Source organism: Phragmites australis, chromosome 22 (assembly GCF_958298935.1).
Source record: "Phragmites australis chromosome 22, lpPhrAust1.1, whole genome shotgun sequence".
Classification (NCBI taxonomy): domain Eukaryota; kingdom Viridiplantae; phylum Streptophyta; class Magnoliopsida; order Poales; family Poaceae; genus Phragmites; species Phragmites australis.
Genome location: NC_084942.1, coordinates 16,159,877 through 16,231,965, shown reverse-complemented (window position 1 = coordinate 16,231,965; position 72,089 = coordinate 16,159,877). Strand labels below are relative to the sequence as shown.

The 72,089-nt window shown below is 43.8% G+C and overlaps 3 protein-coding genes and 2 non-coding genes across 5 annotated transcripts; 1 reads left to right on the top strand and 4 right to left on the bottom strand.

Moving 5' to 3' along the window:
- Nucleotides 1-8,822: 8,822 nt before the first annotated feature.
- LOC133905608 (small nucleolar RNA Z247) lies at nt 8,823-8,961 on the top strand. The gene has a single exon (XR_009907659.1). It is a non-coding gene; the product is annotated as a small nucleolar RNA Z247 (small nucleolar RNA).
- Nucleotides 8,962-30,941: 21,980 nt separating this feature from the next.
- On the bottom strand, nt 30,942-35,341 carry LOC133905593 (putative pumilio homolog 7, chloroplastic). The gene is made up of 5 exons (XM_062347416.1): nt 34,358-35,341; nt 34,086-34,248; nt 31,774-31,937; nt 31,363-31,621; nt 30,942-31,278 (listed from the first exon to the last, which is right to left on the bottom strand). The coding sequence occupies exons 1-5, from the start codon at nt 35,098-35,100 to the stop codon at nt 31,171-31,173; spliced, it is 1,437 nt and encodes a 478-aa protein (XP_062203400.1). The 5' UTR covers nt 35,101-35,341; the 3' UTR covers nt 30,942-31,170.
- Nucleotides 35,342-36,381: 1,040 nt separating this feature from the next.
- On the bottom strand, nt 36,382-54,489 carry LOC133904424 (cell division cycle 5-like protein). The gene is made up of 4 exons (XM_062345930.1): nt 54,084-54,489; nt 39,291-41,015; nt 37,985-38,266; nt 36,382-37,485 (listed from the first exon to the last, which is right to left on the bottom strand). Exons 1-4 carry the CDS (start codon nt 54,258-54,260, stop codon nt 36,715-36,717), a joined length of 2,955 nt encoding a protein of 984 aa, XP_062201914.1. The 5' UTR covers nt 54,261-54,489; the 3' UTR covers nt 36,382-36,714.
- A 7,947-nt stretch (nt 54,490-62,436) lies between these two features.
- Nucleotides 62,437-65,261, bottom strand: LOC133904883 (small ribosomal subunit protein uS4y-like). Its single transcript, XM_062346510.1, has 3 exons — nt 65,108-65,261; nt 63,541-63,922; nt 62,437-62,827 (listed from the first exon to the last, which is right to left on the bottom strand). The coding sequence occupies exons 1-3, from the start codon at nt 65,133-65,135 to the stop codon at nt 62,650-62,652; spliced, it is 588 nt and encodes a 195-aa protein (XP_062202494.1). The 5' UTR covers nt 65,136-65,261; the 3' UTR covers nt 62,437-62,649.
- LOC133905616 (small nucleolar RNA Z161/Z228) lies at nt 63,333-63,415 on the bottom strand. Its single transcript, XR_009907667.1, has one exon. It is a non-coding gene; the product is annotated as a small nucleolar RNA Z161/Z228 (small nucleolar RNA).
- Nucleotides 65,262-72,089: the final 6,828 nt, after the last annotated feature.

The window sequence follows — 72,089 nt, the reverse complement described above, 5'->3', positions numbered from 1 at the left end:
ATCCTGTGTGGCTAGCGGACTCACAGTTCAACTCGGGTTTGACTCGGGCACAGCTGGAATTGGCATAGACCACAGCTTCTAGAGGTCTCCACCTTTCCATTTTGGCGATCATAGAGTCATCTTCGGCTCGGACATGGAGTATGCGTCAGCGGCCTCTCTGTTGTCATGCTATTTCCGAACAGAGAGCAGGGACAACCGAGGAGAAAGGAAGAAGAGAGGGAGGAGTTCAACCAGGGCGGCTCGTGCTAGCGCATGAGTGAACTAGGCTGGATAGCGTTGGCCCGTGAGGAAAGAGAGAAGGGAGAGAGGAGGAGGTTGACCAGGCCGGTAAAGCCCAAAGGAGATTCTAACTTTTTATTTTTGCTTTTTCTTTACTATTGCTATGTATTTCTCATGTGTGTGTGTGTATTCATTCATACATAACTATATATATGTACATATGCATGTATTCACATATATATACATATGCTTAGGTTTTATATTAATTTTGCAAAAGTTTTATTTTCTTTATAAACTAGTTTTTATTTCCTTTGGGTTCAAAAATTGAGTTGTTACATTAGTCTGCTCCAACTCTTCTTTTGGTGCACTACGCGTCTAGTGGTAATAATTCATGAACCCCTACTCGCATGGTTTCCTAGTTGAATGTGGTAGAAGTTTTATTTTATGCTAGTGGAGCCTACTCGTTCCCAACAACCGGAGGACAACACACTCAACCCAATTGATTTCGCGACAGACCTTCCTTCTATCTAACACACCTTTCCTTTCTTCTACCAATACCCGCTATCCGACTAGTAGGACTGTCGTGTTGTCTGAACATAGGGCTTTTAAGAATAATGTGTTCACATTGCGCCTTTAGAAATCAATTCTATGCTTATCTTGTTTTTTTTTCCAGGAAATTATGTGAATAGTATGCCCTTTACATGTATGTGATGCATGTGTGTAATTTTTATGGCATGTGTGTTATGGTTAATTGCAGTTATAGATTGTCATGTTATTGTATAATAATCTACGTGATGACATGTGATACTTCATATTCTGATTTAATTCATTACTAGCTATTAGGTATAGTAGCTTAGTATATAATCATGGAGGATTGAAGCATGATGACCCGGAGGACAGAGAGTGTGGCAATGGAGATCACCATGTAAAGTGGCCATACTATATCACAGTTAATATGATTGCTTATGATGTTTATCTATGTTCATGTCATGCTATTTTATTCATATTTTCTATGAGATGGATATGTTTACATTATAGAATAGCTTTCCTCAGAAAAATTAAGAGTAGTTGATGTCCTTCCAATAGCTACACCTACATAAGTTTTGATCATTGTTTGGTAGGTCTACCAAAGTAGGGTACCATCATTTATTTTAACCAGATAGGGTGTATGTCAGACATTCAAACGCACAGTATTGGTTTACTTAACAAAACTATCAAAACGGTTTTGGGGTTTGGGGCATGGAGTTAGGTGCTGGGGCATTGGATGCCACCCATCAGACAAGTTGCTTACCTATGTGACTAGGTTTCTAGCAGTGATGCCAAAGCTCACTAGAACTTAGTTAATATGGACCTTGACCTATTGTATATCGTTAGAGGGAAATGATTTTAAAGCATATAGCGGGAGTGTATTTCATTAAAAAAAATTAATGGAAGCTTCACATAAACATTGTGCTAAACTTTGTATATTTATTTTCTGTTGTAGATCATGGCACCTACTGCTAATACCAATTCCAGTTTTACTTGCGATCAATCCTTGAAAAAGAAAAGCTTTCTAAAACAAACTTTGTTGATTGGTATCGTAATATGAGAATTGTTCTCAAACAAGAGAAAAGGAGAATATGTTCTAGAGGTTCTCTATCCTGATGAACTAGCTGATAATGCATCTACCATTGATGGGAGGGCTTATGAGAAGCACACCAATGATTCACTTGATGTTAGCCATCTCATGCTTGCCACTATGTCCTCTGAGCTTTAGAAGCAATATGAGAATATGGATGCTCACAATATGATTGTGGGAATCCATGGCATCTTTGAGAACAAAGCTAGGGCTGAGAGATTTAATACTTTCTAGTCTTTGTTTGCATGCAGGTTGGCAGAAGATTGGTTACATCGAGAGCCTAGACAAGCTTGGTTTTCCCCTTAGGTCAAACTTGACTACTAATGTGATTCTCCAGTCGCTCCCTGCGAGCTTTGAGCCATTCATTTTGAATTTTCATATGAATAGTATGGAAAAAAGCATGACTGAATTACATGGGATGCCTAAGACGGCTGAGGAAAGGATTAAGAAAAGCTCTGATTATGTTATGATGGTTCAAAAGGATAGTAAGAAGAGAAAGTGCAAGGTCAAGACCAAAACTTCGGATGATATCTCGAGCTCGAAACCTAAGCCTATTGGAAAGACTATGGCTAGTCCCGCCACTGTTGATGCATGTTACACTGCTATAAGGTTGGTCATTGGCACAGGAACTACAAGCTATATTTGGAAGAACTGAAGAAAAAGAGGGAAGTGAGACTTCTGCTTCAGATATAAATGTGATGAAAATTATTCTTGCTACTTGTCTTATTGACTCATGGGTATTTGATATCTAATCGATGATAGCAAATCATTGCAGGGACTAAAAAAGACTAGAAGATGTGCAAAAGGTGAGGTGGATGCTCGCGTTGGCAATGGTGCAAAGGTTGTTGCGTTGGCTATTAATCACTATCGTTACCCTTAGGATTAGTTTAGGAATTAAATAATTGTTATTGCATTCCTACCTTGGTCAAAAACATTATCTCTTCTTAATGTTTGGAAGAAGATGGTTATGAATTAGTGTTGTTCGATTTATTTGAATGATATGCTTTATGGTAGTTGCCCATTATTGAATGAATTATATATTCTAGATCTTGAGGATTTTCGTATCTATAACATTAATGCAAAGAGGCATCGACCTAATGATTTGAATCCCACTTTTGTTTGGCATTGTCGCTTAGGTCATATAAATAAGAAGCACATGGAGAAGCTCCATAAAGATGGTCTTCTAGATTCATTTGATTTTGAATCATTCAATACATGTGAATCTTGTTTACTTGGCAAGATGACTAACATGCCTTTCACCGGTCAATAAGAAAGGGCGAATGACTATGGTCCCTTGTACATACAAATGTATGTGGAACAATGAGCGCTATAGCCAGAGGTAGTTTTTAGTACTTCATTACTTTTACCGATGACTTTAGTAGATACGGTTACATCTACTTAATGAGGTATAAGTCTGAATCCTTTGAAAAGTTCAAGGAGTTTCAGAATGAAGTACAAAATCAAATTGGCAAGATAATTAAATTTCTACGATCTGATCGTCCAGGTGAATATTTGAGCCATGAATTTAGTAATCATCTAAACAAATGGGGAATTATTCCACAGTTGACACCACCGGGTACGCCTCAATGGAATGGGGTGTCCAAATGGAGAAACCGGGCATTGTTGGATATTGTTCGGTCTATGATGAACCAATCTGATTTTCTATTATCCTTCCAAGGATATGATCTATAAACTACTGCTTTCACATTAAATAGGGTTTCATCTAAAGCTGTAGAGAAGACGCTATATGAGATGTGGTCCAAGAAGCATCTCAAGTTATCTTTTCTTAAGATATGGGGTTATGAGGTTTATGTAAAACATTTGACATCCGATAAGCTCACTCCCAAATCGGATAAATGCTTCTTTGTGGGGTATCCAAAGGAAACTAAAGAATATTACTTTTATAACCAGAAAGAAGGCAAAGTGTTTATCACATAGAATTGTGTCTTTTCGGAGAAAGAGTTTCTTTCAAAGAGAGTTAGTGGGAGTACGGTACAACTCAAAGAAATTCAGGAACCATCGGAAAGTGTTTCAACTCCTACTGAACCTCAATAGGAAGTGAAAAATGTTGTAGAGCCTGTGGTGGAGCCACTAGCCCCATAACGGTCAGAGAGGGTTTGCCATGCACCTGAATGGTTCATGTTCCTAACCTCAGGGTAGTGTGACATATTATTGTTGGACAATGATGAGCCCACGACTTATGCAGAAGCAATGGTGGGACTGGACTTTGAGAGATGGCTTGAAGCCATGTGATCCGAAATAGAATCCATGCATGATAATCGAGTTTAGAACTTGGTTGATCCACCCGATGGTGTTAAAACTATCAAGTATAAATGGGTTTTTAAGAAAAAGATAGACATGGATGGAAATGTTTACATCTATAAAGCACGATTGGTGGCGAAAGGTTTCATGCAGATTCAAGGTGTTGATTATGATGAAACATTTTTTCTCGTTGCAATGCTAAAGTCTATCCAGATCATCATAGCAATTGCCACATATTATGACTATGAGATATGGCAAATGGATGTCAAAACAGTTTTCCTTGTGATAGTTCAACCATTCTTGTGATAGCTCAACCATTCACTGAATCTTGTAGTGGATTACTAAACTCATGATTAACAAGTGCACTCCCACTAGCCTTCTTGTAAACACAAGGCACTTCGTCATTCTTGATGAATCCAAACCCTTTGACCACTTCATCAAAACAAAGTGTTCCAACTCCTAGATTTTTACTTCAATCCATAGATAAACTTTTAAAGCTTGCATATCTTCATAGCATTTTTCGGATCGACAAAACCATTAGACTGTGTCATATACACATCCTCACTTTGGTTTCCATTATGGAAAACTGTTTTGACATCTATTTGTCATATCTCATAGTTATAGTATGCAAAAACGTTTATCATAATCAACACCTTAAATATGCTTGAAACATTTCGCCACCAATCATGTTTTATAGACGTGAACATTTACATCAACGTCTATCCTCTCTAAGCATCAGAGCATCCAGTGTGTACAAATCTTTTGTACCAAAATATTCCTCCTAAATATAATCCGGTGTGAACATATTGTTGAACACTATACCATCCGTTGTAGTCTTCATTTTCTACTATGAGCTGAAAAATACTCCGGTATGTATAACTTTCAGAGCACCGGACCATTCGATGTTAACAAATTTTTTTGAATTCATCCAATTCAATATTTCTTGAGTTCGGTTTCGGTGACTTCTTCATGTATAGCATCCATGAGACCTACTAAGGTATATACTTGATAAACATATTAGTCCTATTAACTATATTATCATTAATCACCAAAATCACATACATACTTAAAAGGCTCTTGTTCGCTACAATGTGTAGTAGCGATGGTAGAGAGACGCTTCAATCTCCATATGGATCTCGATAATCATTGGTTGGAGCTAGTATTTTCTAAAGTCAACCAAGAGAGTTACATAGTTATGCAGTCTTACTATATGTAGGTTTGAGAGGTATTAGGAATAACAAACATCTGAATGGGGGTGGAAGATCTAGACACTACTACTGCGGAATACTTCATCAGTGTTGGTTCAAAATCGTCATCAGTGGCGGGATATGAACCAACACTGATTACTCGACACTGATAGTCAGTGACTATCAGTGTCAGGTACGGAACCGGCACTGAAAATCACTATCAGTGCTGGCTCCATCTATGGACCGACACTGATAGTGAATTATCAGTTCTAGTTTTTTGTCAGGAACCGGCACTAATACTGATTATTAGTGTCGGTTCTAAAATAGAACCGGCACTGATAGATCTTGGTAGCTAAAAAAAATTGCACAATCCAAAATGCATCACATGCACATGCATCCATTCTTCTAATGTTTAAGTCACGATAAACACTTAATACATTAATTCAAACTACATGCATTTCTAAAATTATATCAAATACCATTACATGCATAGTTGATATCTAAAATTTCAACTCCAAATATTACATCAAAATGATTCAGTGTATAAATGAGCGCACTAGCTATTGCTTCAAATGGATATTCCATTGGACTTTCGTAAATAACGAAACTGTTACTATCACATTGAAACTTAAGACGTGACTGGTACTTCCCTTTCCGGACCTACTTGTATTGAGGACCAAGTAATGTGTACCGTCACTACTGGGCAAGAAGATGTAAGATTGAAGTCAAGCTACGATTCATCCGCATCCGAGTGTTCCAGTAAAAATCTTATAGACAAAGAGTAACAATATAAAGGAAACTTTTAATATTATTGAAATAATCCTAGCTACAAACTATAGATTTATGTCACTAACCATTTCAGCTGTATGTAACCGTGAGAGCCTAGGAGTCATTGCAAGCACATCCTCATTCTGTTCAAGTGCTTTCAATTTGAAATAACTGGAGTCTGAAAACATGTATCCAAGTTAACTGATTGTAGAAGCACATGAATAGTAGATCTTTCAGCCATAAGTCTTTCATCTGTTTTGGAGTTTGATGTTGTTAAAGTGATATATCCTTCTTTAGGAAAAGCAATTTTAAAAGAGATAGTGATCTTCATTTTATTGTTATTAGCCAATGTGGTTGTCACCACAGGTTGTGTACCACAGGGTCTGCAATAATGTCATGTAGCTATTGTAGATAAGGAAGCATCCACATCAATCGGCATGATAGTTTCTAAATTTGTTAACTGCAAACTGCAATATTAACTAACCTTCTTATAATTTATAATAAAGGGATTTTTTATCTCTGAGCATGCAGGTGTACCTAAGACAAATCACAGGTACGTCTACATGCCCAGAGAAAAAAAACGTCAATGCCATATTAATCGGCACATGTGGATAATCTCGCAATTATGTCAAGTCATCAATTGCAAAACAAGTAAGTACCAAACTAGTTACTCACTGAGAAGTGATGGTAACATCTAAAACACCGATATAATAATACACATCTAATATCATGACATACACATCTAATAATAAGCCAACATATTTTGAACTAAAATATATATCTAATTTTAGGACCTAAATTGGCTAACTAAAATTGCTAACTACAATTTGCTAACTACAATTTTCTAACTATAATTTGCTAACAACAATGTGCTAACTTGAATTGAGAACTAACTCAGGTGTTCCGTGGCCCTTCCAGGTAGGAAGGGGATATCCGTTGAGAATCTGGAGGACAGGAGTACGAGGGTGGTCACCCGGACCCAAGCGGCCGGATAGGATGGAGCGGCCACCTCCACGCTGCCTAGATCTACACCCTCCACCTCCACTGTTGCAGTTGTTCGCCATGGGGACATTAAGGAGGCGAGGAGGAGGTGGTGGTGGGCCAATGTGCGATGAGGACGAGGAGGCAGTGGTGGGTCGACAAATGACGAGGATGAGGAGGCGGCGATCGGCACACGACAAGGATGAGGAGGCGGTGGCGGGCCAACGCACGGCGGGGACGAGGAGGCGGCGATCGGCATGTGATGAGGAAGAGGCGGTGGCGACTGGCCGAAGCACAACGAGGACAAGGAGGCGGCGATCGGCGCGCGACAAGGAGGAGGAGGCGGCGGGCCGATGCACGATGAGGACGAGGACGAGGAGGCGACAAGCCGACGCGCGACGAGGAGGCTACGGACGGGGAGGAGGTGGCGGTCAGGGAGGATGAGCGGCGTCAGGCTCAATGGAGCAAACAAAGAGGAGGTGGTCGGCGCGCGACAAGGAGGAGGAGGCGGTGGGCCGACACACGATGAGGACGAGGACGTGGAGGCGACGAGCCGACACGCGATGAGGAGGCTACAAACAAGGAGGAAGCGACGGTCAGGGAGGACGAGCAGCGTTAGGCTGAATGGAGCAAACGGGGAGAGCGGCTAAGTGCTGGATATAAATATAACAGAGACATCAGTGCTGGTTCTAGTTCCAACCGACACTGATTGACTATCAGTGTCGGTTCTAGTTCCAACCGGTCAGTGTCGGTTCTTAAACTCCCACGCACGAGCAATAATTGAGGCACCAAGAACCGGCATTGATAGGTACTATCAGTGCCAGTTTGTGGTTGGAACCGGCACTGAAGTAATCAATACCGGTTCTTGGCGCCTCAATCGTTGTTCGCACGGGGGAGTTTAAGAACCGGCACTGATACGTCAACAGTACCAGTTACGTTTGAACCGATACTGATGAACTGTTCTGTAGCAGTGAGACTATCTGAATGTTGTTGCTGATATCACCAAAGGCCTGGTTGCCGCAACACTTGCCTATTAGATAGAATCAGATTTTTGTAATCTCTCTTATATACATGGTATAAGATATGGCTGGTATAGATAGTTGTTATATAAGGAATGATAGATTTTCTTGTTGTAAATTTTAACCAGCCATATCTATTCCTTGTATATCTGTAATCCATGCAAAGGGATTTTCTTTGCCTATTTAACATGCAGCCGCCGGCCAGGAAGAGGTACGACGTTCACCCAAACTTCTGCACCTCTGAGTTTTTACATGGTACCAAGAGCCACAAACAATTAGATCCCATCTACAATGGCTACCTCCTCCAATGCCATGAACCCCCTCTTCGGCATCCCCATCTCTGAGAAGCTGTTGAAGAACAACCAAGCTATGTGGAAGGCGCAAGTCCCCGCTGCCGTCCGGGGTGCGCGTCTAATGGGGCATCTCACTGGTGCATCTTCAGCACCTCCTGCTGAGATCGATGGCAAGGTGGCCGACAAGGCCACCAAAGTTTCCAACCCGGCATATGAGGAGTGGTATGCCACGGATCAACAGATCCTGGGGTACATCTTCGCCTCTCTTTCAAGGGAGGTTTTCGCCCAAGTTGCTGCGAAGGAGACTGCAGCGCAGGCATGGAGTGCGATTGAGACTATGTTCTCATCGCAAACTCGTGCGCGTGCCGTGAACACGCGTATTGCTCTGTCAACAACCCAGAAAGGGAACCAATCTGTTGCAGAGTATGTTGGCAAGATGAAGACCCTCGGCGATGAGATGGCTGCTGCTGGAAGACCTCTCGATGATGAAGAACTTGTTGAGTATATACTCACGGGCCTCGACTTCAACTTCAATCCGATAGTCTCTGCCCTTGTTGCAAGGACGGAGCCTGCTTCTGTGAGCGAGGTGTACGCTCAACTTCTCGCCTTCGAGACTCGCATGCAGCTCGTCGGTGGCGGGAACACCTCCGACTCCTCGGTCAATGCGGTGAACCGAGGAGGACGTGGTCGCAGTGGCAGCCGTGGGCGTGGCGCCGGGCATGGCCGTGGCACTGGACGCGGCCGCGGTGGAGATAGCTACAACAACTCGCACCAAGGCTTCAATAACGGCGCGCGTAGCAACACCAACACCAACCGGAGGGACAACATCAACAACACACAATCAGGACCAGTATGTCAAGTGTGCCGCAAGGTTGGACACACTGCTGACAGATGCTGGCATAGGTACGATGAAACTTATGTTCCAGATCAGAAGAACGTGGCGGCGGCTACCAATTCCTATAATGTGGACACCAACTGGTACACTGACACGGGGGCTACCGACCACATCACTAGCGAGCTAGAGAAGCTTTCAGTTCGTGACAAGTACAATGGCACAGATCAGATCCACACTGCTAGTGGAGCAGGTATGAGTATTAGTCATATTGGCCAATCTACTATTCATACCCCTAATTTCAATCTTCATCTTAATAATGTTCTTCATGTTCCTAAAGCTACGAAAAATCTCGTTTCTGTACATCGTCTTGCTACAGATAACAATGTCTTTTTAGAGTTTCATCCTGATTTCTTTTTGATAAAGGACCGGGACACGAGGAGCACTTTTCTTAGAGGTACTTGCCGACAGGGGCTATACCCGCTTCCACATATGTTGCATGCAAAGCAAGCTCATGGAGTCAATAAACCATCCTTTGATAGATGGCATAGCCGCCTAGGTCATCCTGCTGCACCTGTCACTCAAAGAGTTGTTAGGAATTTTAATCTTCCTTGTTTAGTTGAGTCCAATAAAACCTCAGTTTGTGATGCTTGCCAACAAGCAAAGAGTCATCAGTTGCCGTATCCCAAATCTACCAGTGTTTCCATTCATCCTTTACAGCTTGTGTTCTCTGATGTTTGGGGTCCAGCACCTGATTCTGTTGGAAAATACAAATATTATGTCAGTTTTATTGATGATTTCAGCAAGTTCACTTGGATATATCTTTTAAAGTTTAAATCTGAGGTTTTCCAGAAATTTCATGATTTTCAAAATCTTGTTGAACGGTTCTTTGATAGAAAAATCATTGCCATGCAAACAGATTGGGGTGGTGAATATGAAAAACTCAATTTGTTTTTCAGCACAATTGGTATATCACATTTTGTTTCTTGTCCTCATGCGCATCAACAGAATGGGGCAGCTGAGCGCAAACATAGGCACATTGTTGAAGTGGGTCTGTCTCTTTTGGCACATGCGCATATGCCTCTAAAGTTTTGGGATGAAGCTTTTCTTGCTGCTACCTATTTAATCAATCGTACTCCTAGCAAGGTGATCAACTATTCTACTCCTCTTGAACGGTTCTTTCAAATCAAACCTGAATACTCATCCTTGAGAGTGTTTGGGTGTGCTTGTTGGCCTAATCTTCGTCCTTTTAATAATCGCAAGCTTCAATTCCGCTCCAAGCAGTGTGTTTTTCTTGGGTACAACAATTTGCATAAAGGATTCAAGTGTCTTGATGCTACCACTGGACGTGTCTATATTTCAAGAGACGTCGTCTTTGATGAAAATATTTTTCCCTACTCAAAACTTCATCCCAACGCCGGTGTTCGGTTGCAATCTGAAATTCTTCTTCTTCCTCCAACTTTGAAAAATCCAAGTCTTGGGGATGAATATGTAGATGTTCATGTGCCTAATGCTTCTGATAATAATGGTTCTGTTGAAGAATTACAGGTTATACAACAGGTACCTGGACATATTGGCGACGGAACTGACACCAGGGTTGATTCTCTGACTGAATCACCCTCGGGATTGGTTCCTGACGGCAGCACAGGCATTCCCGCATAGGACTCTGCCGGCGAATCCCCGCTGCGCCAACCCGAGCGTGACATGCGGCGCGCGGAGACAGGGGAGGCAACATCGGCACCAGATTCAGTGGATTCAATGTCCCCTGGCACCGGATCTTCTACGCCTACGCCCGCTACGTCGGAGGGGTCTCATGCACATCTGCCGGTACCTCTGCCGTCTTCAGCGCCAGGTCCAAGAACACGGCTCCAAGCTGGTATTCGTAAGCCTCGTATATATACTGACGGTACTATACGCTATGGATGTTTTACTTCATCTGGTGAACCACATGATATTAGTGAAGCTTTGAGAGATAAAAATTGGAAAAAGGCTATGGATATAGAATATGATGCTCTTATTAAGAATAGAACTTGGCATCTAGTTCCACCAACAAAGGGGAGAAACATTATAGATTGCAAATGGGTTTACAAGGTTAAATGTAAAGCTGATGGAAGTTTAGACAGATATAAAGCTCGCCTAGTTGCAAAAGGGTTTAAACAAAGATATGGCATAGATTATGAGGATACTTTTAGTCCAGTAGTCAAAGCTGCGACTATCAGAGTTGTCCTATCCATTGCAGTCTCAAATGGTTGGAGTTTGAGGCAACTTGATGTTCAAAATGCTTTTCTTCACGGTATCTTAGAAGAAGAAGTGTATATGAGACAACCTCCAGGATATGAAGATAAAACTATGCCAAATTATGTGTGCAAGTTAGATAAAGCTTTATATGGGTTAAAACAGGCACCTCGTGCATGGTATGCGAGGCTGAGTGCTAAGTTATATGATCTTGGTTTCAGTTCCTCAAAGGCAGACACATCATTGTTTTATTTCAGTAAAGATAATGTGACGGTTTTTGTGTTGATTTATGTGGATGATATAATAGTTGCAAGTTCAACTCAAGAAGCCACCTCAGGACTCCTACGCAGTCTAAACAAGGAGTTTGCACTGAAAGATTTGGGAGAACTACATTACTTCTTGGGTATAGAGGTAAACCAGGTACGTGATGGAATTATCTTGACACAAGACAAGTATGCTTCGGATTTGTTGAAAAGAGTTGGTATGATTGATTGCAAACCAGTTAGCACTCCTCTATCTACTAGTGAGAAATTGTCTGTTTTTGAGGGTGAGCCGCTAGGTGATAAAGATGCAACACAGTATAGGAGTATAGTTGGTGCACTTCAGTATTTAACCCTTACAAGACCTGACATTGCCTTTTCTGTAAACAAAGTGTGTCAATATTTACATACTCCTATAGTGATACACTGGGCTGCCGTAAAGAGGATATTGAGGTATTTAAAGCAGTCCACTAAGATTGGACTAAAGATTAGCAAGTCTAAGTCATTGCTTGTTAGTGGATTTTCATATGCAGATTGGGCAGGATCTATAGATGACAGAAGGTCTACTGGAGGTTTTGTTATCTTTCTTGGATCTAACTTGGTCTCGTGGAGTGCACGCAAACAAGCAACAGTTTCAAGGTCTAGCACTGAGGCAGAGTACAAGGCTCTTGCAAATACTACTGCCGAGATAATGTGGATTCAAACTTTGTTGTGAGAAATTGATATACAATGTCCGTCTGCAGCTAGACTGTGGTGTGATAATATTGGGGCAAAATATCTTTCTGCTAACCCTATTTTTCATGCTCGAACGAAACACATTGAAGTGGATTATCACTTTGTTAGGGAACGAGTAACAAGAAAATTACTGGAGATTGATTTTGTTCCTTCAGCAGATCAAATTGCAGATGGCTTCACCAAGGCATTGACTGTGCGACAGTTGGAAAATTTCAAACACAATCTTAACCTAGCTCGGTTATGATTGAGAGGGGTTGTTAGATAGAATCAGATTTTTTAATCTCTCTTATATACATGGTATCAGATATGGCTGGTATAGATAGTTGTTATATAAGGAATGATAGATTTTCTTGTTGTAAATTTTAACCAGCCATATCTATTCCTTGTATATCTGTAATCCATGCAAAGGGATTTTCTTTGCCTATTTAACATGCAGCCGCCAGCCAGGAAGAGGTACGGCGTTCACCCAAACTTCTGCACCTCTGAGTTTTTACATTGCCAACTTTTCAAATCCTTCACTATAGCTTTGCAAGTAGAAAGAGGGATCTGCTGTGTATCAATTGATAGCTAGACATTCTGCTTAGTGTGTAAAGTGTGTTACACTCCCAATTGTGTAAAACGGTGCGCATAGAATTAGAATAATGACAAAGCTCTTGATCGCATACTCCAACACATGCCATGATTATTATCCCACCTAGAAGTAAGCATTAGGATCTGAACCCTATTGGATAGTCATACTTCAAGAACCGTTTTTTAGACTCAACTGGGAGCTAGTCATAGTTCAAGAACTCCACCACCCACAAAGAGATAGTTCATCAACTTTTCGCATAATTGTACTCAGCATGTATGTACATTTGGTTAATACGACTTTATGTAATGTGCTGCATATTTATATAACCTTCCGGATATCTATTCTTTTTAGCGCATGATGAAACTGGTAAGTCATGGTATTGAAATAATAGGTGAAAAAATTACTAAATATCATAAAACTGGGCATATTTTTTTCACAGAAACCTACATGTTTTTGTATGTATTTGACACAATTACATACTCCTCCGATTCAAAATATAAGTCTATATAGACTTGAATATGAATTAAGGTATGTGATGCAAAGACCATATTACCCTTCAATCATTGTTATTATTAAGGTGGTTGGCTTTGTTTACTCAAATGATTGGGTGCATTTATATAGGAGCAAAATAGGAAAATAAGGGTAACATATTGCTTTGAAGTTATTGACAGACTTATATTTGGTGTATTATGAGAAGAGCTAGATGGACTTATATTTTAGATCGGAGGGAGTATATTTTAGTATACACACTCCACATCCATCGATTCCTATTAACTACACAAAATCTGACAAGTGCCGTTTCATAGTGGCTTTGGGATGACATGGAGAAAGAGAGGAGGCTGGGAGCTCACCAGTGCCGTTGTGTGCGAAGTGATACCAATTACCAAAGCTTTTTCTGAGAATCAAATCGTGTTGCAGGATCTCCAGTAAACTCATGGGCTGGGAAAGGCAGAACGGATGATTGATCGGTTGCTATGCAGACTCCTTGCTCGGAGCTCCGTGGTCTGTGCTTTTCAATGCAGGCCTATGCATGGGAGGCATCAGGAACTAACATATCGGTGTCTCGAAACCTTCTAGCTCGTAAGTGGCATGGCATGCCATTTAGCATCCAGTAGCTTCCTTATCTGACGAAAATAATTGGTTTCGGTTTATACCTTCTGCCTCTCTGTTCTGCAGCCTCTTCAATTTGCATCATGCGGAATGGCATGATTCTTGGCTGCACCAAACAGAATCAATGGCATAGAATTGGTTGTATTTTGCCTCCATCGTAAAGCTGACTGTTTTTTCCCTTTGGAAGGATTGTTATCGTTGGCTATTGTAAATTCGACGACCTCTGTTTGCTCAGAATAAAGCTGTAACGAGGCCTCCTACTCTTTACCATTTCTTGTAACTTTCAGACCAGATTTAAGAATCAAATCACTTCGATCAGAAAGGTGCTTTATGGTATCTATTTATTTTACCAGACAGCTACCCAATACAATGAAGCGAACAACCAGACAATTTGGAGAATATACAACCCCTTAGGGTGCTACCAATGGTGCCTCGCTTTTAAAGATGATGCATTCCTACCATTGTTGGCCTCTCGATGCAATAGTTAACCACAAATGGTTACAAGAGCACTAGCAAATGACTTGACGCTCTTACGTTTGGGTTATCTTATTCATTTGGCCAAACTGAGAAGCAGCAGTTACTTAAATGTCAGGACCAGTCTAAGGAAATCCCGATCCCTTATCATATATTGAGGCAAGAATCAATCTCAATATATGGGGACTTCGTAGCTAACGTGGTCTTCCTATATTCCGAGCATCTCCACAGGCAGTCAACCACCTTATAACACGCCATCTTTAGGAAATTCTTCAAAATCCTCTTCGACTGGGCATCATGGTTTATAGCAAGTGTGAGTATGTATTGAACTTCGCTAGTTGTGATAAAAGTGCATATGAAGATATACAACAAGAATAAAGCTAACATGGGCTTATTTGCATAAATATCAAATTTGAGTAAAAATAATTATTAAAAGCGAGATTGAATTAATGAACAATAATAAATAAACAACATCAAGAATTTCTCCTCTTGACTTAACCAACTTTCCAACCACCTCAACTATGATTCTCACTAAAGATTGCCACAAATATCCACCTCAAACATGATTCCCGCAACCATGAATGACCAACAGAATAAACTAGTATGATATTTCTAATCATGTATGTCATTTCTCGCAGCTCATAACTACGAGTACAGCTGATTAATCAGTTTTACACTCTATAGAGGTTGTACTTTACCCACAAGTCATGATTTTCTATTTTTGCCGCGTTAATCAAACACTTACGCACTTCCTAGGTGTGCGGCAAAGAAACACTACAAGCATTTACAAAGTATCTCCCAACATGTGTCTACCTGCTAAGGTTTCACCGTCACATGAATGACATCTCAACTATGGAAACCTCCTCTTGTGCCATACGGATCTAGAGAAATTCACCATTCGGTTCCCCATTACACCAACTGGTTTACACTATGTTGGGAGGAAAATATTTAATTGTCCAGACTGCACCCATAGCTTAGCTTGTGGTTGTATCGTAAAGCTTGACCTCATTTCACCGTGAATCAGTCCTTAAAACAATTTGAGAAAGACTACCACCAACCTGCACCATGCAACACAAACCATCCTCTTGCTCAAATCCCTAGTCCATATTGCTAAAAATATTATCACCAATTTTATCTTAAGTTGCATAGTACCATTATCACATTTCATTGGGCAATTATAATTTACCAAAAACTCTCAAAGCAAGACTAAGCATATCTACCCTTTCCATAAACCCAACAAACCAAGGCGGTAAGGAAGATATGAAATTCTAAGGTAGATCATATTTTTAGGATTCCCAGCAAGTTATTAGCATGTAGTTTTACAAATGAAACATTTATAAACATAGGAGTAAAATGCATCAAGGGCAGCTTGCCGTCCTCTTATTGCTCAGTGGGTTCCTCGAAGTCTTGATCCTAAAGTCATGCAAACTCTTCTTCTTGGACATCGCTGTCTAAGCGTGAAAATAAATAAAGCCAATAAACACCAAGAGACAATAAAAGAACCAAAAGGCACTCAAAACAGCTTAATTAATTAATTTAAGATTTTTTGTGATTTTTTTATGAAGAAAACGATTAGATCAGAGCTACAATGGTTAAGATATAGCCCTAGAAAGATCTTGATAGCAAAGGGATAAATAATAGGAGGTTACACAAGAGATGCGCATTTTCTAGATTTTCTAGAGTGTTCTAGGATTTTTTTTTTTTTTGGGATTTTCTATGAATTACTAGCATTTATTAGGGATTAAAAAGTTATTAAAGAGCATTAAAAGAATTAAATTAGAAGAAAAACTATTTATTTTACTGATGAAAAACTTGTTTAAGGCATTGATCAGAATTATTAAGTAATTTCCTGAATTGTTTCTATTAAGAAAACCATATTTTAGAATTAACCGAATTATTTGAATTATTTTTCCACTAAAAAAGAGTTTTATTGCGACAGCTGATATCATTGGCTGCATAAGCGGAAGTGCGAGCTGACTGGGCTAACATGTTGGCTTAAGGTGGTGAGGTGGCTGCTAAGCTGGCTCTGACATGGCACCAACATGGATGTCTAAGGGTATGTTTGTTTCAGCTGAGGATCGTAAAAAGCAACTTATATATTGTGGATTATAAAAAATTAAATTATAAAAAAGCTAACTTCTTGAATTCTCACAATCCAACAAACAGATTATAAAAAGGTATGATAAAAAACTATCTATTTATTTTAGTTTCGAATTGTAAAAGTTGGAAACCACGATCCAAAGCTAAAATAATTAGACCTAAGTCAGCTCATGCCTCGTTAAATTGGGGACGCTGATTTTGGATCGGGTGGTCGAGATCTAACTCACGAAAGGGTATGTGCTACTCTAATCACGGCTGCTAAGGTCAAATCGGACGGTGGGGAGTGGCCTACCTTAACTCTAATAGTTCTCGAAATTGTCAGTGAGCTTCCGCAGTGGCATCCTCATCGGAGATGGGCGAAACGGTGTTGCGCTAACTTCCTTGCTCTGGCAAGTGGCGGAGTAGCACTGGGAGGCTACTGAGGACTCATCTGAAGGCTCGGTGGGCATCGGGGAGCTCTCAAGAGGCTTGGCCATGGCAAAGTGCTACTGTGGCGGTGCAAGCGTGATGTAGGAGCTCTCGGGTGGCGCTTTCACGATGGCGAGTTGGGGGAAACGAGCGGTGAGGTGTGGGGATCCCTGAGGAGGGGTTTTGGGAGCTATTTGTAGGCCGGGGAGGTGGTGTCTGAGGTGGATTAGGTTTTACGGTGGCGCACGACGAATCTGTGGCAGTTTCCATATACCGAGCTCGGTTTTCTTGCGCAATGGATTGGGTACTTCAATTTTGTGTTCGTCAGTTTCCAACTGCAGCGTCAATTGGTGGCTTATTGATTTAAAAGTGCATGAATTTGGCGGGGATTTGAACTCAGACTTGCGTTGGTGCAGCAGAAGGAAGGAGAGGTAGCGATAAAAGGAAAGTCCGTCACGATTTCGGCCAGGGTTGATTGTGTTGCCCTGTGGTTTCCAAAATAATGTCAATACGGTGATCTCCTTCCTTGATAGAGCGCGGATTTGGTGAAATCGAATCAGGAAACAAGAAAGGAAAGGGGATACATGAACTCATGAAATAGTTATTGTAACATGTATGATTGTGTAAATATGTTACAACTAGATTAATTCATAATTAACCTATCATATCTCTAAAATTGGTGAAACTACTTTTATTAGTTTACTTATACTATGCTTTATGTAGAAAAAATAATGATAGATATGAAAAGGTTAATTACAGTGTTGTTATAACATGTTCACTTTATGCTTGTGAACTTTGTAAAAATAATAGAGAAAATAACAAAACTATAAATAAAGTGAAACCAATTTTAAAGATCCTCTTAAGATACCTCCTATATAAAAAAAAATATGAATTTGTATGTTAAGTTTTTTCTTAGCACGATGGGCCAAATTATCATATCCATACAGCCCATTTTAGCATTTTTTTTAAACTTCCTCTCTAGAAAATATGATGCAAGTGACATTATTTTTGAAACTTTCTTTCACATAAGGTCTTAGAATTGTCTCTAGTATTTTCAGAATTTTTTGTGATATTTTTTTTTTAATTTTTCTTTATTCAAATTTGAAAACCGGTCGATTTCTAAATACAGTGCGGACCGAATTGGCCGATATTCATAAATATCGAGTGGTTTTTAATTATTTTTCAAACCCTGCTGATGAGTGGGGTCCACAGGCAGCGAGCGGGAGAGAGAGCTGGGCTCGGTGTGAGGGAATGGGTCGGCTTAGGCGTCATCCCAGTGGAGGTAGAGTGGAGCATGAGGGCACGAAGACAGGAATTTTTATATATCTTTTTAATATTTTCAGAAAAACATGCATGTTTCAAAAACTGGCAGGTATAGGCTATCATCGTTCGTTCAATGAGCGAGAACAAGATCTCACCTATTGAACGGGCGAAACCTTGTGGGCCCCAGTGGTTAGTGCATTAAATAACCGGAGAAAGCTACGTCTCGCTCATTCAGTGGGCAAGAACTTCATCTCGCTCGGTGAATGGGCGATGCGTTCGAATTAATTTAATTAACACTAGAATTGGTATATGTAGATTTTTTTTTTCTAATATAACTTTTTTATACATCAATATGAAAACTATTGCACATTATTTCGGTGAAAAGTGTTGGTTGTACAAATAGTTGTCCAAACGGCTTCACGGAGTGTTTCATTTTATCCTTAATTTTGGTTCGATGTAATTTTATCGACATTTCTTTATTTAGTTGATGTAAAAGTGTGTGAGTAGTTTTATTTAGTGAAGTAATGTTGGGAGGATGCAAAATCTAATTTGTCGAACAATAGTAGTTGTGAAGCACAATTATCATATAACCCAGCACGCAGGTTACATACACTGATAAACATTACATAGGACATAGGGTTTATCGTTGCTACGTGAATGGACACTGACCGTAAAGAGATTATGACAGTAAACGCTGGAATATATGGTACGCCTAAAGACTAACCTAATTGCATGCTGCTGCTAAACCTAGCATGACTTAGGGAATGAAAATAGATCGGGTTATAATAGATGCTCTCTACTCAGTGCACCTAGAATATTTGCCCTTTCATATGGCATCAGGGTCCTCCGCCTTAGCATGACAGACCCTCTCCCACTTCCTTTTCCTCTCTACTTCGCGTGCTTCAACAGCGACACGCTCCTTCGTTGCCTTCCTCATGTGCTCCTTCTCCTGACGCTTGAGCCATAATTCCTCCTGTTGTTGCTCTTACTCCCGGTGTTTGTAAGCTTGCCTCCTCTGCCGTATGCTCATGTCAACCCACCGCTTCTGGTCCTCAGTTTGCTCCATGTCTTGCCATCTTATGAATTCACAGATAGGTGGAGGAGACTGGAGAAATGAAACAAGAGGAGAGATTAGTAAGACAGTGCATGAGATCGTATGGAAAGTGCCACAGGAGTGATCTATGTCGCTATACCGGTGGGTACTCATACGGTCTATGTTGAGGCAGGTCGTACTAGTAGTTGGCACACATGAAGAAACGTATGTTATAGGTGTAGGAGATGTCTTTAGACTCGCGTAGCCTACAAGAGTTGCCATAGAAGTACATTGGCAGTTTGACCTTCTAAGGGATGGAAATCCCCTAATGTTTCTTGGATGGGATTGGTGGGGCTGAGAAAGACATTACAGTTGAGAGAACTGAGGAAATAGTGGTCTATTATGGTTGAGGGTGTGGTTATTTATGGTGGCTGCAGGCTAGTGCATGGACTGAGTGCATGGGTATGACTGGGGGCTAAAGAATGGGAGTATTGTGCACAAGTACAAATGAGAAGTGATTCCCTATGAAAGCTGGAAAAGTTGTGGCAATGATGGTTGGCAGAGATTCCCTATGAAAGCTACTACTTGGTGTAGTCATTTCATTCTACAAAAGTTCAGCAAAAAGTTATTGTTATCTCTGCATAGAAGGCAGGGAATCCTATGAATGCATTGGGCTTAGAAAAAACATATTGGTATAATGATAAATCTCAGTCATTTCATTGATGAAAATAAAGTACATCACATATAAAGATCATTGTAAGCATTTATTGTCTGTCTGCGGCTACAGTACAACAGGCAATATGCACCCATCTTGCCTTTACCCTTTTTGGACCTGAACCTGCTTGCCATGGAAAGAATTGTGTTGGACTGTATTGGAGATGAAGTAGCCATAGATGGGTTACCCTTATATACACAAGGGGATAATACTGCCATAAACATCTTCTCTGACAACATAACACAGTTCATAACACAGTTACACTGTCATATGATACATACATAGGAAAATTACAATTTTTGTGGCATTAGGTATCATGATTGATACAAAATGTAAGCATAATATGTAGACACGTCTTAGGGAAAGTAAATAGATGACCCACAATGGAGTCGCATCAGAGTCAATCCTTGTCACTTGATGCTTCTTTCTTACACGCTTGTGCGCAAGCTTCTTTCTCACGCCTCCAATTCAGCTCGTCCTCATCCCACTTCTTCCTTTGACCCACCCATTCCTGGTCCTTGGGGGATATGAAGTCATCGATCCATTGTTGAAATGCACACATCCCGGTTGGTGACTGGACGCGATTTGTTGCCTGCAGACGAAAAGTGTTAGTACATGAAGTGAACGAAAAATTAAGTTTTCTCAAAGTGATTACTTGAGAAGATTTTCTCTCTGTTGAAAGCCCATCTATGTTCAAACAATAGAAGTACCTCTTCCCAAAGGTATACAAGTTATGGGAACACCGAATACTGCATGTCTGTCCAGAATAGCATTTGGGCCTCGGCATACATTTTGGGAGTAATAGTTTGTCGAACGTGTCCCTGTTTGGATTATTTGGTGGATGAGCTTCAAATAGTTGCATGGACCTTCCACATCTTCCTCTTTCTGCCATGCTTAGTGTTAGTTTTGTCTATATGGTCGAGATGGAGGTGTTTTATATTGACGAAGGGCATCGCATACTCTAGTAAGCTAATCATCATGTGTTATTACAGCGGCAGGGAAAAATCTATGCATGAGTCAATATTGCAGTGTCTTATATTGACGAAGGTCATTGGATACTCTGGTAAGCTCATTAGCGTGTGTTACTGCAGCGGCAGGGAAAAACATATGCATGATTCAATCATGTAGTGCGATGAGGTGATGGTTGGTTATAGTTCGATAATTGACCTACAGCAAGATTGTGGTGGAGATGAAGTAGTTGGTCTGCATGTGAATAGACTTTTCAGTGCTACCCCTAATAGGCTGGTTCAGTCTACCGACTAGACTTTGTCCACTAACGTTGGGACATCTTCTATATAAACAGAACTCAATCGATTCTATACTCAGACATCTCGAGACCCCGAATTGGATCGAGACAATGGTGTATCCTCATCCTCTTGATGGCCCCATCTATCCACCACCTCCACACCGTCTATGGTAGAGATTTCTACAGAAATCACAATGTTCTTCCTTACTCATTTTGGACCTCATGTCGACATGGAGATGATGTTGTAGTCCAAGATTATGAGCATTTCGATGATGGAGGCAGTCGATTCTTCTGTTGTCCACATTTTAGAGTATGAACAAATAATACTCACTTTCTTTCCTATTTTCTCAACACCATTTACTTGTCTATCACTTTTTTTAACAGGTGATTGTGAGTTCTAGTACTAGATTGACCCGTGGATAGAACCACACATTCAAGAATACATCCGTCACCTGCACATCGTCATCAAGGAACTACATGAACAATTGCACCAAGAGAGAGTCAGAAACGTCAGTAGACGCTATATCCTGCCTCGCATGGTGCGTCGGAGGACCAACTGTGAGTAATATCGATGTGTTCTAGTGGTCGGTTAAGGATTTGATTTCATATTTGACTTGTATTATTTTTCATTCCCTAAGGCATGTTAGCGAAACTCCGGTTCACCACTAGGGGTATTGTATATGGCATTGTACATTCGGTTGACATGTCTATTATGATTGTTACGGAATGGTCGTTGTATGAGTCAATGGTTCGAATACTATCACAAAACAAATACATGGTACATGAAAGATATTATGACAGTAACAATAACATAGTAGCATGAAGAAAGACAATTATGTAACACCATGAAACTAACAATGACATATGAGCCTACAGGTTACATCTCTTCTTAGGGATGAGGCCCCTGGTCGCATCTAGCCTCGAGACCCTACGCCTCCTCACTCTCACCTGGTTAATTGAGTATGTCAGGGGGTCCGGTGGAACGATCGGCCGCTCAGGCCGTCCAGTGGGCGGTGGAGTGGCATACTCGTCCTAGGAGGGTTGTGTCCCTGGGAGTGACGCGCCAGGTAGCTGTGACACATCGAGCTCATCACTCTATCTGAAGATGAAGTCATACCAGGGACCTAAGTAATGTCCCTGCTAAGCAACTTCATGTAGCTACCCTGCGCCCCTACGTCCCGGAGATCGTCAATCTCTGCACATAGAACAACGAAGAAAATATGTTAGCATCGATAAACCGTTACATACGTAACAATTTGCTATGCATGAAGTAAGTGTCGTACCTGAGGTGGGGACACGAGAACTCGAAGGACCTAGGTCCATGGAGGAAGAGTGTGTCACCCCGCTGGCAGTGTAGAAGTGGTCACTAGCACTGGTGAAGGCTGGCCTAGACACTGTGACACCGTAGCGAGGGTCACCGGTGCTGGAGAATGAAAGTCGAGGCCACGTGCCACTATAGTGTGGGCCACCAGCCCCGGTGAAGGACTGCCTCACCATAGTAGGGGTCAAAGAGGAAGTCAGGGTCGAAGATGTCCTCAACGGCTCGATGGTGAAGGTCGGACGTACCGGTAGGTGCGGTGGCTCGGTGAACATGGCGGACGAGCATGCCGAGAGATGAGACGATGCTCGTGCTCCCATTGTAATGTCCGAGGAAAAACTACAGCTCATCGATCAAACGATCTTCACCAAATTTCAGATAATTCGGCCAAACGTCACGCTCATCTCGCCCCTGGGGACTTCGAGGCCATTATCGAGCTATAGCTTCATCGCATGTGCCTCGGCATCAATCTGGTGCAGTATGTCCCTCTGCAAAGAAAAGTTTCATTTGATTACGTTTTTTACCAACAATTGTAGTAAATGAGGACTCGCATAGTGTTATTCGTACCTCAAACAATCGTGTCTGGTCCCTGTGTGTTAGGTATGTGTCGCGCATGTCCACCACATGACGTGGAAGCTTAGCCGGTGTGTACATGACCCAGATACACATTCGAGCCACGAACCACGAGAGGTACTCCGCAAATGCCTTCTCAGAGTGTGGCCGATCCTCGTCCATGACGTTCTCCACAGCTTGGTCTCATTCATCAATCCACCTCTGCACATGCGACGCAAACACGCTCGTGGAATGAGCCCCCTCCGTGTCAACCTACAAAAACATATGTACATGAAAATAGGTGTATACATGGGTCGTATGAAAATGTAATTATAACATTACGCACCTGTGTATTTTGATAGGCAACGTCTTAGTTAGCTGTAGGGGGACGCCTGGAATTTCCCGAACAGTCGAATCACATGATGCGGTGAGTACTCCTCGACGCAGATGTCTAATATGAGGGTGCAAGTCGCGAGCCAGTACTCCCAATCACGTAAGCAGAGCAACAAAAGTTCAAGAGGAGCGCATCAAAATACTTCATCCTCCATGTACGGCCTCCACAGACATAGTTCACCGTAAGCTTATCAAAGTGGTGAACGAAGTCCGGGTATGTGCGATGTGTCTGTACGCTGGACCAACTCGGATGTGCAACCAAACTAAGTTAGAGAAACTAAAAAGAAAGCAGTGAACATATACGTACACAAATATCATAACACTCACCCTACATCTGCGTCACAATGAACCCATGGTAGGGTCGTCGGCGTCGTCCATAGGGAACTAGCACGTGATATGGTCGACAACGGGTCTACCGATGGTAATGCACTCATACAACCAAGCAGCAAGGGACACCCGGTGATGATCACGTTGTTATCGGTCTTCATGCAGGCGTCGCACAGGCTACGGTATGTCACAGCCAGCATAGTAGAAGCCTAGCTATACTGTGGAACCTCCCCTGGGTCGACGTCGGCAACCTCTGTAACGTAGGGGGTTATGCTCCTCAAGACCGTGTTTTCATGAGTCTTGATGAACATGACCCACCCAAATAAACACAGGATGTACACCTCCATGTGACGTCCTCATCGCTTGCTAGTGGGTGGATGTTGTCCGCTTGTCAAAAAAGGAACAAGTACAATTATCTTCACCCGTTAATAACTTAAAGGAGATGAGAAAATAGTACAAAACATATGTAGCACAAACTGAATGAGAAAGGCCTTCATCGAGCTATGCTTCTCGGTCCCTGGAAAATCCCTAAACGGGGCTACGCCGTTTATTCGTTCAACAATGGAGAAGCGGGCTAGCATCTTGTCGCGCCAGCCCACGCCCACATCCCTAGCTCCAACAACAGCACCCACGCAAGGCAGACCCATCAGGAGCGAGATGTCCTCGAGCGTGGACGCCATCTCGCCACACAGGAGGTGGAACATGTGTGTCTCAGAATGCCACCTATCTACCAGAGCCACAAGGAGGGTCCTATTGTAGCTAAATCATGTCACCGTCTCCGAGGCCCCCACCAATGCGTCCACCTCAAACAGCCAACACAATGAAAGTAGGCCAGCAGCACGCAACCTACAAACATAATACATTTAGTGATGAATACAGATAAAAATCCATATAAAACATTAAATTTAAACTGGACAAATATCAGGATCCAGCGCTCGTCAATCCTCATGATCTCATCTGGCACATGAGGTCGTAGTACCGTGAGCTCCTCAGTTTGCACCGCAATACGGTACGAACAGTGTCTAACTAGAGTTGACGGTCAAGCAGATCCAACTCGTCAAGTTATTTATATTCTTATATGCAAAACAAACACAGAGTAAGAAGTGTCGACTAGACTAGACCTGGTCTAAACTGGTCTAGAATGGTCCTTATTTGTGGGAACTGAACAAGTAAGTGTCCAACAAATAATATGACATAATATATTGTTCAAATTGTATACAAATATGTGAACAAATCACAACCTAATACATTACAACCTCGCACATAGTGACAGTCTCAGTACTATAACAGTAAAGTACAATGCTGTGCACATGAATATCCATCACACCACGAATTACAACATTAATCAATCTCAATTAGCCATTGCAGCTGACGATAAATGACAACGAGGACGTTTGCCATCTGCACCAGACTCGAAAGGACCTGCTTCCGCAGGGTTCAAACTTGGGATACCAATGTTGCATTTCTTGTAAATGTGTCCTGTTCTATTGCACTTGCTGCACCATTTCACGCAACGTCCAGCTTCTGCTTCATCCATATCATTATGGAGCATCATAGTCCTGCATTGTCCCTTCTTCTGCTTCATCTTGTCGGGAATAGGGATGAACAAACAATCGGGCCCAAGTTCCTTCGTGAAAGAACCATAAATCCCAAAACTATAGACTTCGTTGTTCCAGGTGTTGAACAGAGCTTCCTTTCTGAAGTAGTCAGAGACGTACCTCCGGGTCCTCATCCCCGTCACAGCATACGCGACAATCACATGGGAGCATGGCTTCTATAGTTGCATCAGCTTGTAGCAAGTGCAAATACACCTCTCAATGAAGATGGTGCACTCTTGGATAACTCTCTCATGTCCCCCCCCCCTCCTTTGTCCCTGAATAGAATTTCGTATATGTGCTGTACGGTTCCCATGATCTTCACCTAGTGCATCTTTGCCTTCTCCGTCTTCTCTTCCATGTACTTCGTCATCTTCGTCCCATAAATCTGACGAGCATCATTTAGGGTCATGTGCGCCACTGCATAGCAATCCCTGAAATAATTGCTGGTCCCTTGAAGTATAAACTCTACAATCCCCACCACCGGCAACCCCCTCACACCTTTCATCACCCAGTTGTAAACCTCTACTAAATTTGTAGTCACAATACCGTATCTAGCCCCCATTTGTGTCGTAGAGAAGAGTCCACTTCTTCTTCAGCTCATTCTCAATCCACTCGCTAAATGACCTGGTAGATGACTCGTTCCTCCACGTGATGTCAGCTTCATTATCCTTTGGCAGAGACTCCAGAGGTACTAGTTTATCCTCCGATCCCCTCACGAGCCTCCCTGCATGCTTCCATGTTTGCTTCTTCGTCAACTCATCTAGTGTCTTCCAAAGAGCATCAAACTTCTGCTACTGGTTCTGACTGCATAGCTCCTTAGACATATTCATGAGGTATTTGTTATTGAATTGGTGGAAGAAGTTTGCACTCAAATGCCTCATGTACCACCTACTCTGCAGATCTGGCCACACAAGTCCAATCAAGCCATCAGCTGTTCCACTTTGTAGATCCAGAACTGCCACGAGCATCCTAGCATGCCGGTCATGTATAAGGCACATGTTTGGCCGAGCACCAACGATTATCATCCTCACACGATACAGGAACCAATACCAACTGGTGGTGTTCTCACTCTCCATAAATACAAAGGACAACAGTAGAATTTGGTTGTTCCCATCAACCCCAATAAATGTTAGGATCTATCCCATATACTTGCCGGTAAGGAAAGTGTCGTCGATGCACAGGATAGGCCAACAATGCTTGAAAGCTTCAATACATGCTACTAATGCGAAGAAGTATCGCTTCAGGACATACTTGCCATGTTTGGACAACAATGCATACTTGTCAATGTTGTAATACGTCCCCAGGTTCCTTTGAGCAATGGTCTATAGCAAGTGTAGAAGATTGTCATATGACGCTTTGTAGGTCCCGAACCTCATCTTAATTGTCTTTCTCTTCACTCTCTAAGCCTTGTTGTAGTTGATAGTATACTTGTACACATCCTCAATTTGTCTAATTATGTACCATGGTTCGTAGTTCAAGTTATTCATAATCGGGTGTAAATCACATTAGCAACAAAGGCTGAGGTGATGTTCCTGTGGCTAGGCTCAAGTTCGTCCATCGTACAAGTGTGGTCAACCACAATCGATGCCTCTCAATACTCAACCTACTTCCCCTTGAAGCCGTGCATCTGCCACGGGAAACTCTCATTCACGCACTTAGTATTATATTCCTTCTTGCTTGACTTGATAACATAAAATTATCGTCGAAGCGATGTCATCCATTGAGTCACAGCATCCTTCATTGCCTAGCTGGTAGGATACCTAGCACCCTAGATCACCATATTCTACGTATACTCACAGGCCACCTAATTCCCCTCATTGACCACAAGATTATTAAAGTTGAGATTGTTCCAGTTCGCGGGAACAGGAGCATCGTCCTCATCATCCGATATGTCATACTCAGGAGATTTATCAGTCTCAAGATCATCCTGCTCCATCTATTCAATTAGAGAAGGTACTTGTCCCCCCTCGTCTGCCTCACCAGCCAGTTCAGTTGGATAATCCATTAAGTGTGCACCATCCGGATCAACATCCTCATCATACTCTTCCTCATCACCCTCCTCCTCCTCATACCCCCCACCCTGCATCTCACCAACTGCCTCCTATTCTTCCATTGCGCAAGCAACATAGGAGGACAACATATGTGCACAATATCCTGCAGGTACATCTTCCACACTTTATCTTCCATGTAGGTACACCTCCCAATACACACCATCTCTCACTCGGTTGACCACAATGCTAATGGTTAGCTCTTGAACCTCGGGGTCTATTTTGAAACCCCACATCAACCAGGCGTACAAGTATCCGATACTTTTGTGCATAGGTCTGGAGATACCCTTGTCCATTGACTAAAATACGGATAGTACTACCCCTTCTGAACCATATACTGTTTCATTGTCCCTATAAAAAATCCTAAACTACCACATATCCGACATACCTGGTAACAATCGATAAAAAGAAATAATTATATAAAACTACATCTACAATGAAAAATTCATTACAAACATAACACAACATGTAATCTATACTGCAACAAAATATTCTCAAGACGCTACATCAAACACATCTAGATTCTACATCTACCACATCAGTTATGACTACACTATGTCTAGACCCTATATCTAATACCTAACATATGTCTAAATACTACATCTAATTGCTAAAACATACGTACAAATAGGATATAGCTGCTAAACTATATCTAACCCTGATTCTAAAACTAGATCTACATTCTAAATATGTCTAGTGACTATCCTACCAGATTTGTAAAAGAATCCTACATCTAACTTCTAATATAAGTCAAAACATAGCACTAGTGGCTATCCTATTGGATTTGTTACAAAATTAAAGAAAAAAACATACCTCTTTTCTCCGGCAGGGCTTCATCGCAAAATTTCCCCTCCCCTCCCATCCCCTCTCCTCTCCTCTCCTCTCCTCTCCTCCCTCCCTCTTGACTCAACTAAAATCAAATGACGGCTAGCAGCGGCAGGGCCGGCACGATCAAAATATATACCCAAAGATCTTACCCACTGAATGAGCAAAACCTTTTGGGTGGACCCGCTCTGCGTCGCAGACATGAAGTTCTCACCCATTTAGCGGGCGAGATCAAGTTCTCGCCCACTAAACGAGCGAGGCGTGGCTTTCTCCGGTTATTTAATGCACTGACCACCAAGGCCCACAAGGTCTCACTCGTTCAACGGGCAAGATCTTGTTCTCGCCCGTTGAACGGGCGGCGGTAGCCTATACCTGCTACTTTTTCAAATAGGCTATTTTTTAAAATATTAAAGAAAAAATTTATATATAATCCAAAAGAGAGGAGGGAGAAGTGGGCTAAGGCGAGGCAAAGGCCCAAGTGGAGGCAGCGATGAAATTTTTTATTTATATATTTTTTTCTCAATATTTGCAAAATTACACGATCGTTTCAACAAATTACAAGAATAAACTATTGTCATCCGTTCATTGAGCAAGAGCAAAATGTCGCCCCATGAATGGGCAACACCTTGTGGGTCCCACCGGTCAAAAGATTAAAAAATACAAAAAATGTGGTCAGACCACGTGTCGCCCATTCAGAGGGTGAGACCTTGATCTCACCCGCTGAACGAGCGAGATCTTGCACCAGTGGACCCACCAAAAGGTGTCGTCCACTATTCGGGTGACACCTTTTGGTATACACATCACGTCAGGTTTGCCCGTTCGTCTATACATTCATTCTTCTGTACTGGTTGTACAAGCACATGTGTGTTCATTTTTTTCATTTAACTCGAGTTTATCTAGAGTACAAAAGTGGTCCAAAATTCTAAATATTTTTTTATGAGCAAACTAGAGCTCCTAACAACCTATTTTAACTAGTTTGTTCTAAAAAGACTAAGCCAATATTTAATTAAATTCTCCAAAGAAGCCAACTTTTATAACTTCTAGCAATTTTTAATGTCTCAAATAAATTGCAAAAAACTAGAAAATTCACTAATATATTTCTCATATGATGTACTAATTTATAAAAATATTTTCAATCCTAGGTTATTTGGTGAAAAAGTGAGTTCCTTTGTAATGCTCCATTTGTATGCATTTTTATCATTTCATATGATATTCTCTTTTTATTTAAAAAAATTATAAAAAAATTTCCAACATGCTTTTTGAAGATATTTTATATGCATTGGCAAGTTACTATAATGGTACTAACAGCTTACGTGTAGACTTGCCAATAAATTATCCACATAAGTTGCTATAAAATATTTTTAACTAATATTAGTATCTCATCTAAAGTTTCTACACAATCTCCATGTAAGTCGCCATAAGTTGTTACCTCGTTCTCCATGTCCTCACCATACGCGGGCTGAAGGGGGAGGGAAAAGGGTGGCATGTCGGGCAGAAATTTGAGCTGGGAGAGGGAGAGAAGAGAGAGATGGCCAGGAGTAGGTCGGGCTGAGGGTGAGGAAGGTAAGAGATGGGCCAAGGGAAAGGAATTTGGCCTGAAGGTGGATTTTTTTCCCTTTTCTTTTCTTCTGTTTTCTTTCTTCTCTATTTTCTGATTTAACTTATTCCTTTTGAATTAGTTACTGATTTATTTAATTAATTTAATTAGGAAACACTGATTACAGGCAAAAGGGTTGGTTGATTATTTATTTCCTTTGGGGATTTTTACATTGGCTAGTTTCCAGGAAAACGGGCTGTTACATTAAAGAAGTATTCTTTTCCTTAATGGGGCAATATGGAATTTTAAGCCCCATCCCATCGTGCGCTTGGAGTAAAGGATGTTTCAGCCAATTTAAATAGGATGCTAGGTAGCACGACTCACAAAGGATGCTAAGTGGTTCTATAACTTAAAACCTGTTCTTACAAAGTATGTCGGAAAACCAAAGATTGACAACTATTCCTGAAATGTATGGAGAACGAGAGGTTCAATAGCTTCATACTTTATGCTCATGGTTATGTCAACTTTGGTCTTTGCGAGAATTCAGATTGCTCATTTCTATTCCTACCTCTGAACTGAATTCTGGAAAATTAACTATTGTTCCAACAACAGTTCTTTCCTACCACAATATGATTGTGTCAGGCGGCAATGATGAGATGTGAATTCTTGGTAATAGTGTGTCCGCTACAGTATAATCACAAGACAAGATGTCAGAGCATTCTTTTAGATGTCTGGAAAATATTTTTATCCTGAAAGTCAATTGAAAATTATGCTAGCATTGCAAGTTCAGACAAAAAAGTTTCAGTCGTCCTCTCCCACGCTTCTAGTTTTAGATTGTGCAGCAATGAAATTAAACAAATGAGCGAATAGTTTAGCGTCATTTCATTGCAATTGCCTTGTCGTTTAGCGTCATTTCCAAATGCAATTGCAATGAAATTAAACAAATGATGTGAATGGAACCAACAGCAGCAATACATGTGCATGCATAACAACGAAACATTACAGACGAAAGAGTTCGTGGTTGCAATGACTTGTTCAATTGAGCTTATTCCTTCTTAGATGGTTTATGCAACACCAGGCACAAGCAGTGCATCAAATACAGGTACAGGTAGAAGTACATGACCAAAGAACGCTAATTTATACAGATCTACGTTTCGAGATCATCTTTATGCCTTTCAAAACTGAAAAACAGCAAAGGACAATAATCTTTCTTGTTACATGCTGAAAAAATGTCATTGGTTTGTCACTTCTTCAGCAAAGCTCGAGAGTAGATCCTCTTGCAGTATGGACTGGTCCTAAGTAGTTCGACATGAGGTCGGATTGCGTTCGTCAGTGCAGAATGGAGTGAACCCTGAAATTTTCATCGGTGATAAAAATAGACAGATTAATTACTGCAAAAATACTATGGCTGCTACCCTTTTGTTGAGGTGTTTACCTTGGAATTCTGGAGAGCTGAGTAGATGACATAGTTTGCATAGGGGTGCTGAAGCAACTGCTCCAAGTGTGGCGTGGTGAGGAGTTCAAGTATGATTTTCGCCTTGTCAGCCTCCTTGAAGACTTTCAGGCATTTCTCAACCACATTGCTACTGAACTTCTGCATGGAAAGGTGGATATAGTTGCATTCAAACTGTTGTGCAAGACTTGAATTTGCATTTGGGATCTTCAGGTCTATTACATACTGGACAACATAGTTCCTGTAACCATAGCAGACAAGGCTTGACATTAATGTACATGAAAAGGTAGCAAACTGGTTCTGCAAATACAAGTATGAATGATGCTAAATGCATACAATTCTTTCTATGTTTGTTTAATGGCTTTCAGTGTAGAGTTTAAGACAGAATATTACCCATAGGCATCTTGCGCAAGTTCAAATCCATTGCAAGCGATCGCAGCAACCAGCTTCTCCCTGTGCTCACCACGCGAACGTGCAATGCACCGCTGCAGGACGCAGCAACCGTGGCTTTGCATCCCGATATCGAGACAACGAACAGCAGCAGCATCAAAGATCGGCTGGAGATCGTAGATTGTCAGTTCATATCTAATCACAAACCATCCTTATCAGTTCAGTATAGTTTAACAAACAGAATACAGTAAAGTAGTAAAATTCAGACAAGTGGTAGCAGTCCGAGACAAACTATTTGTCATCGGTCAGTATCCAAATATTTCCCAATCGCATAACTTTACTGCATAACCTCTATTTGGTTTTTTTTTTCTCGAACATGCAGGAGAGCTACTTATCATTGCATTAATAAGAAAAGTGACCCAGTTTATAAAGGAAACCGGACCCAAAAATCTTACATGCATTGCAGAACTACCCGCAGAGCCTAGCTCACGCGCAAGACAAAGAAAAAATAAGAAAGAAACCCCAAAACCCCAAAGAACCAGACGACACAGGCTCGGCAACATACAACCCAGCAAACAAACAACGTACAACACCCACACCATACCAATAGCACGAGAAGATTGGCACAGAGACACCCTTCGGCACACCTGATCAACCAAAAGTACCCACACCAAGCAACACTACTCGGCAAGCAATTGTATCTAGCTAGCACCTCGACCAGAACAACCGGACAACTAAACAGGCGGAACCCCGCTCAAACGCTTGACTACCCAACTTGGTCGGTGGCTCACGCCAAATCGGAAGCAAGACGGAGTCCTAGGACGTCGGAACACAGGCATTGACGTGAAGCGCCAAAAGGTGAAGGGAACACCAGACTAACAGGAGAATGAATGGGTCAAGCAACAACAGAGGAAGGAGAGTCCTATAAGTAGCGTCACCGATTGTAAAATCAAAACACGGAGGGATTCTCCAAAATGATGCTTTCAGGAAGGAAGCGGCATAGGAACCACCGTCGCTTGTCTGGGAAGCTGAACAGGGTTTTCACTCGGAGAAATCCCAGGGGGAAACTTCGTGACGATGCCTCCGGGGAGGTAATGACGCCCAATGGCACCACCATCATCGACAATGGCATTAAGCCAGTCAGGGCTTTCGCCCATAAATCCCCCCAACCACGGCACAACTCGATGAACACAGAGGCTCGACGGATCGATCAGGCCACACCAGTAGGAGAACAACTAGTAGAACTAAAGCACGAGGCCTAAGCGACAACTCCACTAGCAAAAAGACGATCGGGGCAAAGACCCGGTACGTAGCAACGCACGGGTTGTACCACAACATCGTCGACAGCAGTTGGCCTCCGCAAGTGCACAAGGGGGCACAAAGAACCCGCCCGGGGACACCGGTGGCAGCAACTGTACAGAGTGACCCGCGGGCAGAGGGAGGAATCGAGGGGACCGAGCCACCAACAAGCGGAGGAGCCTGAAGCCCCTAGGCCACATGAAGTGTAGCTGGCCGCTGCCCGAGCCAGGCGCCCCTTAAGCCCATCTGAGCGTGGCAAGCGGCCCATCGAGACGGCAAACAACGGAGCCAGGCGCCCCCAAGCCCATCCGAGGGCGGCGAGCGGCCCGCTAAGACGGCAGACGGCGATGCTCGAAACCCCCCGACCACAGAGGAGAGTAGCTTCTTGGAGGTCCTAGCCCGCAAGGCCAGCAGCCGGCCACCGCCCACCCTAGGCGCCCCAGAGCCCTCCCATCAGCGGCAAGCTGACCAAGGCAGCCACCCTAGGTGCGGCCATGTAGATAGAAGGAGCCTAGATCCGAACCCCGGAGGGTGGATCCACCACCACTGAGGACAGATCAAGGTCCAGGATGCCCAGATCTGTCTGACCGGAGACCAGGACTGTCAAAACAGCTGCGATGGGAGAACAGCTTGAGAGGGGAGGGGAGAGGAAAGGAGGGAGAACGAGAAAGGGGAGAGGAATGGCCGCGATGCCTTGGCTTTAGAGCAGCCGCCACTCACGTCCGCCCGCCAGCGGCGATGAACGGATCTAGCTAGCTTTTGGAGTCGCCCCTGAGTCGCCAGAGCGGGCGACGTGGGGGGCTCGGAGTATCGTCGACTTGTAACTAGGTCATCTGGCTTTATTACTCATCATCACTTTTCTGAATTGTATTGTTGTGTCTAATGTTATATGGAACAATTCCTCCAGAGAAAATATGCAAGCACTGGAACAGAAATTTTTCTGTACTCCGGAGAGAGCAACTGGCGTCACATTTAGCCACATTGTTCATAACAATTTCAGATGCACACACATATACCTTGTTATCATGGGCCTCAAATGACTGCAAGCACTTTTGCACGACATGATTGCCATTGGGATCCTTGATGAGCTCCAAGAACCCGGGGCGCAGCGCCTCGATGACAAGCCGGATCTCCTCCTTTGTCCTGAGGCTCTCAATCAGCTTCTGCACTGCCCGTGTCCTGAAACCCCATCACCACTCATCATCACAAACAATCGACAAGAATCACCAGCAAAATGTACACACTAGCTATCGCTATCGCAATGGACGAATCGAATTGATGATTTTACCCATGGACGTTGAGGGAGATCGTGACGAGAACGAAGGGGTCGCCTGTGAGTGTGAGCACGAGTGCCATCCTCTGCCCGGCGTCGCAAACGGCGAACAGCTTCTGCATGAGGTAGTTCCCGAACGGATCCACCATCAGCTGCGTGGCGTGGCGCGCGACGCCGGCGAAGATGAGGTCAACCTCGCTCTTGCCGTCATCTAGCCGCTGCTGCAGGAACCGGCACCCGTGCTGGTCACGGGCGACGTGGTACATGAACCCGCGCAAGCCAGAAAGGCCCTCGCCGTGCGTCTTTGCCGCCGCCGCCGCCGCGCACTTCTTGGGGCTCATCGTCGCCGCGCGGCCGCCGTTCTTCCTCCTGGTGTTCTTGCACCGAGCCCTCGGCGTGGTCGCTGGCGCCGGCGGCGGGGAGTACTGGAGGTCCCAGTCGTCGGCAGCAGCGTCGAAGGGGAAGGGATCAAACAGAGACGGCATGTGCGCGCAGTGGTTCGCCATGGAGAACGGCTGCGAGGCCACAAGATTCTCGCGCTTCATGGGATAAATCAAGCTGGAGAAGCCGAGGCCGTCGGCGGCGACAGGCTCCGGCGGCTCGTCGTCGCCGTCGACGACGCCCATCGCGGCGAGTTCGTGGATGAGGTAGGAGATGTCCTCTGCTTCGGCGTCGCCGTCGCTGCCACCGAGGAGGCCGCCGTGGTGGAGGAGGGGGATCTCGTTGAGCAGCATCTCCATCTCCCTGTCAAGCTTCATCTCCAACTCCAATGAATTCGCCGGACTCCGATCGAATCTTGAATTCTTGATCGGCAAAAAGGAAACTCAGAAAAATGACGGGGAACTGCGTGGGGACTAATCGGATTGGGTTGGATTGGTTCGTGGAGAAGGATTTGGATTGGGATTGGGGTGGGGTGAGAGGAGGGGAGGTGGTTTCTTGGAGATGGGTCGTTGAGGCTTGCAGGGGAGGAGGAGGGGGGTTTATATATGGATAGAGCGGGAAAGTAGTGAGGAGTGAGGTGAGGAGAGTGCCTACTCGTCAGGGGTTCTTACCAAGTCTGATTTTCTTTATTTGGGCATGCCCTGGGTTTTAGATTCAGATTTATGGCATGTCTCGAATGCAAAAACTTTGCTGTATTTTCATAGGAAACAGTTCAATTCTTATCAGAAAAGGACATTATATAGGTCGTGTGTTTTAAGTAGCTAAAAACAATCGATAAGGATAAATCTCTAGCGGATGTGCCTTTAGAGTTCTGGATACATGTGTTAGTGAGACAGTGAGTGACAAATCCTTGATTCACCATCATCCTCATCATCTGAAGTATGTTACAACAATCATATTGGTATATTAGGATGAATGTAAGTCTTTAGCTGGCACAAGAGTTAGGAAATCTGTTAAATTTCTTATTCTTTTCTCCATCAACAGTAATAAGCAAATACTGGTGCTTCAGTCACAATTTGCACTCTCCCAAAGAAAAAGATGCTAGTGAGCTCCTTTTCTTTTGTGAAAAATATTGAATCTCTCTACCAGGAACTTGGGGTTTACCGGTTCAGGCATATCTATTTTGAGGTTAACCGTTATACGACTTAGGCCCACTCACCTCCAGTGGCCATTCCTGTGGTCCAGTGCTGCCCAAATTTGCTTGTTGGTACTTCAGAAAAGGACATGAACTGGATGCATCTGGTGCACTTTTGGGCCCGCTGTCAGCGACACAGGCCTGCACCTTTTTGTCCTAGAAATATCTCCTGTGAGATATTTCTTGGTTGGGCCCCTACACAGGAAGGAGATATTTGTGCTTGGGGATGCAGGTATGGTCCAAAGAGATGAGCAAGCATTGCATACGACCAATAAGGCTATCCATTGCTTGTATGCCGAGAGCCTTATGCTTGGACACGGACCAAGGCTCCTGCGCTTTTTGGTACACAAGTGTTGTGTCGTGTGTCCCCTAGGCACCACATCAAGTATCAGTGGAACATCTTGAAAGGCTGGCCTCATGATACATAAATGTTAATATAAATATTTGCACGGATTTTTCTCTCTTGTCAAGTTCAATTTTTTTGATAGAAAATTGCAGATAGTAATTTCGAAATTGACAGGAACTCGAATACCAGAAGAGTATTGACAAAAATCAGTTCGTGCGCCAACAAGGGATGCATCAAGCAGCTAAAGAAAATGTTAGTCTCTACAACTTTGAACGTTCAATTTGCTTCTTCCAATGTTTCTTGCAACTTGGCCTGCCGTTTTTGGGAATGCATACAGATTGCACTGTTTGCATTTGACACTCGGTTTTCCCTCAGATAGGTCAGCTTCATTATCAAACACAGCCAACCTTCGACTGCTGCAAATGAAGTGCGCAGTCGTCAGACAATATTTCATTCAGGAACCGTACCATTCTCCTCAGTCGAGACAGCTTGATCTGAAGATGCGGTAGTATTTCCGTCATTTATACTGGTAGCAACAGTTGGAAGTTCATTCTTGCCATCTGCCTGACCACCAGCATCAACAGCAATGCTGCCATCGGTTTTATCCTGATCTTCTGATTTGCACGCATCAATCTTGTCACGAGTGCCATCTTCTGTGGTAGCGGTGTCACCAGTTTGAAGGTTTGAAGTAATCTGCTGAGGTGAAGCCTCATTATTATACCCTTCATTGTCTGGTGCTGGAGGAATAGGACCTACGAATTCCCCATCTACACTCCCATCCACATCCATGTGATTTTCATCGGTTTCTTTGCTTCCTGCAGCCCCTTCATCAGTAGCCCTATTCATCTGTTCTGCTTCCTCTTCAACATCATGATTTTTCCTTTCATTCTCTTCCTCCGCAGCACGATTATGTGCTGCCACTTCCTCTTCCCGAGCACGATTTTCTGCTTCTATCGCTTCCTGTACCTTGAGCTGCCTCTTGCACTCCTCGAGCTGTTCTTGAATCCCCTGGTAACCAGATAACAGATCACCATAATGGCTCTGGAGAGTCCGTTCTAATGCTTTCTGTTCATTTACTTCTTCAGTCAAATTTCGAACTCTATAGGAAGCAGCCATATGTTCCTGTTTCTGCAGCTCTTGGAAGCATTCAAGTTCTGTTGCTGCAGTGTCCATCTGCTTGAATGTATCTTGGACCTGTGACCACAGTTTTCCAGCCCGTGCCTGAAAAATCAAACAGCAAGCGAGTATAACATCAGCATTTAAACAGGGTATCAAAATCAAGATATAAGATATGATCAGTATTCTGAGCAATTTTGTTTCAATAGAATAAATTCAGTTTCAGGCAAAAGGTGAAACCTGAGTATTTTTAGAACATGGAAAGTGAGAACTGAGAAGCCATCACTAAAGATAAGTATCCCTTTATGCATATGCATTGTATTTATTTGACTACAATTCAACAAATGGGACAGTACTCTATCATATCACTAAACATAAGCAGCCCAGTAGTCTATCATATTAAGGGGTGGCTTCCACAGAGTGCATTATTTGACTACATTCCAGTAAATGGGACAGATGAAAGAGAAGCATACATAAACCGAATAAAGAAAAGTGCTTGAACAAAGCCATGCTATATGACACTTGAACAAAGCCATGTTTTTTTCCAGTTAATATAGATGATCTTGAATGCAGATGATGCACCATGCCAAGTTGGCAAGTTTACCTGATGTCCTTGTGTCAGAAGCTTAATCTTCTGCTCAAGCCGAGAAGCCTTTTTAGCTTCATCATCCATTCGCTTCTTTACAACTTCAAACTCATTTTGCAAAGCAGAAATCTTATCAACATTTCCAGCAACACTGGCTAAACCATAGCTGTTGTTAGTAGGAAAAAACATAAGGTCCTCTTGGCATGCATCGTGTGCTTTTACAAAGTCCTCAAAAGATTCATTTTCATGTCCCATGGCCACTCGAATATATTGAATCTCCTGTTCAACCATAGAATTAGCCTGCCAAAAAAACAAAATGAGGTCGTTTGAACAACTGATTATTACATAACTGCAAAAAGAATAGAGAACTGTTCATAGAATAATAGAAAAATGACTAAAGTGAAGGAACAAACAAAAGTACAGAACATATGATGCCAATATTAGTACAGAACTTTTCTGGGGAGAAAAGTAATTTCCTTTAGCAATATCAGACCCAGCATTTGGTCAAGAAACGGACATGCTGTATTCTGCAACATGGTATGCTGAACACAGAGTAATCCCCTCGCGGTCAATGAATACAGTAAAAATATTATGGCAAGTAGATTAATGTATAGTGATCACTATATTTGTTTAGGTAGTCGTTGAAATGTCCAATGTAGTGTTCTTGACATGAGTTTCGATATGTCAATACATGTATATGTATGAGTTTCATGAAAACTAGAACACACAGCTCAAACTAGACCAATAATATTGTAAAGATAGTAAGATACCAGTGTTCTCTAGTGTCCAAAGCTAAAAGGAGTAGCGACAAGTTTAACTCGAACATCACTTGTTGATGACAATTGCAATCATCTACACTCCAAAAGAAAAATGTATTGTACAATCCATGTCCAAAAATGCATGTTCAAATTTAATGTTTCAAACTTTAAAAAAGAGTTTCTGTTAGCTAGGTCCTCGCGCCATAGAGGTTCTTTCTCAAGAAAATCTATGCATGTATTGCCTTTGAATGAAAATGAGAAGCATGTTCTCATCACTCATTGTGTATGCCAGTTGACCTCAGTCCAACTGACTCAATGTGATTGGTAATTCACAAACCTTGACAATCAGAAGCAAGGTGGTATACAGTACAGGAATAATTAGAACTGCTGCTCTAATACGAGTACTCCACGTTACATTATCATGTCATTCAGTGAGGTACAGACAATGATGTGCCCGAAGGGTCTCTTCAAATTACTATTGGTCCACCTAATATTATATTCATGAAACTATACATATTGGCTCATCATAAATACCAATATAATAGGAGGGAGGAAAAGAAATGCACCTCTTTTAGTTCATCTTCATCAAAATCTTCAATTTCAGGGACAAGAGCTTCCCCATTTTGCTTACGCTTGCTCCCTTTCTTTTTCTCTTTTTGAGTTTTTTCATCGAGAGGATACTTTGCATTATCGTGCTCAAGAAGCCTAAGGAGCTCCTCATTTATTAGTTCATCAGCTTGTTCAAGTGATGTAGGAGGCACAAAGGTGCTTCTGCTTCGGCTTTCTCCACTTCTAATAAGAGATTGCCGGAGGATATCTACTGAAAGGGCAGGTGGCCTAGGCAGACTTCTCTGCAACACTTTGGATCTCTTTCTGAGCAACGCCTCCTGCCTAACTTGTTCCTCCGCCCTTTCTCGTGCCAGCCTGTCTGACATGTCCTCTTCAATTTTCTCTTCAGCTTCTTCCTTCTCATCCTCTGTAATAGGTGGCATGACTATCTGGTACTCATTTTTTGGCTGTGGAATAGAAGTAAAACCAGATCGCAGGCTTCTTCTCAGTTCAGCTTGCCTACGAAGCTCAAGTTTAGCGCTGTCCTGCATTTCCACCTCTTCATTTATGCGAAGCTCATCTCGATAAGGAGTTCCTTTCGGAGTTACTCCAAAGCTATGTCCATCTCTGGAGGGTGTCATACCAATTCTTGGGGTAACACCAGGTCCAGGGCTTGCCAAAGGTGTTGCCATGGGGTTTGGAGTTTGTATCTCCTTCTTACGTGGTGTAACACCGGAGAAATCTGATGGATGAAGATCTGGGTTGTCCCCTCCTAAAAGAGGTGTTTGTGATTCTCTCAGACGTGCAAGATTTTCTGCCTCCATCATAATAGCATCACCCTTCCCAGCTGGAGTTCGTTGCGGAGTTCGCAATGGTGTCATACCAAGCCTTGGAGTCTGAGAATAGCTGGCAAGCAAAGTTCTTGTGGCGGCACTTCCTTCGCCAAGCTCCTCAGCTAAAGCAGGATCACCAGCATTACCCATCTTTGCTATCTCCTCCAATTCATGATCAGAAATTTGGGGAGGCGGAAGCATTAGTTTGGATCTTTTTGTGACAGCTTCTGGGTCATTGAGTTTATTCGCTTGCATTATAGCTGCAGGGGCATCCTGTCTCTGCATAATCTTGTTCCTGGCAATGTCTTGCTTTCTTAATTGTGCCTCTACATCTGCTCTTCTCTTCCCTTCAAGCTCCTCAATGGTTGTTGGAAACTGTACATGCTCAAGTGGCCTGTCTTCGCCAACCGTATCATAAAAACCTGGAGGTGGTCTCTTTTCGAAAGGGATCTCTGCATTGTAGTCAATCCCCTTTCTCTTTCTTTTCCTGTGCCGTGTATCAATACCGGCCGCCTTCAATTCTCTCCTTTTTTGTAGTGAGGCAAGCCGCCTGGCCTCTTCAAGTTGTTTCTCTCTTGCCTTCCGTTTTGCTTTTTTACCCCTAGTGTTAGCTAAGCGAGCCCTTGCCTCAGAAAGCATTTCCTTTTCATCTTCATCCATATCAACAGGATCAGGACGTGCAGGTTTTGACTCTGGGTTTGGATCAATCTCACCAGGTCGCAGCTTCCTAGGGTCATCATTAGCCTCATAATTTTCATCCTTCGCACATGCAGCATCTAGCAGCTTTTCATAGCGTTCAAGGCACTGAGATGGTGTTCGACCTACAATAGGTGCAATTGTCCTCCACTGAGTAGGCATGAGTTTAGCAAGATGCAGTAGCTTCTCATCCTCTTCCCTTGTCCACTCAGTCTGAAATTGATAGAGATGAGTTAGTACAATGAATGGAATGATAAAGTAATCATTTTTGTGACAAATGTCAGCAAACAAGACAGACCTCCCTATGCCATTATAGAGCAGATAACAAATTGAAAGAATCACTATTTTGAAGGTTAAAGGTTATTTAGACCATTCACTTCAATCGATTAGGCTGTATTGTTGTAAACAAGGTGAACTGAAAGAATAAAAGTTTATTTGGTTTTTTACTTTTTACCAAACTAACACTAGATGATAAAAGTTCATGTTAGACAGCTGCATAGTCTCATGCATAGGCGCATGGGCCATTGGCCCATTATGGCTAATTATAGATTGATTGCTATTATATTAGGCAAGGAGATCCCACGGTGGTTATGATTCTATAAACCAGCCCAGGGTCCTCCTTGCCTATATATGTACCCTGCCTATTGGCCTCCTAATTCATCCAGCAATTCTAGTGCCATACAATTGCTTTCATGGCATCAGACGCCTAGGTTTTCCTTCTTCCGCTGCCCTAGCCCGCGCGCCTCTCGGCTGCGCACCCCGCGCGCCTCCCGGCTGCGCACTCTTCCCCGCCCCCATGCCCAGTTCTGCCCCACCCGCCTCCTCTGCCGCCGATGCCGAGGCAGCCCTCGCGGCCAAGCGCACTCGCGCCGCCGCGGCCGAGCGCGCCCGTGCTGCCGAGGTCGAGCGCGCCCGCGCTGCTGCGGAACGCCGCCGCCAGCAGGAGGCTACCCGGGCCGCCGCTCTCCAGCGCGCCCAGGCCGCCGAGCAGGAGGCTGCGGTCGCGGCCCAGGAGCGCGATGCCGCCGCCGCCCGTGCTCGCGACGCCCTCGCGCGTGCCGCCCAGGAGCGGGAAGCGGCCGAGGCCGCCATCCCGGCAGACGACGACGCAGCCTCCTCGGCCGGCGCCGGTGGCGACGGTGGCTCCCCTCCGCCGCTTCTGGACGCTCTCCTGGCGCACGAGGCCGCCGCCATCGTCAACCTCCACGCCCAGGCCATCGGCGTCCATAACATCCGCGCTCTCGTCCCCGCCGTCCTCGACATGGAGTCCAACAACTACACCCGCTGGCGCCACCAGATGCTCCTGGTCCTTGGGAAATTCTCCCTCCGGCGCCATGTTCTTGCTGATGCCGCCGACCACACCTACCCCGACTGGGAACGCATGGACTGCGTCGTCATGACGTGGCTCCTCGGCACAATCTCTCCCGATCTCGAGGAGATCGTTCGGGACGACCATGCCACCGCCACTGCCCGCTCCGTCTGGCTCGCCCTGGAGCACCAGTTCCTCGGCAACCGCGAGCAGCGCGCGCTCTACCTCGACGCCGCCTTCCGCAACTTCGTCCAGGGCGATCTCTCCATCACCGACTACTGCCGCAAGTTCAAGTCCATGGCTGATGCCCTGGGCGACTTGGGCGAGGTCGTCACTGATCGTACGCTCGTCCTCAACATCATTCGCGGCCTCAACGAGCGCTTCGCCTCCATCGGCATGCACCTTCAGCGTGGGCGCCCGTTCCCCACCTTCCTGGAAGCCCGGAACGATCTGCTGCTTGAAGAACTCAACATGGCTCATCGCTCGGCGCCTTCCCCGACCGCCCTGATTGCCTCCGGCACTGGCGGCACTGCTCGTCAGCCCCCCAGCGCCTCTCCTGGAAAAGGCGGCCACTCCAGGAACTCTGGCAAAGGCGACAAGCGCGGCACGCGCGGCGGTGGCAAGGGCAAGGGGCGGCAGTCTGGCACGCCCGCCCCTGGTCCAGCTCCTCCCGCGCCGAACCAGCAGCATCCTGCGCAGGCTCCGCCAGGCGGTCCATGGCTCAGCTTCTACAAGCCCTGGTCCGGTTCCATCAGCATGTGGCCTGGGAATCGTCCTCCCCTGGCTCCGCTGCCGGCTGCTCGTCCTCCTCTGCCGGCCCCTCCACCTCAGCCGCAGGCTTTCATCGCCGGTGCCCAGGGGCAGTGGGCTTCCCCCCCCCCCCCCGGGCTACTACTACCCCACGGCCGGCATGCCATCCTGGAACGCGCAGGAGCTGGCTTCCTCCTTCAACACCGTGTCGCTAACTCCGCCTCAGCAACACGACTGGATCTTCGACACCGGCGCCACCTCGCATATGACCTCCGATGCCGGTACTCTTTCCCACACCTCTTCCCAGCGGTATCCTGTTCCCTCTTCCATTGTTGTCGGCAACAGTGCTTTACTTCCCGTCACCTCCACTGGCATAGCTCATCTTCCCGGTTCATTATGTCTTAATAATGTCCTTGTTTCTCCGGGTCTTATTAAGAACCTAATTTCCGTACGTCAGTTCACTTCCGACAACAATTGTTCTATTGAATTTGACCCTGCTGGTTGTTCTGTGAAGGATCTGCATTCCAGGAGAGTGATCACCAGGTGCAATAGCTCCGGGCCGTTGTACCCTCTTCGTCCCTCTGGCGCGTCACCTCTTCCTTCTGCACACCTCGCCACCACCGCTGAGTCCACTCTATGGCATCGTCGTCTCGGTCATCCTGGACTTGAGACCCTATCCAAACTTCTGGCTTGTAATAAAGAAATCAGAAATTCTATATGTCATGCTTGTCAGCTCGGGCGTCATGTTCGTCTTCCTTTTCCTATGTCAGCATCACGTGCTTCACATAGTTTTGACCTCATACACTGTGATTTATGGACCTCGCCAGTCCCTAGTGTCTCGGGTTTCAAATATTATTTGGTCATTCTCGATGATTACTCACACTATATGTGGACGTTCCCTTTACGCCTCAAGTCTGACACCTTTTTAACTCTCTCTAATTTCTTTGCTCTTGTTTCCACCCAGTTTGGCCGCACCATCAAGTCTGTCCAATGCGACAACGGGCGCGAGTTTGACAACTCTAGCGCCCGCACCTTCTTCCTAACCCACGGCACTCACCTCCGGATGTCGTGCCCTCACACCTCTGCTCAGAATGGGAAGGCTGAGCGCGCCATCCGCTCTCTTAACAATGTGGTTCGGTCCCTCCTCTTCCAAGCCTGTCTTCCACCTCGGTATTGGGTCGAGGCACTGAACACCGCCACCATTCTACTCAACATCTTACCAACCAAAACGCTGCGCTCTCGTACGCCTCATGAAGCCTTGCTAGGCTCCCCGCCCGCGTATGACCATCTGCGCGTCTTCGGTTGTCGATGTTATCCCAACTTGTCCGCCACCGCTACCCACAAACTTGCTCCGCGCTCCACTTCATGTGTCTTCCTTGGCTACTCTGCTCATCATAAAGGCTACCGCTGTTTAGACACCGACTCCAACAAGATCATCATCTCTCGCCATGTGATCTTTGACGAGTCCTCCTTCCCTTTTGCCGAGCAGCCAGACACCCCATCCACCGCGGACTTCGAGTTTTTGGACACCTTTACTAATCCCGTTTCGGTGCCCATAGGCCCGACACGGTCCCTTTTGCCTGCAGGATCACCATCACCCACTCCTCTGCCCGCACTGCCATATGAGGATGGGTCTCCAGCAGGCGCCTCACCCGCACTGCCGCGTGCGGCAGTGTCCACCGGTGCCCCCCTGCCTGCTCCGGCCTCGACGTCTCCAGCACCCCCGGCGTCCCCTGCACAGCCACGTGCGGCTGTTTCGGCGTCCTCCGCACTGCCCCGTGCGACTGCCCCGGCGTCCCCTGCGCCTCCCCGCGCGGCAAGCTACCGCCGCCGGCTCGAGTCATCACTCAGGTGTACAGCCGGCGCCCTCGCCAAGCTACGTCTCCAGCGCCTCCAGCCGCCCCTGCGCCCCTTCCAAAGGGTGCGGTTGCCATTCCCCCCGTGGTCAATCAACACTCCATGACCACCAGGGCGAAACATGGCTTCCGGCTACCTGCTGCGTACAACACCGCGCTGCTGTCTCCCGTTCCGAGGACATATCGGGCTGCTCTTGCCGACCCGAACTGGCGTGCTGCCATGCTGGATGAGCATGCTGCCCTTCTCCAGAACAACACTTGGGACCTTGTTCCGCGCCCCCCTGGCGCGAATATAGTGACTGGCAAGTGGATCTTCAAGCACAAATTTCAGGCTGATGGTTCACTGGAACGCTACAAAGCTCGCTGGGTCCTTCGCGGCTTCACACAGCGTCCAGGAATTGATTTTTCAGATACCTTCAGCCCCGTCGTCAAACCAGCTACCGTGCGGACTGTGCTCTCGCTGGCCCTCTCCCGCAACTGGCCTATTCGACAGCTTGATGTGAAGAATGCCTTCCTCCATGGCAACCTCGGTGAGACAGTTTACTGCATGCAGCCCTCCGGGTTTGAGGATTCCTCTCATCCCGATTACGTCTGCCGTCTGAACCGTTCCCTCTACGGTCTCAAGTAGGCGCCTCGAGCATGGTACAGCCGTTTTGCAGCTTACTTGGTGTCCCTCGGGTTCGTGAAAGCCAAGTCTGACACCTCGCTCTTCGTGTTCCGTCGTGGTGCTGAGCTCATCTACCTGCTCCTCTATGTGGATGACATCGTCCTCACAGCTTCTTCGACCACACTCCTCCATCGCACCATCACTGCTCTGCAGCAGGAATTTTCGATGAAGGACTTGGGTGATCTCCATCACTTCCTCGGGATGCAGGTTCAGCGGCGGCCTGATGGCCTTTTTCTCTCGCAGCGCCAGTATATGCAAGAGATTCTAGACCGCGCGGGAATGGCTGAGTGTAAGCCCTGCTCCACCCCGGTGGACACCTGTTCCAAGGTTTCAGCGCAGGATGGCACCCCCGTCAGTGACGCCACAGATTTCCGAAGCTTGGCTGGTGCTCTTCAGTATCTCACCTTCACACGTCCGGACATCTCATACGCCGTCCAGCAGGTCTGCCTTCACATGCACGATCCTCGGGAGCCTCACCTTGCCGCTTTGAAGCGTATCCTGCGGTACATTCGTGGCACTCTTCACCTTGGACTGCTTCTTCGACCTTCAGCACAGTTCGATCTGGTGGTCTACTCCGACGCTGACTGGGCCGGCTGTCCCGACACCCGCAAGTCCACCTCGGGCTATGCCGTGTTCCTCGGGGATAGCCTCGTCTCCTGGTCCTCCAAGCGCCAGAACACTGTCTCCAGGTCCAGCGCCGAAGCTGAGTACCGTGGTGTGGCTAATGCCGTGGCTGAGGCATCCTGGCTGCGCCAACTCTTATGTGAGCACCACTCCCCACCCAGCAAGGCTACCTTGGTGTATTGCGACAACATCAGCGCCGTCTACATGTCATCCAACCCGGTTCAGCACCAACGCACCAAACATATTGAGATTGATCTTCACTTTGTTCGGGAGCGTGTCGCCATTGGTGCTGTCCGCGTTCTTCACGTGCCGACGTCATCCCAGTATGCCGACATCTTCACCAAGGGTCTGCCTTCGACGGTTTTCCAGGAATTCCGGTCCAGTCTGAACGTCTGTGGCAACGCTCCAACTGCGAGGGGGTGTTAGACAGCTGCATAGTCTCATGCATAGGCGCATGGGCCATTGGCCCATTATGGCTAATTATAGATTGATTGCTATTATATTAGGCAAGGAGATCCCACGGTGGTTATGATTCTATAAACCAGCCCAGGGTCCTCCTTGCCTATATATGTACCCTGCCTATTGGCCTCCTAATTCATCCAGCAATTCTAGTGCCATACAATTGCTTTCAGTTCAAATATAATATGATAGTGCTCACGAATTAGTAATCAAACACCTTTAGTATCACTAATTCATTTATATTTTATAGCCTACCAAGTATCAACAAAAGATTTAGGTCTCCTTTCAAAAAAACAAAAGACTTAGGTCCATATTTCAATCAAATGAAAGAAAAGGTGTTACCGGCTAACACCATACCTAAGCATGCATATAGTCATCATCAACAACGTGGGAAACACGGACACGCCATTGAACTACCGCACTCGCTAGGCGTACCGTGTCCGATACCGATACGGCATCGATACGTATCGGCCGAGTATCTAAGTATTTATGATTTAAAATAAAACTATTGAATTTTCGACACGCCTGGGACACACGAGTGACACGGCCTGGCCCATATTGGCCCATACGCGGTGTATGTATCGCCTTGGCCTGTACGTGAGTGATGCAACCCTAGAGCAGCTGCGCCCGCATCTGCAGCTCTGCTCTGCTGGCCACCGCCCGACGCCAGCCGCCAATCCATCTCGAGTGCTCGACTCCGACATACATGTGACGCATCTCAACGCTGGCAGATGAGTCCGGCCTTCGTGCTTGACTGCTTGTTCGTTTTTCTTCTTGTTCGATGCATCTCGACGCGGTCCGATTCTTGACTACTTGTTCTTGTTCCTTCTTCTTGTTAAGAATTGCATCTAGTGGCAGAAGTAATCAACCCGCAAGTACTGATTTTCAAAGTCTCGATGATAACACTTTGAAGACTATTTTGTGGTCTCATGTTGAGATGGTGGATAAGGGTGATGCGTCAGGGGGAAATGTGAAATGGAAATGCATGTACTGCAATCATGTTGCAACTACTAGCTACACTAGAGTGAAAGCACACTTGTTGAAAATCAGTAGTCAGGGGATTTGTCTGTCGTAAGGTGACAGTACCTATTTTAGCTCAGCTGCAAGCTGAAGTTGCGGGTGCCAAGGCAGAACTAGAAAGAAGAAAACCGAAGCAGGTGTCCTTGCCTATGTTACACGGATACGGATACGTGTATCAGTATTGGGCCGATACCGATACATGGATACGCCATTTTCCAAAAAAAACGATATGTAGATATGTTTTAGTATTTTTAAAAAATAATAATAAATCACAAATAACAACGAGAATAAACCACATATACGCCATCTTCTCACCGTCGGAAGGAACACAGAGCGTCCAACACCTAGATCCTACAAAATGGACCCTACTGCCAAGCCAATCAGGAGGGGAAAAGGGGGGAAAGGGGAGAGGGAGAAGGAGAACTCACCAACTGCAGGAGGCCCGAGGCGATGCAGTCGATCATGAGGCCCCTCACCAGGAACAACAGCAACTCCAGCTGCTCTGGCTGTGCCGGCAGCTCTGGCTGCTCTGGGTCATCGAGGAGGGCCTCGTAGGATCCATGGAGGCGGGTGGCGCCGATGCTTGCCCTTGAAACGGGGAGACGTGCGTCTTGCAGTGGCGTTGAGACGCTACGCGCGGTGGAGAAGAACGGGGAGGTGGTCGGCAACGAAATAAACAGGTGCGGTGGCGATGAGACCCTACGTGCGGTGGAGAACGTGGAGGTGGCCAGCGACGAAGAAGACAGGACGGTGAGGCACTACGCAGGATGGCTGGCCAATGGGGGAGGCGTGCGGCTGTGCGACTAGCGACTGGGCGGATAGAATTGATAGGGTAAGTATTAGGTCATGGACAGGCAGAGGTGGGCTGGGCCATATCGGAGACACGTATCCCAGACGCCCAGAAGTATCCGGCCTTATCTGAATTATTCATATTTATTTTTTTACGGCTACTCTATGGATACGTATCCGCCGCGTATCCAGGGCATATCCATATCGGACACCGCATCCAACACGGATACAACCCCTGGGTGGCGTATTCGTGTTTTGAACTCCTTGCCATGTTTTGCTAGTGCCAGTGTTAGTTCTGCACCTTCTGGTAGTGTTGCTTCATCAAGCATGGGCTGCTCAACTAGGAAGCGCAGGGGGGCATTTCACAATTAGAGAAAGCTTGGGCCATGGATATTTTAATGAGTTGGATGCTATAATTGCAAGAATGTTTTATTCCGCAAGTATGTGAACTTTAAACTCGGATTGATGTTTTTTTTTTCAATTTCATACAAATTAGCAGCTGCAACCAATTCAACTAATGTATCATTGTTTTGTTGTGTTTATTTTCATAGGCTTGTCTTTCAATGTGGCAAGAAATCCATACTATCAACAGTCATATACCTTTGCTGCAAATCATAGTATTGCTGGATACGTCCCTCCTGGATACAACAAATTGAGGACTACACTTCTTCAGAAGGTAAGAACTCACCTTACAGGCTTATTGGATACGATCAAGAGCAGATTTCAACGACTATGATTCCATCTTTGATAGATGGATCCTTGATCCATTGAACTGGTGGGTGAATCATGGACAATCCACTCCCTTGTTGCAGCATTTGGCTATCAAATTGGTTAAACAGCTGGTCTCTTCTTCTTGCTGTGAATGAAACCGGAGCACATACAACTTCATCCACAGTATGCGAAGAAACCAATTAACTCTTGAGTGCGCTGAAGATTTGGTTTACGTGCATAACAATCTTAGACTAATGTCAAGAAGGACGGCGACATATAAAACAAGGTCAGCAAGAATGTGGGATGTGGGAGATCAATTTGAGTCTTTGGCTGGTGTTGGTATTTTAGAGGTTGCTGCTTTTTCTCCTGATGAACCAGAGCTGGAGAGTGTATCTTTTGAAGATGGAGGGGTAGAAGCTGTGGATGTACAAGAACAAGAAGTCTAAGCTCGAGAGTCTAAGAGCCTTAGGCATGCAGCATTGCAGCATGCTACTATCTTTATATCTTAGTGTCTTAGACTCTTACTGTCTTCCATTTAAATAAGAACTTATTATTGTGCAACTTAATTTGAACTTGTGTGGTTGTGAGTTGTGACTTTGAACTTGTTGTTTTATGGACCTGGTTCTCTTTTATCAAGTGCTGAACTTCTGAATTGCTAGTTAAGTAGTTATTGCTCTATGTTGTAGATCAAGTGATCATGCTGATGCTATTTGTTTGGGCTTTGTCCAGGTGAATGAAGGACAAGAGGAACTATGAAGAATTGATGACTGAAGTGAAGAGGCGTGGCCCAATGGCTGCTCTTTACAGAATTAGAGGTACATTTTCCTTGTTGTTTGAACCTACAATTTTACATATAAATAAATATAAAAATATTATTAAATTATATAGCTGCACCGTGGTATCGGTTATTTTAGAAGATTGCCGCACCGCGGTGTCCGATACGTGTCATGTCCGAATCGGTGTAATATAGTCAACAACAACAACAACAACAAAGCCTTTGTCCCAAGCAAGTTGGGGTAGACTAAAGATGAAACACACAAGATCCAACTAAAAAGATGATGAGAAAACAATAATAATGATAAAGATACTAGTGATAGTAAAAAAAGTAATAACGGTACAAGTAGTCTGATGCATAAGTTATGGTTCTTGCATGTGAGTTGCTAACTTCCACGCGGTTCTATCCGTGGATAGTTCTTTAGGGATATTCCATTCCTTCAAGTCTCTCTTTACAGACTCTTCTCATGTTAGGTTTGATCGACCCCTACCTCTGTTCATATTATCAGCGCGCCTCAGTATCCCGCTATACACATGTGACTCCGGAGACTTCCATTGGAGATGTCCAAACCATTTCAACCGGTGTTAGATAAGCTTTTCTTCAATTGGCACTACCCCTACCCTATCATGTATATTATTATTTCAGATTCGATTATTTCTTCTATGGCCACAAATACATCGCAGCATACGCATCTTTGCTACACTTAACTGTTGAACATGCCGCCTTTTAGTTGGTCAACATTCGGCGTCATACAACATCACAGGTCAAATCGCCATCATGAAGAACTTACCTTTCAGCTTCTGTGGCACCCTCTTGTCACAGAGGATGCCAGAAGCTTAGCGTCATTTCATCCATCCGGCTTCGATTCTATGACTAACATCTTCATCGATATCACCATCCATCTGTAGCATCAATCCCAAATATTGAAACGTATCCTTTTTGGGAACCACCTCTCCACCGAGACTAACACTTTCTCCCTCATGCCTAGTATCACTGAAATCACACTTCATATACTCGACTTTTGTCCTACTAAATCTACAACCTTTCGATTCTAAAGTATATCTCCACAACTCCAATTTCCTATTAACCCCTATCCTACTCTCATCAACTAGCACCACATCGTCAACAAAGAGCATACACCAAGGGATATCTCCCTGAATGTCCCTAGTGACCTCATCCATCATCAAAGCAAATAAATAAGGGCTCAAAGCTGACCCTTAATGTAGTCCTATTTTAAGAGAGAAGTCATCGGTGACACCTTCACTTATCCGAACACTTATCACAACATTATTGTACATATCCTTGATTTGGGTAATGTACTTTGTTGGGACTTTGTGTTTTTTCCAAAGCCCACCACATGACACTTCTCGATATTTTGTCGTAAGCCTTCTCCAAGTCAATGAATACCATATGCATGTCCTTTGTTCCCTACATCTCTCCATAAGTTGCCTTATCAAGAAACCTGCTTCCATGGTCGATCTCCCAGGCATGAAACCAAATTGGTTTTTGGTAATGCCCGTCATTCTTCTTAGGCGATGCTCAATAACTCTCTCCCATAGCTTCATTGTATGGCTCATCAATTTAATTCCATGGTAATTAGTACAGCTTTGAATATCTCCCTTATTCTTGAAGAAAGAAATAGATGGATTGTATCTTAAATCTAGTTGTAAAATGATAAGCATATCATCAAGTAGAGTATGTTACAGGGAAAAGGTATAAACATTGGTCACTACAAGAAAATAAAAGTTGCATCAAATATAGCAACCTACGGACATACATACCACAATATCCTAATCGGAAACAAACAAAGGGCCTTTCTCTTTTACCTTTAAGCAGCACACTGTGCATAGTGAGTTAGCGACAAGAAAGATAAAATATATAAACAACAGTTCTTCTAAACTGCATAGTAAATTTCCTGTTATATCAATACGATGGTAAAAATGCTACCATCTTAGTTATTAGACAGCTTATCAACTGATAAATTGGAGCAAATATTCACCTCATCACTATTAAAGAATGAAAAGGTTCAATAGCTCCCCTCATTTACCAAGAAACTCTTGTAGATTCAAAAACCAACATTTGCCTAAAAAGCTGTAAAGGTAGCTACAGATAGGGACTGCAGCCAGGAGTAACCAGTCTTTCCCCTTGGTAACATCCAGAAATCTATGAACTATCAGATTTCCAGAACCTAACCGGTTCCGAACCAAGATAAATAGGGCTTTTTTCAAAACTAACTACAGCTTATGAATGGTCCATTAATGACTGCTCATGTTTTACCCTGTTCTTGCAGTTAAACATGTAAGTTTAGAGAAGGAGAAAATTAGAAATCAACAACAATCCCCTACTGTGTTTCCCTCAAAAAAAAAATCAACACAACAAAGCCTTTTAGTCCCAATCAAGTTGGGGTAGGCTAGAGACGAAACCCAACAAGAGCCACCAAAAAGAGGTTATAAAAGTAAAAACATATTAGTAGTAGTAATGATAGAAAATTCAGCACAGAATCAGCCAGTTTAGCTTGTTTCCTGCAGAGTTCAAACCTAAAAGCTATCTAGATGCACTTTGACACTGTTTAAAAAAATTCTGGACAGATTATAACAGGTAATCAGCACGGAACGACTACCGCTAAGACTATCTGGTCAGTGGTCACTGAGAACCTATCTGTAAAAATGCGCATGCAATTGAATCATCATAAATTCAGTAGCTAGATCAGTCGTTCCAGAAGTATACCACTTTGAATAACCAAGTTCGCTTAAAGAGTTGTCCTAATTCAGAAGAATTTCAGATAAAATAAGGTATCTTCCCAGTAGACCAAACTTGTAAGATCATAATCAACTTTATGAAGCTAGACCACATCCCGTTTAGTCATTCCTTACAACTAACATATCAAATTTCACTTCAAACAGCACAAAACTCCTCTTTTGGCAAAAGAATCCTTCAGGTGCTTCATCCAATGACAATTAATGATCACTAGGTTGTAAAAACTTTCATTCAGTTGAAATATATGTTGAAATGAATGTTCTCTACCTAGTAGAAATTATAAATGTGATTGGCTGACCCCATAGCATGTTAACATGGATAGTTATCAAGACAAGATCAAAAAATAAAACTTTGCTATCTGGTCCCAAAAAGGCACTGGTTTTGATAAACTACTAAAATAAACAGATCAATCTGCTCATAGTACTACCAACTTGCATATCAAGGTATTCAAGAGGAAAAGATTATCATTTTTAATCTGATTCTAAAAGTCTGACAGTTCAAATGCCAGTAAGAATAACATTGAGTCATCTAATCATAGAGATTGTCACCATACACACTACCAGTATACTGAAGTTCAAGGTCTCTAAAGCATGAATTTTTTATTGTGGTTTGATCGCATAGGAAAATCTTTTTTTTCCACCAAACAGAGGACAATCATCTAGAGGTCATTATTACAAAGGTTGAGAGGGTGTGCTGGTCAGACATAAGAGGAAAGGAAGATAAAAGGAAGAGTCCACTGGCTACTTTGCATCATAAAACTAAGTCGCTAAGAACTAGGTACAAGTATGTAACGAGTGTAACATTTCAGAGAAAAAGAATCATTTTTAGTGGCTTGTAGGCAGACAAAACTTGCTATGCTGCTGAAAATTTAATTTAAACAAACAAAAAGTGGTGTTACTTGTTACAACACCACACAAGAATTATTAATAATCACATCTCTACTAAGTTACAGAAGCATCAAATTACAGTTCCCTCACTAACAAAACAGTAGTTTTGTGACTCGTGATACAACATTACAATTTACAAACTCGCTTTGTACGCTAGACAGCATCCAATAACATTACCCTCTCATTGTGAGTTCTGCATCTCAGTGTAGCAGGATTCAAAAGAACATAAAGCCAGTGCTCTAAACACAGGCCTACTAGGCCACATACAAGGAAAGTAGGCTGCCAATTACCGTATAATCACCAGTTAGGCCGCATAATCATTATAAGGCGGGTGACTGGACGAATCCCAGTTATCGATTTTTAAAGCACAGCATAAAGCATCTATGATTTGGGAGAGAACAAAATCGTTAGATTTGTATCTCAGTTCACATCAATTCACACAGTTCCACATAATCGAACCACAGAAGAATCCAAGACTCCCATTTCTCCACAGCATATTCTGATTCCAATGCCACTACGAAATCCCTCAATTCCACAACACAGTTCGACAGACACAACAATTCTACCGCGGGACTCTCAGCCGAATGCCACCGGAAACTTCTACTGTGAATTCAGTAATAAAACGGAGACTCCAGAAGAGGCAACCGAGATTCAGACCCTCGGAACGGTTCGGTTACCTTCTTGATGGATGGGTCGAGCCACTCGTACCAGCGCGCCTTGCACTGCTTGGCGGACTTGCGGACGAGCAGGGAGGAGATGCGCGCCCACTGGTTCTTGCCGTACTTCATCACGGCCGCCTTGAGGATCTCGTCCTCCGTGTTCTTCCACACGCCACCCTTGATCATGATCCTCATCTTGCCTCCCCCTTCTTCTCCGCCCGCCCTCCTCGGCTAGTTTCTCCCTCCCCCGCGGAGGGGAGGGGACGGGACGGGTTGGTGCTCTCCGGTTTCTTCCGCCGAGCGTTCCGGCCTGGCGCGGTGGCCCTAGGGTTTCGCCGGGGAGCCGGGTTTTAGGGTTGGGTGAGGCGGCGGCGGTGGCAGCCGTTTGGGTTCGGGTATAGCCTGGTGGGTGCGACCGATGGAGCCGAACCCGCAGGGTCGAAGGATGGCAGTAAGTAAATATTTTAATAGGATTAGGATATTTCTTATTTACTGCTTACCTTTATGTTTATGAACGTAATTTGCTATCCGACTGTTAAACGGCAAGGATACGAATAAGGTATATTTATATCTGTGAAACTCGTTTACCCGTCTATATATATGGTAGGTGGACTCGACTTATCCTAACCCTAATGTTCCATGATTCCACCAGCGCTCCACCCCTACCCCGCCATCACTCGCTCACACACGGACGATTCCACCAGCGCTCCACCCCTCACCCCGCCGCCAGTCACTCACACACGGATGATTCCACCAGTGCTCCACCCCCACCTCGTCGCCACTCACTCACACACGGAGTCACGGACACCACCCCACACGCTCTCAGTCTCCCGCCCCGCACACTCCCGGCCTCCCGTGTCCCTACCTCCATTCGCCACTGCGTCGCCGTCCGCCTCGAGCCCCCGATCGCCACCATGCTACCCTTCTGCAGTCCCAACGTCGTCTGTCGCCCCCAGCGCTTGACCACCCCGACCACCACTGCATCACCCGTCCGTAGGCCCTAGCGCACGTCCAGTCGACCGCTAACGCGTCGCCCGCCCGAAGATCTCAAATCCCACCAGTCTCCCGCCCGCCCTACAAGCTCAGATCCCGCCGACCTAACGAGCTCAGATCCCGCCCGACAAGCTCAGATCACGCCTCTTCGTGCATAACAATGAATCCATCTGTGAGGAACCGTCCAAACAGTATTCTAATTAATCATCAGGAGGATCATTATTCATAATCCAACCTCGACGATTAACCAAAATCCTGTTCCGGTAGTCCCGACACGTGTTTTGTGCCTAAGAATCAAAACACATGCCTCCAACATAGTACATCATAACATAGCTTAATAAAGAGCAAGTAATAAACATTTATATTACAAAAATTAAGCATGCAACTGATTCCAACAATTTATAACAAAAACGAGTTAGGAGGAGACAAAAACCCCTCAACTCCTAACTATCCAAAGATCTACGCAGCGGAAAGAATAAACTAGACAACAAAAGAGAGTGGAGCCATATGCCCTTAGGCTCCACTCCAAAAGCTCGAGCTTCAGAGTAGGATGCACTACTCCTGCCCGCCACCCTGATCGGCAGGCACAAAGTAGCCGAACACCGCCCCTTCCTCAGCAGCCAAGGTACCTGCATCAACTTAAGGGCAACACCCTGAGTATGGAGGTACACGAAAGACTACAATATGGATATATAATATCCTGACTCCAAGGATTATGCATTGAGCTGTTAGCAAGAATATAAACATACGGTTAAGTTAATTAAAGCGGTAAGCAACCTAGACATATGTGTGAGCAACTAACTTAACCAATATATATAAAATTACCCTGCAACTACCAACTGATCATACGAAACTGTAACCACAATAGTATCAATGTATAACAAGTGCCATCTCGACCACCTCCCACATATCCCAACCACAAACCACATATCCGAACCATCATCCACAAGCGAGAACTCTACGACCGGGTGTAAATGAAACAATAACATGCTCATGACCGAGAGCGCAGCAGTTCAAACTATTTTTACACCCTGCAGGGGATACTTCTGGACCCACACGACACGAGGACCATACGGCTTGTGCCACCCGCTAAAGTGCACACAAGGGGGTACTCGTGACAACCTTTCCCAACCAGCTCTAACCGTGTGCGACATGCATCGCTCGACGCGGTGGTACTAGAACTACTCTCAGAGCAAACTAGTACCACATACAAGCCCGCCCACTCACACCGTCGATGTTTAGGCCCCATAAAACCACAGTTGCGAAGATATTCGGCTCGCCTTACCATTAGATAGACATGTGGTGAGTAAGGTAAGTGCTAAAGCCAATTACCCCGACGATCGATCTTAAACGATGCAAGCGGCCTACGGTGTACGGGTTCCCTTCCCGAACTACCCCCAGACTTTCCTTGGGGGCAGATGACACCCCTAACACCGCTCACATCTCGTCTCATGCTCACAACTCAACCAACCATAACAACCTCAACCATGTAATTGTGCGACAAAAGTAAATCATATGCTCGCAAACAATGGAAAATATCGTCGTTCGACTTCTACCGAAAGACCTAAGCATGGCTAAGCATATAAGTCAATCTTGTACCTAGACATAACATCATCTCAAGACTACAAAAAATGTGGATGAACAAGTCATTAAGATAGAAGAATGCAATTGGCGTAGATTCTATCCATTTGTTCCCGACATCGACTCCCTATACATGTAACCCTATACTTAAGCATAATTTATCAATATTTAGACTTCATTCAATTCAACTGACAGGATGCAATATGTTAGATTCTTGCCTTGATATTCAGGTGGCTGTCCAAAGTTTTTCTCGCTCTCCTGGATCACCGGCTCGATGTTTTTAAAAAGAATAACGCGTGCAATACCATGAGTACGAATAAAGTGCAACAATGCATGCCACAATATACACAAGATGAAATACCATAAAAATATGCTTTACAATGCATGAAAATATTTTTTCTAGCTAGAAAAAGTCATAAGAAAACTAGCAAAATTGGATTCACCCACTTTGGACTTGTGGAAGAATTATCGGTGAATTAATGAAGCTTTAACCTAATTAATTAATCTTAGAAATTTAATTCAACATTTAATGGCTGGTATATTTTTAATAGATAGAGTAATTTATTATGAAACCAACAAAATTAGTTTCATAATTTTTGGAGTTGCAGAGAATTTATTAAGAATTTTACAAGTTATCAGCACAAAAGAAAAAAAAGGCTGATGAACAGTCAACCCGGATACTCCGGGATACCGGAGTCTCCGGATGACCCTCCGGGCGGAGCTTTTTGTTATTTTCGGCTATGAGTCGCCCGGACCCTCCAGACTAGTCCGGATTCTCCATGTGGCTCCAGAACAGCCCGTTTGAGAGGGGGAAATTTGGTCAAAATGATTTGCGAACTTCTAAAACATCTAAAAATGCCCAAACTTCACCACCTAGCTCTACATTCAGATTTCGACCAACCAAATGCGTATCCAAGCCATGGGAAGCCTAGAGGACTTACCCAAGGTGCTTTGCCGAGGTTGGAGACCGCCGGAAGAAGGAGGAAACGGTGAGAAATCGAAGAACTCCGGTGTTCCTTGAGCTTCAACAAAGAACACTAAAAGACAACAAAATCGGCTAGAATCCTTCGGGAAAACGAAAATGAATTGGAGGAATGGATAGCTTATGAGCTCGTGATTGCAATGGTACCACATGCTTACCTCCAATTCTTCACTTGTACTCGGATTTTGGAAGAAATGGAGAGAGGGCTTGAGAGGGGAGTGAGAGGGAGAGGGAGCTCGGGTGGGGACGTGAGGGAGAGTGAGGAGGAGAGAGAGGGTAGGTGGGCTGCCCCTTTGGAGTGAAGGAGGTGTGGGGCCCGGTGGGTTCCACATGTTAGAGAGAAAGAGGTCCGTTGTAACTGCAAATTTAATTCTTTTCTCTCTCAAATTTCTTTCTCTCATCCAATTGATTTCAAACAAAGTGCTCTAGTTAGCCAAAATAATTTACCTCAAAAATAATTATGACGCTAATGATGCATAATTAAGTTTAATCACACGATTATGGAATTTGGGATGTGACACCATCCATGATGCTAGGATGCTTGCTAATGTTTATGTTTGGATTGTGACCGATCTGATTGTTATCTGGTTGTGCTAAAAGTAAATCATGAATGTTTATGCAAGTATGTCAATTGTGATTGATTTGATTATTACTTGATTATGTGACCGATCTGATTGTTACCTGATTATGTGACCGATCTGATTGATACCTGATTAAAGATGTTGGGATGCTTGCTAATGTTTATGCTTGGATGATTGTGATCCTAGAGAGTAGAGACCATGTGTTTGTTCTTACAGTAGTTGTTGATCATTTATCCTACAAGCACATGAAATGGTTCACTGCATGCTACATCCCTGGCTCCATATAGCTAATCAAATTAAAGTTTAGATGTTAGATGGATATGCTTGAACTAGTTCACTACATGATGTAATTGAACATTTATTCTTTTTCCACAATTCCTGATGGCAAGTCCTTCTATTGGATCTGAAGCTACTCCTGTTGGATCTCAAGCTTCTCCACCTATAGGATCTCAAGCTTCTCCTCCTGTTAGATCTCAAGCTACTCTCATAACCATTGAAGATGGAACAACATATAAAGCTAGAGCTTCGAAGAGGAAGCTGACTTCTCATGTTTAGAATGATTTCACAAGAATGCTAGTCAATGACGTTTGGAAGGCTAAGTGCATTTGGTGCAATAAAAATGCTTTCTGGTGAAACAAAGAATGGCACTAAACATTTGGTTGTACATTTGAAAACTTGCATTTATAAGAGGAGGACAGATGGTAAGATACAATCTAGTTTGAGATTTAGGTCAAGTGAAAATGGTTCGGTTGCCATAGAGAATTATGTCTTTGATCAAGAGGTAGCTCCGAAAGCACTATATTATATGATTATATTATATGAGTATATGTTGTCCATTATTGATCATGTTAGGTTTCGTAGCTTTGTTAGTGCATTGCAACCTCTCTTTAAGATTGGAACCGTAACACCATTAGAGAGGATATCTTGGATCATTATGAGTTAGAGAGAAAGAAAGCTATTAGTTATTTGCAAAGGACAAATTATCATTTAGTTGTTACTACTGATCTTTGAACAGCGGATAACAAAAAGAGGAGATACATGGCAGTCACCAGGCATTTCATTGATGAGTCTTAGACGCTTAGAAGTTGTATTTTGAGGTAAAATTGTGTATATATCTTTCTGAAATTAGTTCCTTTTGAACTGAAATCATTTATTTATGTCTTGCTGAAATTAATTTCTTTTGTATCTTGCTGAAATAATTTCTTTTTTGCAGATTTCTTTACATATCATGCCCTCATACATCAAATGTAATATGTAAAGCTCTCTATAAATTCATCTAAAGTTGGGATCTTGATTGCAAGTTGTCTACTGTAACTTTGGATAATTGCACTACAAATGATGCTATGGTTCCAAAGATAGAGTCAAAGATTGGGGCTTTTAGTCAGATGTTGGAAGGGAAGGAGCTACATATGCAATGTTGTACGCATATTCTAAATTTAATTGTTAAAGATGGTCTGGGGATGATTGGTACTGTTGTTAACAAGATACCGGAGAGTGTTGCTTACTGTGTTGCTACACCAAAAAGGTATGAAATGTTTCAGAAAGCATCTTTGTATGGGGAAGTAGTACCCGTGCCCGCCACACCCGATTGCCATCATTAGTCGCAGCGGTACAGTACGGCTAGCCATAGCACTCAAAACTGTATTCAAATTTACTCACTGAAAACTCATTATATCATTTGTCGTTAAATAACTTAATTTGGGTTAGATGTACGTGTTCTTGCGTTAAAAACAAAAAGTTTCACCACCAATTTGCACCACAGGGTAAGGACTATCAAACATATAGGTTTTAAAATACCCAACAACTTTAGTTTTTCGTTTAACTTCCGACAAAAACTTAGAGGCCATTTGCTTCGGAGAAATGAGGCCAATTCTTGTCAAAATCGTCCCGAGATCAAACAAACACCACTGCAAGAATCGTTTGGGGCCGAAAAGTTTTTGAGAAACGGATATGTGAACCTTTTGTTGCGACAACAATTATGAGAAACGAACGGCAATGTGTTTCTTAAGAAACACAGAACGAGTTCCCAATATGCCCCTGACGCTGCCCAAGCTCCCGCCGCATTGTTAGAGCTCCTCCCACCGCTCGCGCTGCCCTCTCTGCTCGATCTCTCTCTCTCTCTCCCTCTCTGTCACACGCTCCCCCTCACTCTCCCTTATCCTCTCCCATCTCTATGCTAGGTGGGCCCCTAGGACAAAATAGGATTATTGATACAACATTAAATCGGCTAAAAAACTTTAAAATATATAGTAAAAAATAATAGCTCCAAAAATTATGAAACTAATTTTGTTGGTTATCTATTGACATACTCTACTTGTTAAAATTACTCATAACCATGAAACACTCATTGGGAAAAAAGCAAATCAGGACAAAAGTAAATTAGTCAATTGCACAATCATCCTGTCTTTCAACAAATCGAATTAAAAAAAAACCTTAGAGGCCAAATGATTTATACGTTTCCCAAGATTTCATGCAAGAGTTGGAAGGAGGATTACGCGTGTCCTGTCATACCAATGATTGAACTTGTAACTTTCTGTGCAAGTATTTATTTCATAACATCATTTTGGGTTGGTTGCCACGCTTTACTTCTCTCACTTTCGGTCGATCTCCCTTCTACTATTGAGCCTCCTCCTCCATCGCAGTATACACAGATTGTTCAAACTATTCCTACCTGAAACATCATCCACTGTTAGGGATAACAATCGAGTGTAGTGGGTACGGGTAGTGCTCACCCATACCCGTACATGCCAGTTTTTACCCACTCGCGAGCGAAGAGCAGGCACCGAACCTGTCGTCCGTAGGTATACCCGTTTACCCACAAGGCAACTGAAAGCATGCCATCCTTAGAATCAATCAAAGATCATTTTTTTTCTGCATCCCTATGTGTCTTTGACATTCATAACGAAGAACATGGTTGCGACACATTAATCTCTGATGATAAAAAGGAAGGAATTAGAGGCTGGCTGGTACCTACCCATGAGGATGCCCACATGGCTGCTCTGACGTGAGAAAGTAGAATGCATACTTGACGACGAGGCGAACCATGGTGTCTAGGTCATTGGCATGGGAGCCGAAGGAGTCAACAAGGTTGACGAAGAAGCAAAGGAAGACCAGGAGGGAGCAGGCGTGAACGAACACACTGAGTGTGCCAACGGCCATGAGGATGCAATCGGGGCCGTCGGCAAAGAGGAAGAGGTCACGCATGGCGGCAAGCAGGAACGAGTTCTTGTCATTATTGGAGGAGGAGGATGGTTTGGCATTGGGCGTCTGCTTGGTCTCCAGTGGCGCAGGAGGAGGCAACGAAGGAGCATCAGCTACAACTGGGGTAGAGGAGGTGTTGCCATTGTGTTAGGGTGGACCTGCGAAGGCAGGCAAACAACAGGTGGAGGAGGTGTTGTTGCGGCGACCGTCGATAGGGATTTGAGGCGCACTGACGAAGGCTCAACGTCACAGATTTGGGGCTGAACGACGACCGATGAGGGTCTTATGGATCTTATTTGAGGATTTAGGGTTAGGCAAAAAGGGATTAGGGATGACGACAGGGATTAGGAGGGTTTAGGATTGAGGTGAAGGTGATGGCCTGATGGGGTGTTACCGTCGTGGTTTGGACTTAGTGCTACAGAGTGGACCCGCTATAGATGTGTGACACGAGTATAGATAAATCTTAGGTAACATTTTTCAACTAAAACGTATCCACAAGTACTAAATACGATCTATACCTAACTCTATTAACTATTTTGGTTGCTCAACTGTTCTACGTCGCCGCTAGAGATGCAAGAGAACTTACATAGCCACTCGGTAAAAAGATCTCCATTTCCATTTCCCAAATCCTTCATCTTCAAAGAAAACGGGCATCTCCGTCATCCTCCAGCCTGTTTGACACCACAAATGCACTAGCACTGCATTCCATCAAACAAAATGAATCCAACACGAAAAAGGAAACAAAAAAAAAATGAAACCCGACCTTTTAACAACTGATAAACACCCGACACAACGACCATAGCAACCAAATAGATGAAACTGTTCCAGCAGCACAGAGCAAAGATCTCTGTTCTTGCGCCGCCCATGGTTTTCAACTAGTTACCACCTACCAGCACTACGAAGTTCACCAGCACCACTCATTACCATTTTCAACATAGAAACCAGCACTGCAAATCAAGCATACCCATACGATGTTTCAGCAAACCAAAACATCATATAGCAACACAGAACCAAGACTTGACTGCACAGCATATAAAGTCGAAAACACATTAAACTGCAACAAGATTAAACAGCTCCAAACATAGCTAGGTATTGGCTAAACAGCACAAGATAAAACGGTAACCATCCTGTCCGAAAAGATCCAGCTCGGGGCTGAGCATCAGGCTGCTCAGCTAAGTACTCATAACACACACATTTTAATGACGACTACATAATATATTAGGTAATAACGGCTACTGGTTTGTCCTCACTCCTCGTCCTCATCACCACCACCGTCGCCGCCGCCACTTGCCTTCTTGCTGTTCTTTCTCTTCACTCTGCCTGGGGGGCCTCCACCGAATGGGCTAGTCAGTGAGAAGTCAACATGCTTCTCAGACTCAACCCTCACCATGAACGATGGGACATTAACAATCTGCCTACCAACTCTGCAGTGCGGTTGGAATAAAAGATCATCCATCAGTTCGTCACAATGTTAGTACCAGCATAACAAACAAATTGATGCAAGCCTCAGAAAGTAACTGCACAAAATTATGCTATGATTTGCTGCACCGTATCACAGTCAGAATCAAAATTATTTAAACAAGAATACATTAAGGGGATAACAAACCATGTTAACAACTAAACCATGTTAATACAAGGAAAAATAATTTACACAATACTAAAATAAAAAATGAGTCCATAAGTTGTAATGTTCAGTTCTATATCCAGAATTAAACTACAACGAATACATATTTCCAGCATGACCAAATGTTTAAAAACAAGACATATGAAACCATTTTCAGACTTGTATGAAGTCATTGTCTCAGCAAGTGACCAAACAACATAAATGCGATCTATTTGGCTTGATTAGCCCTTTGCCACATATAATTAGTTATAAAACGGTGAAAACATGAAACCAACTGCATAAAAAGAGAATCTAGGGAAAAGTGCAAACTTCGGAGAATATTTATTGCATCAAAAGAGTTCTCAGTAGACCGTTGTAAGATAACTGTTGTATTCTCATCATCAAGCCCCATCAGTTAGAAAATATGAAATAGATGAACAATCTGGGGAGATCTTCAGATCATCATCAGAAGCCTGAGCTATCTATAATAATCTATGACAGGAAGAAGTGGCAAAACAACTCGTATAAACATACCTGATGTGGCGCTGCCTGATCAAGACACGTGCATGGTGAATAGATTTGGCCATGCCAGCCTTGAAGACGAGAGTCTGAAGACGCCTCGCAAGGAAGTTCTCGGCGGTCAGGGCGAGGACGTAATCAAGCTTGTTCTGACCCTCAGCAAGAAGCCCATAGCGGTTCATGCGGCGGAGCAGCGCCTCACCCTCAAAGATGCGGCGGGGGTTCTTCTCATCCAGTGTGAGCAAATGCCTTGCAGCATTACGGATCCTGCTCAGGGCATACTGAACCCTCCACAGCTCACGCTTGCACCTCAGTCCATACTCACCCACCAGCTTCAGCTCTGCATCCAGACGCTCCTTCTCGTAAGGACGCCTTGGTTTCTTGAATGTCTTACCATCTGCACAAAAAATTGGTTCAGTACAAAATATGAAACTGGGGATACTAATTACAAAATATCATAACATTCATGGTCAGAAACAAAAATCAATGCAGCTACGTAGCCAACAAGAAGTGGACATTGGTAATACCACATCTATGCTACCAGGAACCTATTAACCCACAATGAGAAAACTATTGAATATCATATAACCATTATACAAACAAACAATAGAATTGGATATTGGTAATATACCATCTATGCTACCAGGATCCATTTAACCCACAATGAAAAAAATTAAAGAACTACAGATAACCATTTGTACAAACTAGATACAAAAAACACATATACAAATAATATACAAGTTTGAGGTGCCAGAGCTTTCAGCTGAAATATGAAACCCAATGCTGAGCAACTAGGGCGTGTTACAGAGTAAGTGAAGTGCTCACATGTGCCAGTTGCCCTACCTAATCAAACAGGTGCCATGATACGCAGCATTTAAGAAGTGTTATCATTTCTCAACTATTCTAGTACTCTTTTGTATACCAAGAACTCCGAACTTCCAAATCCATAGAATACAGGGGTACACTAAGCATACCAAAGTCATCTAAGAGACGTTTCAAAAGCACACTAGGGCTATCTGCTGCTTTTGCAATAAAATAAACTTATCGCAAGCCACATGGGTCACCAATCGCCATAAAATTAGGAACCACATGGGTCACTAGAGAATCATCAGTAAACAGCAATATGACTCCCTGGTCGGCCCTAATGCTAAATTCAAGTACCCGATTGAATGCATACAAACACCTATCTCAAACCGCAGCTAGTATAATTTCTACAGCCAGAACAGTGTTCCTACAAATCTGATCGAGAACAGACCCCGACCCACCTCAGATCCACAGGCATTCATTAAGGCTAATCTTCTGGCGAGCTCTGCGTCACCACCCGACGACACCCCGCCGATCAAAACCTTCCACCGAACGTCAACACCTCCTAACTACGCTGCGCGCAAGATTCCACAGCAAGAAACTTTCGAAGTTTCGAAACACCTAGTGGAGGACCAACCAAGAACTCGACGCACTAAGCCTACGCGACCACCATTCACCACCGCAACGAAACCAAGGACCCAAAGGAACCGGAACGAAGCCGCGCGCTGGGAGGTAGGATGAGACGAGATGGCAGGAGGGGATCTCTGCGTGAGCTTACAGTTGCGGTAGAAGTTGACGTGCACCATGGCTGGTGCTCCTCTCTCTCCCTCGAGGCCTCGCCTTCGCCTCCTCCTCCTGCGCCGCCGCCGCCGCTTCTGTTGTGGAGTCGCTGGGAGTGATGTGCGTTCGCCGAGGGGAGCGTTTTATATGCCGCTCCGAAACCCTAGTGGGCCGGGAGGTTACTGCGTACATGGGCTTTATGGGCCAGGCCTAATTGGCAGCGCACGTCCCGCGGGCTTCTAGTTTTACGGCCCATGAGTCCGAATCGGTGTCACTTTGTTATGTTAAAGGCTTGCTTATTGCTTAATCAGGTAGGTTAGTGTCACTAATTGCTAGCAGGTGTTTCCAGAGGTTTCATTCTGCTCTGTTTGAGATTTGAGAGAGCAGAATCTCATTGTTGGCAGAAAATATGCGTCATTTGAAATAAATTGGAAAGAAAAAGGTTCTTAGGCCATCTCTAATACAGCCCATAAACCTATCATCTATCACTGTTTGGCTTGTGCCGCCAGATTTGAGGTTTGGGAGCTGTTACATCCATCTTTAATAGAGCACGTATCCAGTGATACAATATTATGGAAGGAGAGTCCGTGCTTCAAATTTGTAGATCGCTGTAACACCAGCAATATTGTTGATAGAGGTTGGCTGTGAGTACAAAGAAATGAGAGTAATGAATATAGAAAATATAATAGTTGTTGGAGATAAAAAAAATTAGAAAGTACTATAATAGTGTTATAATAATATTATATATGACTAATTTTTAAAATATCTATTTGAGATGATATTACACTATGCTCAGTGCAAAATCTATTTATCCTCGATCCATGTAAGCCCCGCCCAAGGGATTTTCCTTATGGGCGAAATTCCCATCGTGAAGAGATTTTTTTCCCTTCAGCGCTCCAACGGTTTCTCTTCATGGTTCACTTCACGACGGGATTCTCAGGGTCATTTCCTTTAGGACGGAATTCTCTCTTATTTCCCTTCGCGATTCCCCTTGAAGGGAAGCTGTTGGAGATGAGAGAAAATAAAGAGAATGAGAACGGGAAAGTAAATTGGAAAGAAAACGAAATGAAAAAAAATATGGTCTAACCCAGATTCCTCTCCATTATGCTCATCTGACTAAACCAAAGTTGAATCATCCACTGGGTGGTGCACAGTGATAAAGCTAGAGCAAAGAATACCCTAATATATCACTTTATCGTATTTATAGTAACACATAAATTTTTAAATAATATTTTACTAAATAGCATTGTACTGAATTATTTACCCTGTGTATGTGAGGGTGCAAATGATAACAATGTTACGATCAAAATGCAGTCCATCAGCCCTGCTTCTTTAGGAGAGGAGGGGTATGTCGAAAGTGTTCACGGAAACCACCAGCACGGCGAAACCTCACCTCCCAAATCCCTCTTAACCCTGACGGCCCCTGCGAAGCACCACCATTGCCTCCTCGATGCTACCAAACCCCATGGACGCCAAGGTTTCTACAGCCATTAGGTTTTTGGCTGGAGTTTCAGAGCGAACGGTGGAAGCTCCAACACTCCCCTGCTTAGCTCTGCATCGAGTCATGGGAAATGCTGCTCTTGCACAGCGTCAAACCATTTACACGATTCTTTTTAGACAAAGTAAGCTTTATTCCATTGTTGAAATAAGATCTTGGCATCTGCACTGAGAAAGTGCACACCGGGCATAGAGTAGGCAACCATTTCTGATACTCGTCTTTAGCCTCTGCTTCGACAAGATGTCACATGTATTGAATAACTTCAGATTTACCATGAAACAAATACTATATAAATAAAGTTTGTGATGCTTTCCAAAACCAAACTATTCCCGTACTATTTACTTTGAACAACATATTAGTGTATTTGGTACACTTTAAATCACATTTAATAATAGATGTCACTTCAAACCATATATTTTACGCTAATCTTCCAGTTTGCACAATATCTAAAGATTGAACCTTTGACCGTACTCACGTGACGAGCAATTCCATTCAACTTAGCTTCACATATTCAATAGTGAGGATGGATTAGTATTTCAAGCACAAGCATTCTTTCTCTTGATTCATTCTTTGTTACTTGCTTCCTATTTGATATCAAGATGTTAGAGCTGTCTCTCCATATCATGCCTCTAGAGTCCGAGTGTCACCGCTCACCGTCTTCATCACCTACATATATTTCTCGCTAACACTGCCACCGCAAGTTGCCACCTGCACGGCCGCTCCTCTCCAGCCATATCTAACTTGTTGCCGCCTCTCCTGAAGTCATCATTTGCATCGTCGCACCACCCCAGCTATGTCTACCTCACCGTCGGACCGACACCTATCTCTGCAATGCTAGCGAATATGTAATCAGATGGTCAAATTATATGTAAGATGTTGACTTTTTGATGGTCGGCAACGCCATAAACTTGATACTATCATACGAAGAGGCGGCTTTAGCAACTTGAGACCAAAGGGAAAAGTAAGCAACAAAGAATGAACCTGATAGGAACAAAAATTGGTATGAAAATAACAGTCCACCTTTTAGATAAATACGTAGAGCTGAGATGAATCAAATTGCTTGTCATGTGAGCATGGTCAAAGGTTTATTCCTTAAACCTGATGTAAACTGAAAGATAAGCATTAAATATATAGTAAAAAGTAAAGTTGTTATTAAACGTAGGTCAAAATGCACTAAATACACTAATACATGGTCCAAAAGTGATTTTTACTCTTAAGATAATGCAGTGTACCAACAAAAATGGAAGTTGTTCGGAATGTGAACATGTAACATGGTGAAAATGTCTTGCCAAGTCATTCCACCACCTATCACAGCCTCACTTAACGTGCGACCTTTCTTACGGTGTGATTCTCTATTATAGGCCTGCATCACATCATGATCTATTCCACCGTTTCTCTATATACCAAAACTTTCATATATTTGTATGAGATTTATGTTGGAAAACACGTAGGTTACGTTAGCATAAAATAAAAATTTATATTGTATTGAATAAAAAAACTATGCAAGTAGGGACTATAAATTGTTACCACTAGACGTGCATCATAATAGAAGAAGAGTTAGAGTAGATTGGTCTAATGTTGTGCACATCGATGTAAAGGAAGTAGACTAGCTCATTAGGGTGATTGTCTCTTTCACTTGATCTCCTCTTCAATAGATGCAGACGATGGACTTTCTAGTTAGGTGCATTTCGACTTCCTAGTCGAGTACCTTCCGACTTCCAACTTGGAACATAAATTGAATCAGTAGTTTCGAGTTCAAGGCATCAAGCCAATTAACATCACAATTATAGCAATGCATCTATGATTTCCACATGTTCTGGGTGGAACGTTAAGCGCCGGTGTGCTAGCACAGCACATGTGACGAAGGTTTTGAGACATCGGGTGATGAGGCATGGCTAGGGTTTGGAGTGGCTGAACTGTACACATCCTCACCCCATGTCTCCCCTTATATAGAGCTCACTAATAAGCTTCCACGTTGATAGCCTATTATGACTCTAATATTTCATGAATCATAATCCAATCAAACCTACTAAAGGATCCAATCCGTATATATTGTTTCAATCCATTAAGTATATAACCCGTTAAATTCACGTATAAACGGTCACAACTCGGAAACTATTTTTCTGAACCAAAATCAACAGCAGTCCCTAGTAGGAGTGTCGGAGGGTTAACTCCTATCGCAGGGATCCTGAGGGACCCCTTTTTGAGATTCGGCCGGGGGGATGATTCTGGATATGTTTGCTGGAGAAATAAATGGATATGAATGCAATGGCAGATGGGGTGGAATGATCTAATGCAGAACGCAGTAAGTGCACTGGAGGGATTTTTAGACAGGTTCGGGCGGCACTGAGCGTAATACCCTACTCCTGTGTGGATGCTATAAATGCCCTGAGAATGTCTCTCAGGAATGTTGCTGGTTACAAGAATGTTTGTCTATCATAGAGCGTTGGGCTCCTTGTTCTTCAGCTTGTATGCTTGTACGAAATGTTCTTCGGTTTCTGAGCAAGAGTCTGAGAGTTCGAGTGCCCTATGTGCTTCAGTTCACCATGGATCCGCCTCCTTTTATCTGTGCCCGCCGGCTCCTTAAATACTCATCGGCTGTAGCGTGCCCCGAAAGGGAGGGCACGAGTTCCAAGGCGCCATAAATAGAAAAGGGAGTCATTATGGCATCTGCGCGAAGTGACAGGGGGTTGAAAACGCGCCCCCCCGCCCGATCTTCGGTCGTCCTAATGACGCTGACAACGGGCGCCGTGGAGAGGGCCCACCGGGCAGCCGCAGAGCGGCCCGGCGTGCCCCTTCGGTCTTGTACGCCTGCCACAGCAGGGCGGCAGACAGGGCGTCTCGGGCCTTGCGAAGCTATCCCGAGGTGAGCCAGATGACGCGGGATGGGACCCGTGCATTAAATATCCCCACGCCCTTCTGCCAGAATATGGCAGGGACTGACACCGAGCGTGGCGGGAGTAGTTAGAGGTGACAGGTCACGCGCGCTCTTCAATGCGGTATTGGGCCTTTCACTGGCTGACACCTCATCGCTGGACCTCTGTGGGGGCCACCGACGGGAGACTCCTTAGGCCGTCGGGGAACCGAGTGCTCGGGGGTCACTGTTCACCTTCCCGAGCACTCTCTCCTGGGAACGCCCTCTCTTGGTCCTCGGGAAACTGAGTGCTCGGGGGCCACTGTTCACGGCCCTGAGCACTCTCTCCCAGAATTGACTGTTCGGAACCTCGGGGAACCGAGTGCTCGGGGGCCGCTGTTCGTAGCCCCGAGCACGCTCTCCCGGAACTACCTTCCTTGGGTCCTCGGGGTACTCGGGTGCTCGGGGGTCACTGTTCACTTCCCCGAGCACTCTCTTCCCAGTACTCGGCTTTCCTGGTCGTCGGGGGACTTAGGTGCTCGGGGGTCACTGTTCACCTCCCCGAGCACTTCCTTCCCGGTTATTTGGTCTTCGCAGATCATCGGGAAACCCGGGTACTCGGGGACCACTGCTTGTGGCCCCGAGCGCCCTCTCCCGGGACTTGATCTTTTCGTACCTCGCGGAGACAAACCCCGCAGGAAGGCGCCACGTGGCGGATTGCTGGCCTGGCCTCGGGATTCGGGGACCCCTGGTTCCTGATTCACTGACAATGACATATTGAATCTCGAGTAAGCATAAAGATCATATCAATTGAACTTTGATATACACATGCACCAATCTCTTTGCCTCATGATACCAGTTAAGGTCAAGGAGAGACATATGTCATCCTTGTGATAGCTCAAACATTCACTCAGTCTTGTAGTGGATTATTAAACTTATGATTAACTCTTTAATTACATTGGTATAGCCTTGCACTTTCTAATTCAACCAAATTGAGGGGTCTAAAGGTATCTCTATTGTTATATAGAAGGGTCAAATTATATCTTAATTGCTTACACCCTACGATATATTTTATGACAAACTTAAAAACTATATTTATTACTACCTAGTTATAGAGTAGCGTTTGGTAGCCTCTAAGTGTGCTATTACATACTTTGAGAATCATTGAAGATCTCAAGTCTAAGGATCTTGGATACATCATTTGAGATTACAATTAATAGCACATCATATAACAATCTCAGTAGTATCTCAAGGTAGGTCCATCTAAGATCATGCTCTTTAACGTGTGTTTATATTATTGATTTGATATCTATATACCTATGATATGTGAAATATGGTCATCAATCAATATATGTGATGGCCTATGAATCATCATTGTCCCATATAATGATATGAGACTATAAATCATTCAGAATAACATCACAATACAAATAAAGAGCTCTATGAACAAGTCATATACTTGCTAATCAATACAAATGATAGTTATCTATGGAACATAATAACGTATTATTGAAAAGTACATGAAACATAGATGCGATACAATTATCTCTAGGGCATATCATCAACAATTTATGATTATTGAATCCCATGTTAATCCACTCCATGCATAAGCACCCCTCTAGAATTTGGTCATCTGTATGCAACTACATTGGGGATGAAAACGGTTTGGAAACTATCAGAAAAGATATAAATTTTTTTAGTTTCACATTTTTACTTAGAATCAGAGTTGTAAAAATAATGCTAGAAACGAATATGACATCGGTGCTAAAAAACCTAAAAAAACAATGTTAGTAGAGTAGAAATATGTCAGTATCAATTGAGAAGCAATAATTTAGAATGAAAAATACCAAACCGTGGCATATGCATAGATCAATACCGGCACATATATGATATCTCATAAGACATACGACGAGCCACAAATTTTATAATACAAGTCTTTAACACAAAAGATAAATCTATGCATGACGCAGAGTTGACATCACAATAATTAAAACTCAAGAGAACTGCCGGACCCAAAATTAACAATTGAATCAAAATAAGAATGGAGTTATTGCAAATTTACCATTCCTTTTACCTTCAATATCAGTGTCATTGGTTAATAAAATTGATTATGTAAAACTTATTTAAAATAAAGATATATGGTCATTAACTGTGCGTACCGAAGATGATGGCATGTGATTTTATAAAGGTTTGGATCTCCATTAGGATAATAACTCTACGACTTGTGTTGTCTTGATTGATCTCAGGAGAAGACAGCTACATAGGATGTCTAGATCTACTATATAAATCTATATGCGTTCTCTGGTGTTATAAACTCTAAAGCTCTTATTGGATGAATCTTATCGTGACTTAATCTATTATGGATCTCAATTGGTTGTTTCTGCTCCTATCCAACCTCGTATTACTTTTATTTGGCTCTTTTTCTGACTTCTCCCAATCTGAATTTTTTCTCAGCCCTTCTTCTTTATGTCCTCGACTCCTCTTTCGATGTACCCCCTCCTCTCCTAATATAGTCGGATCGGAAAGGTGTACCATACTCAGAGTCTCGTGTATAACCATCTTAGATTGTATTATCCAGAGGAATCTTTCCTAATCCAGGGATAGTTTCAATGTAAAACATGATGGATT

Excerpts from the sequence above, each read along its gene's own strand:
- LOC133905593 (XM_062347416.1), bottom strand. The coding sequence starts at position 35,100 with ATGAAGCTTGACAGGGAGATGGAGATGCTGCTCAACGAGATCCCCCTC. Across the intron at positions 34,249-34,357 it reads ATCTCCCTCAACGTCCATGG|GACACGGGCAGTGCAGAAGC; the intron begins GTAAAATCATCA and ends ATGGGGTTTCAG. Across the intron at positions 31,622-31,773 it reads CTTGCGCAAGATGCCTATGG|GAACTATGTTGTCCAGTATG; the intron begins GTAATATTCTGT and ends CTATGGTTACAG.
- LOC133904424 (XM_062345930.1), bottom strand. The coding sequence starts at position 54,260 with ATGAGGATCATGATCAAGGGTGGCGTGTGGAAGAACACGGAGGACGAG. Across the intron at positions 41,016-54,083 it reads TCGACCCATCCATCAAGAAG|ACTGAGTGGACAAGGGAAGA; the intron begins GTAACCGAACCG and ends TATCAATTTCAG. Across the intron at positions 38,267-39,290 it reads ATGAAGATGAACTAAAAGAG|GCTAATTCTATGGTTGAACA; the intron begins GTGCATTTCTTT and ends TTTTTTTGGCAG.
- LOC133904883 (XM_062346510.1), bottom strand. The coding sequence starts at position 65,135 with ATGGTGCACGTCAACTTCTACCGCAACT. Across the intron at positions 63,923-65,107 it reads CGTCAACTTCTACCGCAACT|ATGGTAAGACATTCAAGAAA; the intron begins GTAAGCTCACGC and ends TTTTTTGTGCAG. Across the intron at positions 62,828-63,540 it reads ATCAGGCAGCGCCACATCAG|AGTTGGTAGGCAGATTGTTA; the intron begins GTATGTTTATAC and ends ACCGCACTGCAG.